The sequence below is a fragment of the Tamandua tetradactyla genome, chromosome 22, assembly GCF_023851605.1.
Source record: "Tamandua tetradactyla isolate mTamTet1 chromosome 22, mTamTet1.pri, whole genome shotgun sequence".
Classification (NCBI taxonomy): Eukaryota; Metazoa; Chordata; class Mammalia; order Pilosa; family Myrmecophagidae; genus Tamandua; species Tamandua tetradactyla.
The window spans coordinates 47,408,262-47,480,350 of NC_135348.1; the positions used below are offsets into that span (position 1 = coordinate 47,408,262).

Below are 72,089 nucleotides of genomic sequence, written 5' to 3' on the forward strand. Positions count from 1 at the left end.
ATTCCTTTAAGAGGGAACCCTTTTGGAAAAAGTTTCAGAGCCCACAGAACCAACAGAGCCAGAGACTTTTGGCGATGCATTAGGAAAACATCCCCAGGGAATCCTTATGAAATGAGAAGCCAGGAGAGAAAGCTGGCAGCCATAGCCATGTGCCTTCCCAGCTGCCAGAGGTGTTCCAGATGGCATCAGCCCTTCTTGAGTGAAGATGACCTCTTTTTGGTGCCTTCATTTGGACATTTTCATGGCCTTAGAATTGTAAACTTGCAATTTAATAAATTCTCTTTTTAAAAGCCATTCCATTTTGGGTATATTGCATTCCAGCAGCTTTAACAAATTAATATATTAAGGAAATTAAATTCATAATATAAAAATTCCTTTAAAAGAAATATCCAGATCTAGATGTCTTACTGGCAAATTCTACCAAACATCTGAGGAAGAACTAACACCAATTCTATACAATCTCTTCCAGAAAATAGAAGAGGAGAGAAACAGACCTAACTCATTCTATTAAACCAGTATTACTTGGGTACCAAAATCAGATAACATATATAAAAGAAAATCATAGACCAATATTCATAAAGGAGACATGGAACTTCTTAAAAATATGGTAGCAACCAGAACTCAGCAATATCTACAAATAATTCTAAACTCAGGTCATCAAAATTTAAAACTTGGCTCTGTGAAAGGTCCTGTTAAGAGGATAAATAAAAAGCTACAGACTCTGAGAAAATATTTTGACTATTTTCTAAGTGGATTGTTTGTTTTATTTGCTGTCAAGTTTTGAGAATTCTTTTTTTATATTCTAGATACCACTCCTTGTCACATAAATCATTTGCAAATACTTTCACCCAAGAGGATATTCAGATGGTAAATCAGTACATGAGAAGGGTTCAGCATCACTGCCAGTAGGGAAATGCAAATTAGGACCATAATGGGCTATCACTACACACTTAACTGAGCAGTTAAAATGCAAAAATGGTGACAATAGGGAAAGCTGGCAGGGATTTGTAGCAACTGGGTTCTCACTGCTGGTGGGGATGTAAAATGGTGCAGTCACTCTGGAAAACAGTCAGGAAATTTCTTTAAAAACTAAATGTACAATTACATAGATTCAGCAGTCCCACTTCTTGGCATTTTCCGGAGAGAGAAAAGCTCATGTCCACGATTCTTCATGGCAGTTTTACTTGTCACAGCCCGGCTGGCAGCAACCACAGTGTCCTGCCATAGGGACTGGCTGACCAGGCGTCCTGACTCCGTACTACCGCCCGCCCCTAGGCCAGCGAGGAACCAACCACTGAGCAGATCAGTGTGTCACGACAATTGGGAGACAATCAACGTCACGGTCACATTCTGTGGGGTTCCATTCATACAACCTTTTGACAAAAGTGGAGGCCTGGAGATGGGCCAGGGGCTGCCAGGAGTGGGTGGTGGGAAGAGGGGCTGGGCGGCTCCACCCGCAGCAGTGTGCAGGCTTTGGGTGATGGAATACTTCTGTACTTGGATTGGGTGCTCTTTACCCGAACGTTACACATTATTACACGTGATAATATGATGCAGATTGCCTGCAGACACACAAGGCAAAGCGCAAACACACGCACATGCACACACCGATGTCACGTTCCTAGTTTTCGGTTGTACCGCGGTTAAGCAGGATGTGACCCACGGGCGCAGGACACCTCTCTGTACTATCTTTGCAACTTCTGGTGTTCATAGCTATTTTTATAAATATAGAAAATTCTTTTAAAAATTCCTATTTTGCCTGGGGTGGCTGCTTATGGGGGGGACCTGCGATGTGGGAACCCAGTAGTCAGTTTTACGCGTAAGCCCCATCTAGGCCGAGCAGAGCGCTGGGCGGGGCGGGCGGGAGCTGGAGCCTCTGGCTGGCCCCGAGGGCGCGGAGCGGCTGTCCCGGGCGCAGCGGGCGGCGGGCGGAGCGAGCGTACACCCGGCCCCACCCTGGCCGCTCCCCCAGCGGGCGCTCGGGCGAAGCGCGGCTAAGGAGCGCGGGGGTGCGAGCGCGGCTCGGGTGCCTCCGAAGCCCGCCGCCCTGGGCCACCGGGAGAGGCTGGAGAACTTTCTAGCCGCGCACACTGGCCAATGGGATTAGCCTCCGAGGCTCGGCTTCCCGCCTCTCCGTGGTTTCCTGCCGGCTCCGGCTGCGCTCCCGGGTCTCCGCGGTGCTGCCGGCGTCCTCTGCGCGCCCGAGCCCGGGCCCATCTGGCACCCCCGGGAAGGAGGGAGCGCCGAGCCTGTCACCCCGGGCGGGTCCTGAGCCCGGGCACACGGTGACAACCCAGGGAAGGAGGGAGCGCTGGGCCGGTCCCCGAGCGGGTCCTGAGCTCAGGGCACACGGTGACACCCCAGGGAAGGAGGGAGCGTCGGGTCGGTCCCTCCGGGCCGGTCCTGAGCTCGGGGCACAGCTGGCACCCCCGGGAAGGAGGGAGCGCCGGGCGGGTCCCCCCGGGCGGGTCCTGAGCTCAGGGCACAGGTGACACCCCAGGGAAGGAGGGAGCGTCGGGCCGGTCCTCCCGGGCTGGTCCTGAGCTCGGGGCATAGGTGACAACCCGGGCAAAGAGGAAGCGCCGGGCGGGTCCTCTGGCGGGTACTAAGCCCGGGACACAGGTGATACCCCCAGGGAAGGAGGGAGCGCCGGGAGGGTCCCCGGGCGGGTCCTGAGCTCGGGGCACAGGTGACACCCCAGGGAAGGAGGGAGCGTCGGGCCGGCCCCCCTGGGCGGGTCCTGAGCCCCAGGGAAGGAGGGAGCGTCGGGTCCCCGGGCGGGTCCTGAGCTCGGGGCACAGGTGACAGACACCCCAGGGAAGGAGGGAGCGTCGGGCCGGTCCCCCCGGGCGAGTCCTGAACCTGGGCCCAGCTGGCACCCCAAGGCCCCGGGCGCGCACGCATGGAGACCCTGAACATCACCCGCGAGCAGCTGTCCCAGCTGCTGCGCAGCCACAACCTGACGCGCGAGCAGTTCATTGCGCGGTTCCGGCTGCGGCCGCTGGTGCACAGTCCGGAGCTGCCCCGCGGCGCCCAGCGGGCCCTGGTGCTGGCCGGGGCGCTCATCTTCGCGCTGGCGCTGGTGGGCAACGCGCTGGTGCTCGGCGTGGTGGCCCGCGGCAGGGCCATGCGCACCCCCACCCACGTCTTCATCTGCTCGCTGGCGCTCAGCGACCTCCTGGTCGCGCTCTTCTGCGTCCCGGTCACCATCCTGCAGAACGTCTCGGACGCCTGGCGGGGGGGTAAGCCCCGGGCCACCGGCCCGCGCTCCTAGCGCTGCGCCGCGCTCGCTGCAGAGAAAACCTCCTCGCGTCCTGAGCCCACAGCACTCCCTTCCCTAAGCCGCGTTCCTAAAGCTTCGCGGGCAGCTAAGGGCAGTCAGATGGGGAATCGCAGGGCTCCCCTCCTTTTTCAGTAATTACCGGGTTCTTCTTACTTATTTTTTTAATAAGTATAAAATAATTCAAATGGTAAAAAATCCAGAAGTTAAAACTCAGCCCCTGTTCCTGCAACCTTCAGGCTCACTCCCTAAGTTGAGTGTGTGACTTTCAGATAAACTCCTGTAGGTACTAGCATATATGGGCTTTAAAAGTTTTTTAAAAGTAAATATAATACATTTTCAGGGAAAAGTATCTCAGGCCAGCCTTTCTTTTTAAAAATTGGATGACTAGAATCCTGAAGGGAGGAGGAATACAGAAGCCACGTCTCCTCCTAACTGATAGAAAAGAGAGATGGGATTCTCCTTGCTTAGAAGGGAGTGGAGCTGGCAGAGGAGCGGCTGGAGTCCCAGAGCTTGGGCTATGCATGTGTTTATCTTCCAACATGGTCCAGTCGTGCCAGAGAGAAGGGACGAAGGGGGTCCTGTTCTCATCCTTTCCACTCCCGCCACTGCCCATGGGGCACCTTGGGCAGGAAGCACCTCCGGGGCCTTGATGTGTGTGTACTCCTGCCCACATCACACCCCTTGGAAAGGGGAGAGGATGTGTGCGGAGGGCTTGTCACATCGTCCTGCTCAGCCAGTCCCCCCCCCTTTGCTAAATCCTTTGAAACCCCTGGAGGACGTTGCTTCAGCCTCACTAATTTGAGATCTTCATTTTCTTCCCGCATTTATTCTTAGTGCATCCGGATGTAACATTTTTCTTTTCCATCTTATCTATAACCTGAACATTTCCCAAAAAGCACTAAATATTAGAGTACTTAGCATTGATTTGAAGATGACATATAGTGCAGGAAGTTGTAAATTGATTTATGAATGATGGACTTCCCTATATACTTTGATGAAATATTTGTCCTTGACATGATTAAAGCTGTACAGTGTAACTAATGCCATGAAATTACTGGGAAAACCTTGTATCATCATACTCAACTACTTTGTTTTTTTCTTTGTTTTGAAGGGGCACAGGAGTTTTCATTTCTAATAAAGTCAGATTTTTGAAACAGATTTGTACTGCGGCCTGCTTACAGCTCTGTCTGTGAAGGCGAACAGGATTAACCACAGTGGGCTCTCACACTGAGAATCAAAAGGCCTACGTTATATAAATAGCTTTGGCTTTAATACATGTAACCACATGTTTCTGCCTCCTTCTTTCAATGCAATATTAAGGATTATAGAGTTTGAAACTGGAGTGAGCTACAAGCCATACTGGGAAATGAGGCTGGGGAAGGTTTTGTGGAGTTTTCCAAGGTTGTCTCTAACATCTTCCTCCTGAGAGCTCGGGTGGCACTCCGAGGTTCTTCTCCGGGCTCAATTTGCCTTGTCCCTCGTCTGCGGTGCTGGCGGTGGCAGGCGGGAAGGGCGGGGACGTGTTAGCTTCTAAGTACTGGGATGGGTAATATGTGTTTAGAGGGCTAGGGCGAGGATAAAGTGTGTTAATAAAAGTGCTTTGAAAAAATAGGCCATTTCATAAAAATATAATGTATTAATGTTATTAAGGAGTGCTTATAACTGGAAGAGGTTTATGTTTATCCAGGGCCACATTTACAAATTAAATATTATTCTTATAAATTGAGCCAACACCCAAAATAAAGGTCAGGGGAGAGAAAAGAGCCCACAGAGGCATTGGAGATAGATAAGGAAAGAGAATTCAGCTGGTACTTTATAGGATAGGATAATAATTACAAACTCCTTTGATGCATTAATAAAAGAGAGCTCAAGAGAAGGCAATCTAAGAGATGTGAATCAATTCTCAACTGATCATTTTACAAAGTCACTGAGAACCTTCCATGGCAAAGCACTCTTCCTGGGGAATACAGAAATGACTGAAGCGAAAGTGGGATTGACAGCAGAGGTTCCCCTGAGCTGTGGGAGCAGAGAAGACTCAGGCAGGGCCTGCCAAGGAGCTGATGTGTGAGTTGGATGCTGAGGAATAAGTGAGGCTGTTCCCAGCAGAGGCGGCTGACATGTGCTCTAGGAACACTCTAGGCTAGAGGGAAGAGGGAAGGTGGTGTACATTCCAAGAGCTCTGAACAGGCGTTTCAGGAATGTACAGTTCATATGTGGTTAAAAGGGAGCAACTGGGAAGGAAAATCTACGTTAAGAGTTACATAAGAACCTAAGTACTGGTGCCCCTTATTCCTCCAGGGGTGAGGTGGGGAAGGCAGGCAAACCCATGAGGGGTCCAGGAGGCAGCAGTAGCAAGGGGAAGGCTGCGGCCTCCTCCGGGGGGGCAGAGCAGCTGCGTGCAGGGGATGCGGCCAGCATGCGGCACGCTCAAGCCTTGTCGCTGTTCCTCCCTCTCGGGTTTTCCCAGAGAAGCTGGGGATCCAGATTTTTATGATGTCGGCACCCAACTCAGATTTAAAAAGTAGAGTTCATGGACCTCCAGCTTGTGACCGCTCTGCAAACCTCTCAAACACTTGCGGCACTGGTAGGGCGGTCAGTGACCATCTCCTAGGTCTTTTGGTCCCTCGTTTATCTCGCTGGGAGCCAGCAGCACCCACGACCTCACGGGCCTCCCGGTGGTGTGTGCGCACGCCAGGGCGAGGAGCCCCTCTTCAGGTTCTCAGCCGTCTCCTGAGGGGCTTGGGGCGCAGTTGCCTCAGGCCTGCGGAGTCGGCCCCTCGGCTTACGGCTCTTCCCAGCTCACGCTTCGGGGACAGCGTGTTGGTGGCTTGAAACCGGTCAGCGTGAGGGAGGCGCGTTTACGTGTGGAAATCAGCAGCTAAAAATCCCGTGCTTTTTTTTTTAACCAGTTGTTTTCCAGCCTATCACTGAGCAGAGACATTGGGTGTCTCTGTACAGGAGTGCTGTCACGTATCGCAGGGGAGGCCAAGTGTCTTCGTGAACACTGAGCGTATTCACAGGAATCACGGCCAACTCAGCAGCTTTTTGAGTTCGGCCTTGTGGCAAGTTGATGAGCAATTCCTTTTATCCGCCTCGCTTTACCAGTCCGTGCTGAGCTTGATTTTGGTCCTCCAGTTGAATTTCTCCCAAGAACTTCTCCCAACCTAGGCCTGGCCGCAGTGAGGGGTCCCTGAAGACCCAGTGTCATTTGTTTATGCCTTTGTTGTCAATGAAATGAGGACAGGGCGTTGCCATGGCAATTGGGTGTTGGCCCTGGCAAGTCCTGTCTGAGTTCTACCCTCTGCCGGGTTGGCCGGACTCCAGCAGCGAGCTCGCCCATGGCTCCCCTGGGCTACAGCAGTTAAGTACCCTTATGTGCAGCCTATTCCTCTTCATTTTATCTCTTTTTGCTGAATGTCTCCTTGATTTCTAAGTGTCCCTGGGAATTCAGTGACTGAACATGTTCAATTCCTTCCAGCTAAATTTTTTCTTCTGCCAGGGCTTCAGAACACTTTCCTCTCTTCTCTCATTTCCATCCACTTCTTTCTTTCACAGCTTTCTCTGTCTGTGACCACATGTTCTACATTTTGGTAGTTTTCCCACTTGTTCTTGTTTCTTGAGTGAATGTTTGCCAAAGCCTGGTATGAAACTCGTCTTTTATCACTCATTTTTGCAAAAAGGCCACAGTCAGAGCTCATTACTCTGCATTTCTAATTTTCGTTTCTAATCATTCTCTTAAGCCACAGTCTCCCTTACCTCATCTGAAGGCTAGGCATTTATACCTTATCAGCATCCAGCAGTCTCACCATAACCTGCCCCCTGCCCAGGATCTAAACTATTTATTCGTGGTACTACAGCTCATTCTTGTGTGCAGCATGTATGGAAAATCTCCTGTGCACATTGGGGAATTGTAGGGTGTTGGGGACACCGTGTCTCATGGAGTAGCCAGGTTTTGGGTCAAGCAACAAGGGGAGAAAGGCATTCACAGAAGAGATGAGAATGCCAGGCACAGAGCAGAAGTTTTGGGGAGGGGCATCCTGAGTCAGGTTCGGGGACGTTCAGAGCCTGATGGGTTTGAGTCCAGGGCTGGGGGACGGCCTCTGAGAATGAGACTCAGGTGACTGAGTTCCACAAGAACTTAGGGCATGGAGACTCCTAGGAATTCTCATTCTCGTCTCTTCTTGGCTCTTACATTCATAATGGCAGGCACAGTGCCTGCCTGCCCTATGAACCAGCTCTATATGGCTGTTATATTTTTTAAAAAATTGCAGTAGGAGTCAGAATGCTTGTAAAATGCCAAAGCCCGTTGAGTGGAGCTCAGCATGGAGCGTGGAGGCAGCTCTTCCACGGTCAACAGCTAGCCACACCTTGAACCACAGCCCACACCAGTTTTGGAGTTTCTCAAGACGGATTTGGACAAGAGTCAAAAATGATGACAAGGTTGGAATATAAGAAATACAAAGAAAGACTGGAAGACTATCCTCTTTTGTCTGGACAGTGGTGGGTTAGCTGTGGGCTAACATGCCCGCAGCAAGGGTTTTCCGTCCCGTCCACCCAGCACTCAGCGGCGGGTGTGGGTGAAGGGTGCAGTGGGCAGGGCGCCTCGGCCTCCTCGGAGCAGCCCTCTGGTCTCTCTCTAGTGGATGAAGCTCTGCTTAAGTGCACCAGTGAAAAAAGCGTTGACAGGAAAGAAAGGAAGAAGGTAAGATAGCGAGGAAAACAGGAAGGGAGAGAGTGCTCACCGAACCCAGCATGGAGAATTTGGGTGATAAATTTTGAAAAGTGGTTGAGCTTTTCCTTGCTGAGAAGATCTCAGTTCTTTGGGTCAGTCCATAGCCGGGGGCTTATTACGGACCCTCTTCAGGTTTCTTTTGTTATTTGGTTTATGACATAAACCAGACAGTGGCTCCACAGCAACAGTCGTTTGCAAGTAAAATTGGGAATTTTACCACGGGGCCAGCCGCTGGGTGATTTTCCCTGAAAGTGTTATCTATGCTCTTGAAGAGAAGAAAGGCTACTAGCGATCAATAAAATCAGGGCATGTTTTTGAGAGATGGGAAGGGGCGGCAGTACCAGCTTCAGGCTTTTATGTGAAAAGGCTCTTTCTGCTTAGAATAAAGGCAGGCTGAGAGTGAAACGATGGCAGGTGAGGGTTTAGCAGAGAGAATGCTTGAAAATGTCAATGTGCACTTAGAAGTAAAAAAGAAAATCTTTTAAAATTTGCTTTTCTGGAAACTAACTAGCATGCTCTCTGACTACGGAAGGGGTTTTAGGGTTCTGGATTGCCAACAAAGAGCTACAGCTTAAGAAGAAAGGGGAGCCAGTCTGCCTCGTGGGACTCATGGAGCGGAGAGTGGTTAGAGTTGGGGTCAGGGCTGGCCCAGGCACCAGGGACTGCGGGTCCCCAGCGCGGCTCCAGGTCCGTCGGGCTCTCTGCCCAGCTGGGACTCCTCTGTGCTGTGCCTCATCCTCGAGGATCCTTTGCCAGTTAGTTGAGAAATGGTCCCAAGCGCTATATATAGGCTTCATTTGTCTTTAAAACTCCTGACATCAGAAGGCAAGAGCGGATATTCCCTGGCAGCTGCACAGGAGTTCGGGAGGGTTCCAGCCAGCCTGAGGGGGGAAGGGCCTGGGTCACGTCCACCCGGGTTTCATAGATCCGCTTAGGGTCCCCGTGGGGAGATGCAGAGGGACGGCATCACCACGGCGCGGCACCACATGGCACGGCACGGCGCCACCACGGCACGGTGCCACCACGGCACAGTGCCACCACGCCACCACGGCACAGTGCCACCACGGCACAGCGCCACCAGAGCACGGCACCACATGGCACAGCACCACCAGAGCATGGCGCCACATGGCACAGCGCCACCAGAGCACGGTGCCACCAGAGCACGGCGCCACATGGCACAGTGCCACCACGGCACAGCGCCACCACGGCACGGTGCCACCACGGCACGGCACCACCAGAGCACGGCGCCACATGGCACAGCACCACCACGGCGCGGCACCACATGGCACGGCACAGCGCCACCACGGCACGGTGCCACCACGGCACAGTGCCACCAGAGCACAGCACCACCACGGCACGGTGCCACCAGAGCACGGCACCACATGGCACAGCGCCACCAGAGCACGGCGCCACACGGCACGGTGCCACCACAGCACGGCACCACCACGGCACGGTGCCACCAGAGCACGGCGCCACCAGAGCACAGCGCCACCAGAGCATGGCACCACCACGGCACAGTGCCACCACGGCACAGCGCCACCAGAGCACGGCGCCACATGGCACAGTGCCACCATGGCACACCACGCCTCCACACAGGCCGCAGGGGCAGGCCTGGCACCGCCTGGGCCTGCTGTGTGGAATTCCGGGTCCCACCTCCCGGAGAAAGGAGCCCTGCAGCAGGGAGCGTCTGCATGGCAGGGTTGGTCCTTTCTTGTGGGCCCTGAGGCAAGCCTGCATCTCTCCCACAGCCCAGTGCCCTGCGAGCTCAGGGCTACTCACTCCTGCTTGTGCATAAAGAGAAAGAAAACAAAATGGAATTGCGGTGGTAGACTGAGCTGCTTGGGCTGTGCCACGTTGAGCTCCCTCATTTAAGCACCAGCCAATTAAGTCAAACGTCCTTCATTGCCATTCCGGAGGTCACTCTCATGCAGATCCCAGCCAGATATCACAAACTGCCGGAGGATGCCGAGTCCCCCAGATCATGCTGTCTCTCAAAACCCTGTGGACGTCTGGACACCAAAACGAACCTCAAGATAAAGAACTCAGTAAGCTGCCTAACCTGAAGCAGATTTGGAATAACCCAAATATCCACCAGCCACAAACAACTTGTCAAATCTTCCTTTTCGTTAACAACTCTTGCCTGGAAGTGGGAAGATGGGACTCTAGCAGGGTTTCATCCTGAATCTGGGCTCCCCAAACTGCAGTTCTAAGACCCAAAGATGTGCCCTTGTTACCTGGCAGCTCAGGCTGTGACTTCTCAGTGTGACGGGACAGTCAGTGCAGGACTTATGTGAGCCTGGAAGGGGCCGGGCCGCGGGGCAGGATGGTCGGCCAGAGCAGAGGGTCCCGCGGGCGGCTGGTCTGGTGGCATCTGTGGGACCAGGATGTGGGCAGCGGATCTGTGCTGCCCTTGCGTCAGCTCTGCCCCTCCTGAGGGACCTGTGAGGGCAGACGCGCCCGCCTCCCAGCCTCAGGGCCGACATGGAGGCCCACTGGCTTGGCTCCCGCAGCCTGACCACAGAGCTTCCCGAGGGAGGAACGCAGGGCACATGGCGCGCTTCGTAGACTGGGCTCAGCTCACAGGACCCGAACCCCCCAGCGCCAGCCCGCGGTCTCCCACCCCTCCGGTGGTCTCCCACCCCTCCGGCGGTCTCCCACCCCTCCGACGGTCTCCCACCTCTTTGGTGGTCTCCCACCCCTCCGGCGGTCTCCCACCCCTCCGGCGGTCTCCCACCCCTCCGACGGTCTCCCACTTCTTTGGTGGTCTCCCACCCCTCTGGCGGTCTCCCTCAGGCCTCCGCCCTGCACGAGGCTCTTTGGGACCAACCTGAGCTGGGTTTGATCACCTCCCCATGTCCACGTCTCCTGCCCGGCGATCGGGCTTGGGCATCTTGCCTGCTGCCCCGTCCTTCTTCACACTCCTGGGCCTGACTTCAGGTGCTGGAGATGTGCCTTGGTCTCTGCTAAGGAGCTGCTGCAAGGTCACCGCATAGGATGGGGGGCTCCAGCTTGGCAGTCCCTTTCAGCTGTGTCTCTAAGAAAGATTCAGCAGTAGGTGTCCTTTTGTTTCCTTTCCTGCCTTAAAACTAAGAGCTCTCGATGATTAATTCTGAAGTGCTCCAGTGGGCACTTATTGTTTTTACCTATTTATGTAAAAATAAATTTGTTTTGCCTGTTGCTGGGTTTCTAAGAAATGCATCAGCTGGATTCAAACCAGGAAATTGCCAACTCTCAAGGGTTAATGAAAATGTCCTTAAATCAGAACATATTCTCATTACTGAGAGGAATGGAATGTGCAGAAAGGGAGTTTGTGGCAGTGGAAACGAGCATGTATTTTGGAGTCGGACAGCTTTTGGTTCTGTGGTAGTTAGGTTCAGGTGTCAACTTGGCCGGTGAAGGTGCCTAGTTTTGTTGCTGTGGCCATGAGCCAATGGCGTGTGAACCTCATCTGTTGCTGATTCTATCTGCAGTTGGCTAGGAGGCGTGCCTGCTGCAATGAATGAGTTGGCTGGTGCTTAAACGAGAGACTCAACGTAGCACAGCCCAAGCAGCTCAGCATTCCTCACCTCAGCACTCGCAGCTCAGCCCAGGCCTTTGGAGATGCAGAAAGGAATCACCCCGGGGAAAGTTGTTGGAACCCAGGGGCCTGGAGAAAAGGCCAGCAGAGACCATCCTGTGCCTTCCCACGTAAGAAGGAACCTCAGATGAAAGTTAGTTGCCTTTTCTCTGAAGAACTAACGAAATAAATCCCCTTCTACTAAAAGCCAGTCCATCTCTGGTGTGTTGCATTCCAGCAGCTAGCCAACCAGGACAGGTTTCTCCCCTTACTGCCTGAGAACCTGTGTTATAAGTTCCATTCTCTTGCATTAACCGTGTCCCTTTCAGGACAGAAGGCCAAGCACAGAAGTTATAAAATAGCAGATGATGTTGTTCCCTGATGGTCAGTGAAGCTGCAGCCACTGCATGGCAGAGATGCAAGTTCTGTATCACATATTTTAAGAAAAATATTAATGCATATCTAGTTCTTATGATTCCAGTTGGATTTCAGTATTTGATGCACACAGTATTTAAACTTTCCCCTATTAAACATGTATGAAAAACATAAACATTAATTTTTAAAAACTTTTCCTTGTGAAATTGGGATACATTTTGTGTCTGCAAATCCTGTAGGTTGGCAAATATAGTGTTTGGCATGGGAAAATATTTACTTGCTTTTTGATATGGTTTTCTCACCTATAAAATTGGCAGAACTTATGCCCATTTTTCGTGGTTGTGAGGCTGTATAAAGGAACTGGCATTAGAGATACCCAATGAAAGGACACTATGACTCTTGTATGCAGCCTCAAAGTATTACTATTTGAAATGTTAGCAATGGGATAACATTTGTAGAATAGTTTTATAGCCGGGAAAATCTGTAGTTCAATATTAGTAAAGTTCCTAACATATGTGCTGTGCGCGTATAAAAACAACTGTGAATAATCATGTCCACTACGGCTTATGTATGTTCATAAAATATTGAACCGAGAGAGTAATTACGTTTGCCCTCTGAAACAGAAAAGAGTGCTGATTTCATTTATTTCCATAGCAGTAACACATCCCCTGTGTAGGAAACAGGGTGAAACAACTTGGGGGCTGATGTAGGTTTTGTGATTCTCTGCAAGGCTCCCGTGTCTTCCCGGGTCACCCCACTTTCGGTTGCCCCCCAGTGTAAGGGGCGGCCGCCCCCAGCTGCGCCCTGCCCAGGCGCAGACCCTCAAGGACCTTCAGCTTTTGCGTCCGGCTTCGTCCCACCCTGTCTGAGCTCGGTTATGACGAGTGCGACCCGGAGCTTGAGGACAGCCTGTGCGCTGATATTCATGGAGGTGCCAGGACCTGCCCGTGACCTCCAGGGTCAGGGCCCCTGTGGACGAGCGATGCTGGCGGGACGACCGCTGTCTCCTGGCCCCCGTTTTCCGCGTCAGGCAGTTCTGGGCGTCAGAGCCTCGCTCGGCCCTGCAGAGGAGCGGGGCGAGCAATAGGGAAGCAAATACCAAAGCCTAACTGAGAGCCTTCTGTGTGCCGCGTTGTCCTCAGCTCACCCACGACAACGCGCGGCGCAGGGAAGAGGCGCAGTGTGTCAGTCATCGCCTCTGCGTAACAAGCGCCCGTCACGCGGGGGATTGAAGAGACCGCTGTTCTATCCGCTTGGGATTCTGCAAGTCCGCAGTTTGGATCCAGCTCAGCGGGGCGGTTCTTTAGCTGGACCCACCAGGGTCACTCACGAGCCTTCGCCCAGGGCTGGATGGCGGTTGCCATTTCACGAGGCCGAAGCAAGGATGGACCCTCTGGGCCCTCTCCTCCCCCAGCTGGGCAACCAGACCCCTTGGCACAGCGGCCCCACACTCCTCGGAACCAGAGGAGAAGCCCCATCACTCGTGGTCTGAGGACAGGAACCTGTAAAAGTCTCACTCCTGTGCCAGGAGAAGCCACATGGCCAGCCAGGCTCACAGACGTGAGAAGTGGCAAAGCCGCATTGCAGAGGGGCTTGCATACAGTTAAGGGGCGGCGCTTTTGCCCTTAAAAACCAACAGTCTGTCACATTAGGTAAATTGCCTGAGATCGTATAGGTAGGAAATGAGCATGCCAGGACCTGAACCCGGGAGTCTGGCTTGAGAGATGGGACTTTGAAGCTTGGGGGAAAGGGGACAGGTCACTCCTTCTGCAATGAGTTATGCTTTAGCCTCTTCTTTTGCCCCATTTCTGCACAAAGTGCCTCCTGCAAATGACTTCTTCAAACGCTACCTGCAGCAGTTCTAGCCCTAGGCCTCAGATTCCAGTTTGGGATCTGGTGGGCACATTTCTGAAATGAAAAAGGCATCGTGGATGCAGAAATCTGCCTCAGAAATCTTCATGAAAATGGAACTCCTATCTAGCTAGTCCACACACTAAATGGCAGGCTCGGCTTTTACATATTTTTCCCTCTTGCATTATTCGTAAACAATAACAGATTTTTTTTAATGAGGAGGAATTTTATAAGATCAAAATACAATGTAAGTACCAACATGAAGCTGATCCCAGCAGTGATTTCTTCACTAGTTTCTGAGGAAGAAACCGTGTGATGGTTAAAGTTCACGTGTCACCTTGTCCAGGTGTTGGTGCCCAATTGTTGGGCCAAGCAAGCATTAGCCTGATGGTTGGCGATTTCATGGACATAAATCGTCAGCAAGTTGGCTGCAGATGGGCTCATCACATCTACAATCAATTGAGGAGACTGCCGTAGCAATGAGAGACCTCTCATCCAGTCAGTGAAGGCTTTACAACGAGGAGGGGCGATTTCAGCAGTCAGAAGTGAGTTTTTCCTTCTCTGCATCGGCCACCCGGCTTCCCCTGTGGAATTCCTAGGAAGCCTTCACTGGAGTCCTCAGCATGCAGCCTGCCTCGTGGAATTTGGACTTGCCCCTCTCCCAGTGGTGTGAGACAATTCTTATAACAATCTCTCAGTGGATCTCCTGTTGCTTCCGTGTCCCTAGAGAACCCTGACTGATAGGTGACATATTTTAAAAGAGCAGTTTACTTTAACAGCACAGTCATGGAGCCTTGAAAATTAGCACTAGCCTAGTACTTAAAACAAGCTAAGTCAGGATTTAATGCAACAAAAAAAGAAAAGAAGAAAAGAAAAAATCCGGGCAAGATGTGGAATCTGTTAAAACTTTATAATACCTATGAATAGAATCATTAAGTATAAGATATAGCTCTTCATGTTGATAGATCTCTCTCACAGACACATAGATCTGCAAGAACAAGTGGTTAATTCAGCAAGCACATACTCAAATCCTATTTTCAGTGTTGGGAACACTGGGTCTTATGACTTTAAGAACCGATTCATCTTTCGGTCTGTGTTGGGTTCCTCCAGTAGAATATAAGCTCCATGAGGTCAAAGAATTATGTCCATCTTGTTTATCCAGCAATTGGTTTGATGACCAGCACGTAAGATGTGCTCAATAGACATTTTTCAAGTTAATGATTCTCATCTTCTTTATCACTGTCCTGATCCTGGATTCCTTTTAGGAATTAGTTGCATTATTTTATGGTGGGCATAAGAGTGAGATTTTTGTTTTTTGTATATTTTCTATGCATATGCTTTTGGTTATGTGGAACAGAAATTAAGTTTACCTGGAATAATGGGGGTTAAGTCAAGGTTATTTTGTAGCAATAAAGGGGAGAGGGATTTCTTCTGAGTTTGAGGACAATAACAGTTGGTCTCATGGAAACTGAATGGGACCCGAGCAGCTGCTCTGTGGAGCTAACACGGGAAATTCACGAATCTCCAGGCTTTGCTGTGAATGTGACTTTGCGCCTCTCCAGTAGTGAATACTGCCCTGCTTCTTGAATCTGATTGCTCCATACTACTAAAATGTTTGATATTTTGGTTTATCCTGTCTTTTCACGCTGCCCCGCCGGCTGAGGTCTTGTGTGCTCTCTGAGGGCTGCACGGAGCCTACCCCACTGGGTCCTGGACGAGACGGTGTCAGAGGCAAAGAAACATGGCGCAGTGGCCAACACGGATGTCAAATAATTTTAATCTTCACTTACGTGTGTCAAAGAAACTTTAAAATATTTCAGTTTATAACTTACAAAAATGCCTAAAACCCCCCTCTCCCATTCCATCTTGGTCGTCTTTTGTCACTCAGTAACTTCCCACGAACCGCTTTCCCACCCCTTCGTCCCAACCTCTTACCCCTTTAATACTTCCCTTTTACCTCAGGGAAGGCTTTTCCTTTTTCCTTCTTCCTGCTTCTCCCTAGTCTGGTTTCTTTCTCTTGCCCCTCCCCATAAATCTCAGCCCTGTCATGAAAATATCACTTCTCATTTCTTGGTATCTGCTCCCACTTACCCACAATCCGATTAGTTAAATGGCCAGTGGAGGGAAATATCCAGCAGACACCTCCCTTACTTACGCGGTGAAGGGTGGGGGAGGGAAAGAAAAGCTTCCCTCTCTTCTGCCTGCTGGGGTGTTTCCTGCTTTCTTGGCAACCTGTTGTCCGGCTCTTCCTCGCGCTTTTCTGTGCATCTTTTGGTTTCATATGCCACTGTCTCTGCACTCCAGGTCCCCGCTCATAGTTCAGAGACGGGACGTGGTCGGCCTGGCTCTGGGCTGGGTGTCCGGTGTGGTCCATTCAGCGAAGTGAGAAGGGACATGCGACTTGGGCGGGCCTCTCCTTCAGGTAGGGGAGCGGAGGGAGGGGTGCAGGCTGGCTGATTGGCATGTGGACTGGTGGTGGTTTTGGCTCCTTCTTAAGGAAATACTTGGAGGCTGCAAAATGCACAGAGAGGTTAATCAACTGTCTTGGTTTTTTAAAGTTTATCTTTGAAATTCCAAGTTTTGAGAAAAACATATTTGTAATATATTTGCAAATTTATTTCAGTAGCAATGATGGGCATTTTATGTAGTAAGTATGCATCTTGGTTTGTTTTATAAATCTGGACTTGCCTTTTTCTTTGGCAGACTTCATTTTAAGTGGGCTTTCTTGTAGCAAGCATAACTGAAGTTAAAACAGGTCAGCACATGTCCTTCCTTCCTTTGTTCTCCTCTTGGAGGAGCATACATAGGAAAAAACATTTTTTATAGAAGAGAGAGGAAAGCGGGGGGTCAAGGGGGGGTCAGTGGTAGAATTCTCGCCTGCCACGTGGGAGACCTACATTGGATTCCTGGCCCATGCACTTCCCCCAAAACAAACAAACAAACAAAAATTCAACCAATGGTGCTGCAATAAGGAGATAGTCACATGGAAAAAGAACGAAATGTGACCCCACCATACAGCAGCCAAAAAAAAAAAAGAGAGTGAAAAATAAAACCACCCATATTTTCACATTTCTGTCGGAAAATCTTGACTTACATATGTTACTGACAACCAGAAAGCTGAAAATATGAGCATGCGCTTTTGCTATCTTTCATTAAAAAATTAAGGATATTTCTAGCAGGAAAATATTAAGTGACACTCTTCTTAGCCAACAGTTATCCTGAGCTCTTGTGCTCTGAATGCTTTTGTACGTTTCTTCAACATGTCTCAGCTCTATGAAGTGACATTGTGGGTTAAGTGCAGTTATTGTTTTTTAAAACGTTATTGATATGAGTAAATAAAAAGTGCCTGTTTCACTGGAAACTGGAAAATATCTTATTTAAGAGCAAACTCCTGCTCCTTGTCACTGAAGAAGGGAAGAGGATCTCAGTGTGGGAGGTGGAGGAGGGATGGGGAGCTCAGTGTGGGAAATGGAGAAGGGACGAGGAGCTCAGTGTGGGAGGTGGAGGAGGGACGGGGAGCTCAGTGTGGGAGGTGGAGGAGGGACGGGGAGCTCAGTGTGGGAGGTGGAGGAGGGACGGGAGCTCAGTGTGGGAGGGGGAGGAGGGACGGGGAGCTCAGTGTGGGAGGTGGAGGAGGGACAGGGAGCTCAGTGTGGTAATGGAGGAGGGAAGAGGAGCTCAGTGTGGGAGGTGGAGGAGGGAAGAGGAGCTCAGTGTGGGAGGTGGAGGAGGGACGGGGAGCTCAGTGTGGGAGGTGGAGGAGGGAAGAGGAGCTCAGTGTGGGAGGTGGAGGAGGGACGGGGAGCTCAGTGTGGGAGGAAGAGGAGCTCAGTGTGGGAGGTGGAGGAGGGACGGGAGCTCAGTGTGGGAGGTGGAGGAGGGACGGGGAGCTCAGTGTGGGAGGTGGAGGAGGGATGGGGAGCTCAGTGTGGGAGGTGGAGGAGGGACGGGGAGCTCAGTGTGGGAGGTGGAGGAGGGACGGGGAGCTCAGTGTGGGAGGTGGAGGAGGGACGGGGAGCTCAGTGTGGGAGGTGGAGGAGGGACGGGGAGCTCAGTGTGGGAGGTGGAGGAGGGATGGGGAGCTCAGTGTGGGAGGTGGAGGAGGGACGGGGAGCTCAGTGTGGGAGGTGGAGGAGGGACGGGGAGCTCAGTGTGGGAAATGGAGGAGGGAAGAGGAGCTCAGTGTGGGAGGTGGAGGAGGGACGGGGAGCTCAGTGTGGGAGGTGGAGGAGGGACGGGAGCTCAGTGTGGGAGGTGGAGGAGGAGGAATGAAGGACACGAGGCTCTCCCCTGGCGCCGCCCGCAGAGCACCGCGTTAGGTCACGTGGCCATAGTGCACATTTGTGGCCCAGGGACCTTGGTGACAAAACTCTGTGGGTCCAGGAAATAATGTTCCAAAAGGACAAAGCAGGACGGCTTCCCTGTGCGTGCAATGTCCTCTTCCTGCCACTTTAAAGTTTGGCCCAATGACCGGCAACTTCAGCGCTGCCTCAGTCTCCCCAGCCCCACTGAATGAGAACCTGTGTTTCAACAAGTGGGAAAGTGGGGAAGGAAGAGAGATGAGATGTAGAAAGAAGGGGCAATGGCAATAATCAGCTGACTTCCAAGTTTCGATATATAGACAGGCAGAGAAGAGAGTTATATTAATTTGATAAATAGTGAAAGTATTCAAAAGAAATGGCGTTATTCTTCCAAGCCATGGAAACTCCTAGAACACTTCCTGGTTTCTTAAGGCCTGTTCTCCAGAGGACGTGGGGCTCAAGGGCTGTCTGTCGTGTTAGCAGCCTCCGGAGCCAGACTGCTTGGCTCCATCTCTTACCAAATACGTAAAGGATGTTGGGAAGCCACTTGCCTCCTCTCCTACCGAGAGAATATCAGTACCTTCCTTTTGTGTCGTGTGAGGTTTTTACGACTGATGGAACTGACGCTACTAGAACAGTACCTGGCGCGTGACAAGTGCTCAGTAAATGTTATTATTAGAGTGGAAGTTTAACTTTGAGCAAAGCATTGAATTTGCGGCTCAGCAACGACCATGGCATTTCTAGCAGGTATAAAGCAGGGACAGGGATGAAAGAAGAGAGAGCAGAGATAAAACTCCAGAAGTTAAGGAGAGCAGCGGGAGGTGTAGTGGAGGATGAAAATGAGTCATCCAGTAGACAAACTTCCTTTCACAACTAGTCTACAAAGAATAACGAAAGTGATCCAACACACAGAGAAAGAACAGAGGAGAAGAAAACCAAACAGAAAAAGAACCTGTAAGTAAGAGAAATGCATCAGATGGAATTTTTTCAGTTACATCCTTTTCCTGAACATCTAGCGGTGTGCTGGGGCTAGCGTGTTCCAACTCACGGGAGTCGATCCACGGTCTCTTCCACACTCTGCAGAAATGACACCAGCCGTCTTAGGTTGCCAGGTGGCAAGACACATACCACACAGTGAGTTGGTTATTACACAACAGGAATACCACCTAAGGTTTGCCACTAGGAAGAAGTCCAAAATCAAAATATTGGCAAGACTTACTTTCTCCTGGAGTTTCATTCTCTAGTGCTGGCTGCTAGTGATGACGGAGTCCTTGGTGTCTCTGCCTTCCTCCCATCACCTAGCAATGCCCCTCTGCTCTCTGGCTTCTGTGACTTCTGGATTCTCTTTATCTGGTCATCTAGTACTCTGGGTTAAGACCCACTCTGGTTCAGTTTACCACACTTTAACTAAAGATAATGTCTTCAAGAGCTCCTGTTTACAATAGGTTCACACCTACAGGAATGCATGTTGAGATTAAGGACGTGTTTTATAGTTTACGGAGTTTGACCTACCACACCAGGGAAATTGGACAATGCCATATGTCAGGGCTTTTTTTTTTTTCTTTCTTAGAGATCTGGTTGTTAACATTTACCAGCAAACCACAGCAAATATCCCTTATAATGTAGATGATAGACATTTGATTAACAGCATTCCAGATATTACCAACCGCCATTGCTGACTTCTCTTTATTTTAATTCAGCATTTTACTTTTTTCAGAATCACACAGTTAGATTGTAAAAAGCTATACAGTCGTCTTCAAGAATCAGTTTCAGGTACTTTCCTCCAGCCACTTCAGTATACCATACACTAAAAAGGGAACATCTATATAATGCATAAGAATAACATCCAGGATTACCTCTCAACTCTGTCTGAAATCTCTCAGCCATTGAAACTTTATTTTGTCTCATTTGTCTTCCCACTGTTGGTCAAGAAGATTTTCTCAATCCCGTGATGCTGGGTCCCAGCTCATCCCAGAATTCTGTCCCACGTTGTCAGGAGGTTCAGATCTCTGGAGTCATAACATTTTACATTTTAAAAAGCTATTATGACTCCTTTATCCATGTCTGTTTTCAAGCACAATTGCTTGAAACACTGTTTTGTAATTATGTTTAGTTGTGGGATTGTGGGATCTTGTGTGGGTGCTTTGCACAGCCTGGATTCAAAAAGCCTAGAACAGTAAATGACCCATAAGTAAGTGAAAGAACAGAGGCATGAATGGATGAGACAATAGGACACAGAATTAAAAATCAATGTGGGGTGGGCCACAGTGGCTCAGCAGGCAGAGTTATCACCTGCCGTGCCAGAGACCTGAGTTCAATTCCCGGTCCCTGCTCATGCAAAAGAAAAAAAATCAATGTGTTAGACTCTGAGTACTTATCCAGTCTATAACTCCTTGCAGTTGGAAGCAATGGGAGAAAAGCAAACCTTGCAGTGAGGGCTCGCTCTCAAGATTGTTCTCTAGCCCACTGTTTCTCAAACTTTGCTACAGATTAGAATCACTTCAGAAATTTTAAAAACCTAAGTCATACCCCATACATCAGAATTCGACAGAGTAGAATCTAGGTATCAATATTTTTAAAGCTCCTTAGGTTATTCTATGAAGTAGCCACACTTGAGGAATAGTGCTTCCTTGACCCTGGAATGTGGAGTTCCCGTGCACACGTGCCCCGGTAATGGAGAAGGGGTCTGAATATGCACCTGAAACACACTGAAGGGGTCTGTCTGGAGCCTTGGCTGTGACCTGGAAAAAATGGTTATTTCTCCCTGCCCCTCCTGTAAGACCGTTTGTCTGTCTCTCTCACTCTGACATCCCGCCACCACTTTCTCTCACATCTTTACTTTCATGCTCTCTCTTTGGATCTCAAGTTCACAGTGCTGATTTAATCATTCTCTTTATCATTCTCGGCAGTGCTTCTCTCCTGTTTTATTATCTTTAAAATCTTTTTTAAAGTCTCTGGTCCCTGCTTCATGCCTCTCCCCCTGCAGAAGTAGCCATGATAATGTGCTTGATATGTCTCTTTAAATTTGTTTTTCTTGTTATTACACGCTGTGTAGTTAGGCATTGCTGGTTTGCTTGGTGCTAGACTTACAAGGTGTACCCATGCTGCTGTGTGTATCTAACGTTTTTATTGTATATTTATTTGTAGCAGACCCTTTATCTATCTAGTGTCCACCAAGGTATATGAAATGAGATAAGGATCTGGTTTATTTATCTCTATATAGTGAACTAATCTTCTCAACACTACCTGTTAAGCAACTCGTCATTTCTCCATGGATTTCCGGCTCCTCTTTAATTATATATCTGTTTCCAATATTTTTCCTAACTTTATATCTTGAAACATTGTCTGATTGCCTATTCCCACCAGGGTTCTGTGTGTATTGCACAGGCTTCGTAGAATATCTAAATACTGCACAGAGCAAGTCACCGCTCCATGAGCTGCCTTTTCAGAGCTGATTGAGCTATGTTTGGACGTTTATTTTTCCATGTACATTTAAAAATAAGTTTATAAAACTTCATTTAAAAAATCCCTGGAATTTTGATTGACCATGCATTAAATTTAGATATTCTTATGGAGATAAATGACATCTTTGCAATGTTTAGCCTCTGTGTTATGTAGAATAGTGATCCCTAAAGCTGTTGGTACCTTAATCCCCAGAACCTGTGAATTAGGTGAAAAGTGTCCGAAAGTCCTTGGGACACAATCGGCCATGTCACTATGCACATAATGGGGGTACCAGAAGGAGGGGAAAGAAAGGATCAGAAGGAATATTCAAAGAAATGATGGCCAAAAGCCTTCCAAATTTAATGAAAGTCATGAATATACACATTCAGGAAGCCTAAAGAAACCCTAACAGGATAAACACAACAAGAGCCACACCCAGGCACAGGGTGGTCATACTGTTGAATTTAAGGGCAAGGAGAGAGTTCTGAAAACAGTAAGAGAAAAGCAACATGTATGTACAAGGAGCTCCACTAAGGTTTAGAAACAATTTATCAATCAGAAGCCATAGAGGCAAGAAGGCAGTGGGATGAAATATTGAAAGTCCTCAAAGAAAACAATTCTTAACTAAGAATTCTATATCTGGTGAGATTGTTTTTTAAAAATCAGGGTGCGTTTAAGACATTCCCAGATAAACAAAAGGCGAAGGAGTTCCTCACTACTAGATGTGCCCTACAGACAGTGCTAAAGGGAAGGCCACTAAACAGTGATCAAAGAAATAAAGCCCTGCAGTAAAAGTAACCATGTAGGTAGTTATAAATGCCAGGACCAACAGAGGTTTCTTTGTTTAATTTTTATGTGTAACTCCACTTTTTACTTCCTTTAGGTTCTAGAATATAAATGCATAAAAGTAATGATATACCTATGATCTTGGACATACAATGTATAAAGATATAATTTGCAACAAGTGCAAGAAAAGGTAAGGGAATGAAGAGGTATAGGAAAAGTGGGCATGCATGCTGATGAAACTAATTGATATCAAATCAAACATGATTTCTATAGATTTTGGACATGAAATTTAAGCCTAAGAGTAACCACAAAGAACATATTTGAAAACTATACACAGAAGAAAATGAGAAGGTAGTCAAAATGGTATACCTCAAAAAAACAAACAAAATGAAATTAGACATTAATGGAATAATTGAAGGCCAAAAAGGTATAAGACTTACAAACACTAAATAACAAAACAGCGGAAGGAAATCCTGCCATGAATTAATTTAATTAAATAATTAAAGTAATTACTTTAAATGTGAATGACTTGAACTACAAAAGAAAGATTGACAGATGGATAAAAAGCATGACTAAACTATATTCTGTCTACGAAAGACTCACCTTAAATTCAAAGATACAAGTAATTTGAAATGGAAAGGATGGAAAAATTATCATGTGCAAATAGAAGCCAAAAGAGACCAGGGATACCTACACCGATGTCAGATAAAACAGGCTTTAAGTTAAAAATTGTTACTAGGCACAAAGAAGATCACTATATACTGATAAAGAGGTAAACTCAACAAGAATACATAAAAATTATTAATATAAGTGTACCTAAGAGCAGAGCCTCAAAATATATGAAGCAAATATTGACAGACTTGAAGGGAGAAATAGATGGTTCTACATTAACAGTAGGTTACCTCAATGCACCAGTTTAAGTAAGTGATACCACTTCTAGAGAGAAGATCAATAATAGAAGGCTTGAAGAATACTGTAACCAAGTGGACCTAACTGACAGCTATAGAAACTTCACCCAACAGAAGTGGAAAACACAGTCTTCTTTAGTGTGTATGGGTCATTCTCCAGGACAGACTATATGTTAGTTTACAAAACACGTCTCAATATATTTAAAAATATTGAACCTATACAATGTATCTTCACTAGTTACAATGGAATGAAGCTACAAATCAGTAACAGAAGGAGAACAGAAAAAATACAAATATGTGGAAATGAAATAACACATTCTTAAACAGCCAGTGGGTCAAAGAAGAAATCACAGGAGAAATTAGGACATAGCTTATGGTGAGTGGAAATGAAAACATAATCTGCCCAAATTTAGGGGAGGTAGCAAAGGCAGTGCTGAAAAGGGAAGTTTATTGCTCCAAATGCTTACATTAAGAAAGAAAAATCTCAAATTAGTGACTTAATCTTACAACTGTATGTTCTAGAAAATGAAGAGCAAATTAATCCTAAAGTGAGCAGAAGGAAGAAAAAAAGCAAAGATTAATGTAGATATAAATAAAGTAGAGAATATTTTATTTCAATGGAATTAATGAAACAAAAATTGGTTCTTTGAAGAGATCAATAATATTGGCAAATCTTTAGCAAGACTGACAAAGAAAAAAGAGAGAGGACACAAGTAACTAAAATAATGAATGATTTTGGGGGGGGGGCATTGCTACTGATCCCACAGAGATAAAAAGGGTTACGAGAGAATACTATGAACAAATATACACCAACAAATTATATAACCTAGATGAAATGGACAAATGTTCTAGAACCACACAGAGGACCTCCTCTGAGTCAGTACGAAAGAGAAGATCTGAACAGACCAACAACAAGCAACAAAATAGAAACAGTATGAAAAACCTTCCAATGAAGAAGTGCCCAGGATCAGAAGTCTTCACCAGTGAACTTAACCCGACTTTCCAAGAACAATCAACACCAAGTCCTACTAAAGCGCTTTCAGAAAAATTGAAGAGTAGAGCACATTTCTTAACTCATCCTATGAGGTCAACTTCACCTAAAACAAAAGCCAGATAAAAATACCACAAGAAATGAAAATTAAAGACCAGTTTGCTTTGTCAATATAAAGGCAAAATACTCAACAGAACACCTGCTCACTGAATCCAACAACATATTTAAGAATTTCTCAGCATGAGCAAGTTATACAGCATAAGAAAATCAATTACTGTAATGCAAAATGAAGGAATAAACCACAGAATCATCTCAATTGATGCACAAAGGGCATTTGACAAAATCCAGCATCCTTCTTGATCAAACTACTCAGAAAATAAGGAATAAAAGGAGACTTCCTCAACATGATAAAGGGAATATACTAAAAACCCACAGCTAATATCATATTTAATGGTGAAAAATTGAAAGCTTTCCCTCTAAGATCAAGAACAAGACAAGGATGCCCACTGACCCCCTGTTATTTATCATTGTACTAGAAGTTCTAGCCAGAGAATTTAGCCAAAAAAAAAGAAACATATTGGAAAGGAAGATTTAAAACTTTGCCTATTTGCAGATGACATGGCACTATGAATAGAAAATCCTGAAAAATCCAAAACAAAGCTATTAGAGTTAATAAATTCAGAAAAGTGATGGCTTGGAGGATTAATGAACAAAATTCAGTAGTTTCTATATACTAGTAATGAATAATCTGAGGAGGAAATTTAGAAAAAAAATCCATTTAAAATGGAAACTAAAAGAATTAAATACCTAGGAATAAATTTAACCAAAGATGTAAAGGACTTTTACATGGAAAATTCCAAAACATTGCTAAAAGAAATAAACAAAGACTCAAATAAATGAAAAAGCATTCAGTTTTATGGATTTTAAGATCAAATATTAAGATGCCACTATTACCCAAAGCAATTTATAGATTCAACACAATCACAGTCACAATCACAATTCCAGCAGCATTTGCAGTAATGGAAACACCAATCATCCAATTTATCTGGAAAGGCAGGGGCCCTGAGTAGACAAAACCATCTTGAGAAAAGTCGGAGGATACACACTTCCCGAGTTTAGGACTTACATTAGTAGACGCTCCAGTTCATAAACCAGTAGAATTCTAATAAAGGAGCAAAACCAGACCAACAGCGGATCTTGGACTGAACAACCGGGCACCATAACCTAGACAGTAGGATACCTAAAGTTAACCACCACAGTCCACCCTTATCCGCTTGGCACTCACACACATCTCCTTAAACTGTACTGAAGCATTGTATATAATCTCCAGATTAAGACAGTAACACTCATACTTTCAACCAACATGATACAACTGTCCTATGCATGACCGAAACACACTAATCTTTACTCAGAAGAGGATGCAAATCATTGGGTTATAGTCACTTTTACCCTAAAATTTAAACACTATAATACAACTAATGCTATATGGTAAGGGAATAAGAGAACAAAGAAAAAGAGATATATGCTTTATGTGTAGATACAAAAATGGTCATACATTCAAGGAAGAAATATTCATAACATGACAGTTCTTGGTTCTACAACTGGTCACACGATTGTAGCTTGCATTTATAAAACTACCTTCTTTCACTACCCAGTCAATATTCCCTTACATCTCAGCAAGCATCTCAGCTGTTTGTGGTTCTTTGCCTGGTGGGGTGACACAAACTTTCATTCAGGAAGGGGTCTGGGTCACTAGTAGTCCAGCATGGATTGTGTTATTGTAGTTTTCCATTGACTTTAACCATGTGGCATGGCTAGTAGCAACAGATGTCCTAAAGGAACTTCTGTATTCCAGGAAAACTCTTCCTTACCTCCATTGTGCAGTAACAGTACAATATCTCTTTGGAAATCAGAATCAGTCTCCTTAGCCAGTATAGTAACTTCCTTCTTTCCTGTTGATTCAGATGCCTGAGAAGCACAAAATAGCTGGATGGCAGGCTTAACTTCTAGTTCCATGGAATTTTGCGTCTCATGGCAGAAACACTCTTTCTTTTGACGCTAAGACCTCTTGGCAAACAGAGCATAATGTCACAGGGACAGGAAGCAAACATTTTTCTAAGTGTTTGCTAGGTGTAAGAGTGAGTGGTTTTACCCCAATGTCCACCCCTTGATTCCTATACCTATGAATCCTTCCGATGGAAGAAATAACAGTGTGGATTGAAACCTGATTTAGAGTGTACACAGCCTTCTGGACATACATTTCCCCCACACTCTAAGGTATTGCCACCCAGTGCCACTTCACTGGACTATCAATCCAACTCTTTCAGGATGACGGGGAACATGATAAGGCCAATTTCACGTGTATTGACCCATTGCCACACTTTATTTACTGTGAAGTGGGTTCTTTGGTCATAAGCAATGCTGTGTGGAATATTATAAGGCATGCCGTACGTCCACAGATGGTAATTTTGGCAGAAGTATTGTGTTCAAGGAAGGCAAATCCATATCCAGAGTAAATGTCTGTTTCAATAAGGACAAAATGCTGCTCCTTCCATGATGGAAGTTTTCTGATGCAATCAACCCACCAACATGTGGCAGGCTGACCGCCTCGGGCAATGGGACCACTTTGAGGACTCAGTGTTGGTCTCTGGGCTGGCACACTGGGCACTCAGCAGTGCCCTGGCTGAAGGCACAGGTCAGCCTTGGTGTGTAGGAGCTCATGTTGCTGAGATCATGCGTAACCTCCATTGCTGCCAACATGGCCACTTTACTCATGAGCCCATTGACAGGAGTGTCTAGGGAAAGAAGCTGACTGGAGGCCACAGAATGGGTCATCTTCTCTACTTGAGCATTGAAATCCTCCTCTGCCATGGCCACCTTCTGGTGTACCTTCACACGGGACACAAATATCTTCATGTGTTTTGCCTGTTCAGAAAGTTCTGTCCAATACTTTTCCCACAGACTTCTAGTCACCAATTTTCCAATCAGTTCTTCCCAAGTCCCTGAAAACCCAATCCAATCATTGGCCTCAGCACACAAATGCACCTTCAGCCATTTCTCCTTCCAAGGAAAATGAACAGCTAGATGTACTGCTTCAAGTTCTGCTTACTTTGAGTTTTGTCTTCATTTAGTATAGCCCACCTTTCGGCCCATGCTTCAGCCAACCAACTAGCCAGACTGTTAGAGCACTTCCCAGCCCCTTGATCTACAATATGGAATCCAGATCGTCTGCTTAGTGGCCTATATCAATAAATTTAGCCTGATTCAACTTTATGTTCTTTCACCATGATTCCATACCCTTTATATCTATTCCCACATATTTTTCTGATTTCTGTCTGTATAGTGTTGAAAAATCATGTAGTTCTTTTGGAATGTGGCACATTTTCTCTTGGATCACACCTTGTAACCCACCTTTCAGGGCCTGTTTGTATTTCAATCTAGTTACAGATCTGGAAGTAAAGAGAGGTGGCATGGGTGGGTCATGAGGAAATTAGCTATTTTTTGCAAGTCACCTACCTCAGAGGATTCCGCTACAAATCTCATCTGATGAAACAGGGTTAAGCTTCTCAGTGGGAAGTGTCATTCATGCAGTGTGTGAGCTGGGAATTTGAATCCCTGAGCTTATTTTTTTCTTTACTTCATCCAGTGTATTTAGGAAAAAACAGCCCAACATCACTATACTTTTTAACTTCAAAAAATCTGCCAAGGTTTTAAATACACTGTCACGCAGAGCCTTGCCCCTACAAGCATTTCCAGTGGTGGTAATGTGTGTGCCTCTGTTGGCATAAACACATGCCATAAACTATCAGTACCCTCTTGAACACCAGAAGTAGAGTCATAACTGGCTTTAAATCTAATCAGATTAGAGAACAATTCCAGAAATTTCAGAAGCAATTCATAATTCTAAAGAACCATTCTCAGTATCAAAATCTGTATTAGGGTTTTCCAGAACAACAGAACTGACAGTGTGTGCACTGTAAATATTAAGAGATTGGTTGTAGGAATTGACTCATACAGCCATGGGTGATTGGCAAGTCTGAATTCTGTGGGTTAAGCTGCAAGTTGTAAATTCTAATAAAAGTGACATTAAATTCCCCAAGAAAAATCACAAGTTGTAAACTCTGATGAAGGTGAATTTGAATTCCTCAGGAAAATCTACCTGGCTGAAGTAGAAGCATACTTTCTTCCTTCTGACTTCTATAATCCCCAGTCTTGCTTTAAGACCTCAACTTATTAGATGAGGAGAGTCCCTTCATAGCTGAGAACAGTCTTCTTTGTTGATTGTAGATGCAATCAACCAGCTATAGATACAAATTCATCTGTCAAATATCTCACAGTAACAATTAGGCCAGATCTTGCTCAACCACACAGTTGGAAACTATAACAAAGTTGTCACATAAAATTAAACATCATATATGTGCTGTTGGCCATTCTATGAACAAATGTCTATTTTATCTTTTGCCTATTTTTTAACTTGTTTTTCTTTTTGTTATTAGGGGGTAGAATGTCTTTATTTATTCTGGATATTAAAACCTTAACGATAAATATTTTCCAATGTTTTTCCTTATTCTCTTGGTTGTCTTTTCACCATCTTGATAATACCCTTACATGCACAGTATTTAATTTTAATGAAGTCCTGCTTATCTATTTTTTTCATTTGTTTATCATACTTTTGATACAAAGTCACAGAATCCACTGCCTAATACAGGGTCCTGAAAATATTATCCCAGGTTTTCTTCCAAGAGTCTTATAGTTTTAGCTCTTATATTTAAGTTTTTGATCAATTTTGAGTTAATTTTTGCTTATGGTATGAGGCAAGGGTCCACTTTCATATTTTTACATGTGGATATCCATTTTTTCCCACCACCGTTTGTTGAAGTGACTATTCTTTTTCCATTAAATAGACCTGGGTCCCTTATCAAAAATCATTTGGACATAGATGTGTGGATTTATTTCTGCACTCTCACTTCTATACCAATTGTCTGTATGTCCATCCTTATGCCAAATCCACAGTTTTGCTTTCCAGAAGCTTCGTAATAAGTTTTGAAGTTCGAAAATATGAATTTTCCAACTTTGTTCTTCTTTTCCAAGATGGTTTGGCTATTCAGTTTCCCTCGCCCTTCCATGCGAATTTGATGATTAACTTTTCCATTCTTGTAAAAAAGGCTGTTGGAATTTTGATTAGGATTGTGGGTGTTGAATCTGTACATTGCTTTTGGTAGTATTAAGATCTCAACAATATTCAGTCTGCCAATAGATAAGCACCTTTCAATTCATGAGTATAAAGTATCTTTTAAAGGCTCTTTATTTCAGTAACAATTTGTAGTTTTCTGTGTACAAGTCCTGGATTTATTCCTAGATAGTTATTCTTTTTGCTGGTATTGAATGTGGAATTGTCTTCTTGAATTGCTCATTGCAATTGTACAGAAACTCACTGATTTTTATGTGTCGATCTTATGCTCTGACACTTTCTGAAGGCAGGTGTGGCTCTAGTAACTTCCTTGTGTGTTAGCTTTAGTAACTTCCTTCTGGGGTTTCTATATATAAACATGTGATTATGTCATCTGTAAATAGGAATTGTTTTACCTCTTCCTTTCCCATTTGGATGCTCTTTATTGCCTTCTCTTGCCTAGCTGCCCTGGCCCTTCCAGTACTGTGTCGAATGGCAATGGCGGTAGCAGCTGTCCTTGCCGTGATCCTGACCTTAGAGGGAGGGCTTTCATTTCACCACTGAGCATGATGTCAGCTGCGGGTTTCCTACATGTCCTTTGTCATGTTGTTTCCGTGCAAAAGCAGTGGATTCTTGCCCAATGTGCTCAATGACCAACGTTTGAAACTCTGGGACTTCAAAAAGAGAAAGAGTTTATTGCTAGGGGCAAAGCAGGAGATCAGATGGCCTTTGGCCCAAAACTATGTTTAGGGGTTCAAGATGTTTATTGATTCTAACAAGGGAGGATGGAGTCACTGCTGCTTCAAATAGCAAGTCTATGCAGAAAGGAAGACAGTTGTCATTTCAGCAGCGGCACAATTCACGCATGTAAAGGAGTGAAACTGGGCTTGAACCAGTTAATGGCTGGCAAAGTTCCTCATTAGCATTAGGGCCTTTGCCCGACAAGGTAGTTTGAGAAAAAGACCAGATAAAGGGAGTAACAGCTCTTACACTCACAAAATCACAGATGCCGGCTTTTACAACCACGATCAGGTATCAGGGCAGATGAATTATATAGTTCAGAGGTCTCAGGTATTTTTCTCTCTTTACCTTAATATACCAGAAAGGAAAATAGGAATATTTATATAATGGTTTAGTAGTGATAATCATCCCTTAAACCCTAGTTTCTTGATTACAATGTTGAGTAGGTTCCTTTTTTCCCTATTTCTTTATTTTTTTAAAGAAGGTATACTTTATTTTGTCAAATGCCTTCTCTGTATCAATTTAGATGGTTATGTCCTTCAGAGGGTTTATTCTGTTAATGTAGACTATTACATTGATTGATTATCTTATGATTATCCATATTTCCCTTCCTGGGATAAATCCCACTTGATCATTGTGCATAATCCTTTTGATCAGTGGTTGAATTTAGTTTGCTAGTATTTTGTTGAGGAATTTGTGCCTCTTATGTTCATAAAGGATGTTGATCTGTAATTTTATTTTCTTGTGATATCCCTACCCACCTTTGGTATTAAGGTGATGCAGTGCCATAGAATGAACTAAGAATTCTTCCTCCCTCTTTAGTATATTTGAAAAGTTTGAGTACAATTGGTATTAATCATGATTTCAATGTAAAATTCACCAGAGAAGCCATCTAGTCTGGGCCTTTACTTTGTTTTGGGAGGTTTTTGATTAATGTTCAGTTTCTAATTGTTATTGGTCTCTTGAGAGCTTCTATTTCTTCTTGAGTCAATTTAAGGTAGTTTGTGTGTTTCTAGGATTTATCCATTTCATTTAGGTTGTCTATATTTATTGGCATATCATTGTTTATAATATCCTTTTATAACATTTCTATTTCTGTAAAGTCAGTAGTAATATCCCCCCTTTCAGTTCTTATTTTAGTTACTTGTGTCCTCTCCCTTTTTTATTTTGTCTGCTTAGTTAAAGCTTTGTTGATTTTATTGATTTTTTCAGAGAACTAATGCTTGGTTTCACTGAGTTTTTCTATTGCTTTTTTCTATTATCTATTTCATTTACTCTGTGCTAATCTTTATTTCTGCTTCCTTATGATTACTTTGGCCTTGTTTTACTCTTTTTTTTTAATAGTTCCTCTAGGTGTGAGGTTAGGTTACTGATTTGACATATTCCTTCTTTTTAAATATTAAACGTTTAGTTATAAATTTCCCTCTGACCATTGCTTTTAGTATGTACCATATGTTTTTGGTATGTTGTGTTCTCACTTTCATTCAACACAAATTATTTCCTATTTTTCACTTGTGATTTCTTCTTTGGTTGTTTAAGAGTATATTGTCTAATTTCCACAATTAACTTGGAGAATTTCCCAGTTTTCCTCTTATTATTAGTTTCTAATTTCATTTTTTGTTGGTCAGAGAAGATACCTTGTATTGTTTCATATTTTTAAATTTATAGAGTCTTGTTCTGTGATCTAATATATGGTCTATCCTAGAGAATGATCCATGTGCACATGAGAAAAAGATGTATTCTGCTATTGTTTGATGACATGTTTTCTGTTTTTCTGTTTCCATTTTGTATTGTCATGCCTCGCTCATATGGCTTATAGTATTGCTCAAGTCTTCCATTTCCTTCTAAATCTTCCATCTAGATGTTTTATCCAATATTGAAAGAGATATACTGAAGTCTACTAATGATGTAAACCATCTATTTCTCCTGACATTTGTAAGTTGCATTTTCCTTGGTTTGATGCTCAACCCATTTCTGCAACATAGTTGACTATTTTCTAGAGATTGAGAAGGAGGTTTCTGACAGTTCTTGCTTGTTCAAAGCTTTGGAGGCAACAAAGCTCTGAAGTATCTCACTCTACCATCTTGATTGAGGTGGAACCCCAGAGAACTTCCCACTTAGATTCATTTTTAAAATCTCTTTTAAACTAGAGAGAATACAAATAGTGGCCAAATTGTTTTAATTTTTTAAGCATCATGTTTAGAAATAATGAGGTCTTGTTTTTATTTGAATCATTGAGACCTGCTCTGTATATGGTGGGGAATAAGGTTGGACATGGTCCGATAGGAGAGTGAACACTATGTCTGATGAAAGCAAAGGTTCATCTTTGGAAAGATAAACTTGTATGAGTAAGTTAAGCTAGGAAATGAAAGGCAGTAAATATTAAACCAAAGCATTTGTTCTTAATCAAGTAGGCAAAAGAGAACTCTCATGGTTTCTCATGCAAGATACAGACATGGTAGAAATGAAAGCAGAATTGGAGGCAAACTGCAATAGTAGGCTTTGGGAGTATTTTATCTTAGTGAACAATACCCACAGAGGGGAATGCTGCCTATAGTATGCTATATTTTAGGAAATCTGCCTTCCACAGGAAAGGTAGCAGAAGAAAAGTTTATCAAATAGGTTTACTTGGTTACAAGGGACAGTTGGTACCAACTGGATTAAGCTGAGGGGAACGTATTGGAAGGGTGTGGGACTCAGAACCAGTGTGACGCTGTAGGAACAGGTGTGCAGCAGGCAGAGACGAGCACACCTAGAGGGCAGCAGCAATAACTAAGCAATGACCCATTAGACCCAAGGCCTTATGAGCAGTGGTCACACCAGCTCCAGCTCACCTTCCATCTTCATTTCATTCTCTCAACGCCGGAGGATCTAGGCCTCCTCTCACCTCATCTTCTAGAGGGGGCAGCTCTTCCTAACCTGCCTGCAGTAGGTCAGTCATACTCTAGAAAGAAATCGTGTTGCTCGAAGGAAATGCAGTAGATTCTGGATAATCAATACATGTGAAACATGCTCTCTAAGGAGGCACTAAGAAACACAACTGTGATATTAAAATCTTACAGTACCATAAAAAGGGATGGGCATTGCAAGATACTAGTACCCTACACAGGGAATTCTAAGACTACCCCAGTTTAAAAACTACTATTATGGAAAGAAACAGAACAAAGAACAAATACAGAATAGTTCAGACCTGTATGAGTCACATTGGGAAGTTTAAAGGACAGAATGAGCTGACTGAAGAGCCAACAGAGAGATTGCCAGAACAAGAAGCTGGAAAAAAAAAAAGGGAAGGGAATGTAAAATTGTGCAGCTGCTGTGCTAAACAGGACAGTGGTTCTTAAAGAAATTAAACAAGAACCACCACATGATCTGGCAATCCCACTTCTAGATATATACCAGAAAGACTGAAAGCACGGACTCAGATATCTGTAGAGTAACATTCTTCACAATAGCTAAAATATGAAAACAGTCCAAATGGCTATTAACAGATGAAGGGATAAACAAAAGGTTGTGGCATATATAATGTATCTAATGGACTATTAATCTTAATACATGTTACTGATACATGTGACAGTATGGATGAGCCTTGAAGCTGTCATGTTGAGTGAAATAAGCCAGTCACTAAAGGACAAATATTGTATGATCCTATTTATATGAAATGGATAGTATATGAAAAGTCACAGAGACAGAAAGTAAAGCACAGGTTACTGGGGTGGTGGTGGGGAGGAGGAAATGGAAAACTAATATATAATGGGTTCAGGGTTTCTGTTTGGAGTGAAGTAAAGTTTTGGGAATAGATGCTGGTGATGGTAATACAACACTATGGATGTGATTAATTCCACTGAGTTGTATGCATGGGAGTGGTTAAGATACAAAATTTTATGTTGTATTTGTTATTACAATTAACAAAGAGAGAGACTAAAGAGACAATGACGGTTAGTGTAATACATGATCCGGGGGTGGATCTAATAATAAAAGAGGGATGCCCGGGAGGACATTATTAGGACAACTGAAAAAACTGGAACATGGACTGTCTGCTTTATATCAATGCTAAATTTCTTGAACTTAATAGCTGCACCTAAGCATGTACTAGCTGTACATAAATACGTTTTGTTCTAGGGAAATAGAGGTGAGAGCGTTGTTAGAGGAGCATGATTTATGCAATCTGCTCCTTAAAGGTTTAGAAAGTGACAGATCGATCGAGAGAATCATATAATAAGAATAACAAAATGCTCATCTGAGTATCTGGGTGCGAGATGTGTGGGAGTTCTGCGTTTTGTTCTGTTTTATTTAAGCAACTTTCATGAACATTTATAATTATTTCACAAGAAAAAGTTAAAGGTGGTCACTGATAGAAGCCCAGTAAAGGATGGAAGAAAACCAAAACTCCTCAATGGTTATTTTACTTCAATCTTCTAGGTCTTGAAAAATGATTTCCAAATTAAAAAGGATAAAGCAAAGATGGTTAGAGTGAAAATAAACATTCAAGGTAAGTGAGTAGAAAGCAAAGAACATCTACCTATTGAAAGAACTAAAATATTCAGCCCAGATAAATTAAATGCCAGCCTATTGAAGAAAGGTGGAAATGTGATAAAGGAACAGTGTCTTAATTTCTTAGGAAGTTGGTTGGAGATATGTCAGACATAATGAGCTGGGAAAATGCTATCAGAATTTATAAAAAGGGTAAGATATTATGGATATAAAAAGGATCTATATATTATAGACCAAGATGCACAGCTTGCAAATAGGTTACTAATAAGATTATTTGTGAGTATATGGTGAAAAAAAAAAAAAAAAAGCTGCCAGCTAGCATGGGTGTGTAACGAGGGGGAAGTAGCGGAAAGAACAGGTGTCAGGAGGCTAGGCTCATGCTGTCATTTGTCAATAAGTGTGGGTAAATTGCTTGATTCCTTTTTGCTGTAGTGTCTTTATGTGGAAAATAAAGTTATTTTATTGAACTAGAAGTTTAATGTGCTAGTTAGCCACAAAGAATCTGTCAGTTCCAGGTGTACCAAATTTAACTCAATTCTTTTAATTAGGCTGTCTGAGAATAAAAGAACTCACATTTGTTAAATAACACATCCTGTATTGGGTGATTTTATCATCTAATGAAAGATATTGGTCCTGCGAGAGCTGGGTATTATTAATTCCTTTTACAAAGGATGAAACTGAGGCTCAGAGTGGCTAACGGAGCTGGTGAATATGTATCTCAGTGTTAAAGTGCCAGCTGACAGTATCCCATGCTATATGATGGGCAGGATGGGTGTGTGTGTGGTAGATGGCTCTAATGAGGTTTGTTCTTGTTTATTTGGTTATACCTACATGTTCAATTGTAGTGCCACATCCACCTCAAAGAAAATTTCTTCAGGTATCCTTTTGACTCTTCCCTGATCTCATCCTGCCCAGCACCTGAATCAACACTTAGTTTGAAAGAATAGAAGAAACTCTGATCAAGTTTGCAAATAAATGCAGGAGAAATATCCAGATGAATAATTTATCCACGTATTTATCTATTCAAGATCTATAATATCATGTATAATATCAAACATGATATTAAAAACAAGATTTGATGTAAGCTAATTCATTGACAGTATAATCAGAATCCAAACACGGTGAAAAAGAATGACACTGAAGGTAAATTTCTGCATTTGTATCTAAACCACCTTGTGGACAAGGGCGGACCTACTTTTACAAAGGGCTGAGATATGGGGAATGGAACAGGGAATGGGAGAGTGCTGGGCTGGTGCTTGGGTTGCCATGGGGAGCTTCCAAGGACTGGAAAGGGGGGCATCTAAGTATCTAAATACAGTACAATATACATTTTTTTCATTAGTCAGAGGATGGGAGGTAAGGAAATCTTGGGGTACAGAAATTTCTATTAAATGGGCCCAGGGTTTTCATTAATTTCAAGTTCAGCAGAAGCCAACCACTTGAGAAGTCTAGCACAAATGGCTGATGCAAACTTACATTAAAATCACAGAAGAGGGTGTTAGAAACTGGGGAAACAATGCTGAACCCAGTTTCTGGTTGGTCAGACCACGTTCCTAGAACAGTGGCTTCTCTTCTGGGCTATTTAGCTACCAGCGGGTGAACGTCCAAAGATAGTGTCCAGGGATTGAAGTGGTTGGAAACTATGTCAGAAGAGGACAGGCCAGGGAAACTCCGATATTGAGGCTAGAAAAGAAAAGACTCAGGAGTGGCATGAAAGCTTCTTTCAGATTTATGCAGCCCTACTGTTTGGAAGAGACAGTTGATTTGATCCTATACTCTCCAGAAGGCAAAACTGGAAGAAGTGTGTAAAATAATTGGAAAACACTTGTACCAATTAGAGCCTCTCCAAAACTGAGTGAGGCACCTTTAGAAGTTAAGAACTTCTAGGGGTGGGGCTGCCATAGGATCCTGCAAACCGGCTGCTCAGTGTATGCTGGGAGGAGCTGAATGTGGGGACACGAATGCATATTTGCACACTGGCACTTATGGGGGCAAAATTCAAGGGGATTCACAATGGATGGAGGTAGCCTAAGGGTGCAACAACCGAGGACTGGAAGGGAGAGCTATATGCACAAGGGACCACGGAACAGCTGCAAGAAGGAATGAAGTTGTGAGGCATGCAACCAGGTGAATGAACCATAGGACTGTATCTTGAAGAAATGTCAGGAACAAAAAGCTAAATATTGTCATGCCTCGCTCATATGGACTATTATATAAAAACTCAGTGACCTGAAGTTGAGAGCATGGGTTATCATGTTGGGGCCTGTTGTAAAAGGTCCTAGATTGTCAGCTCTTACAGCATCACATGTATTCAGGAGTTATAACTGTTATTTCTAAATTCTGAGATACTGAGCTGTTTATATATAACCTCGTCTTTCCAGAAACTTCAAATATTTATATGACACCTGAGACTCAGCTCTGAAGCTATGAAAGTAAGCAGGATCTCACACAGGACTGTTTAAAAAAAGTTGAAAGAGGGATCAGACTTCGACTAGAGATATGAAGCAAGCTGATCTGTATAGGACTGGGGTAGATCAGAATACACAGTAAAGGATGATTTCATCATATTTTAAAAGTTCAACTTCTTTATGAGACCAAAAGGAGAGATATTTATTTGGTGCAAAATTTATATTTTGGGTAGTGCATTTCCTAATTTAACTTGTATGGTCAGTTTAGTTGAATACCATAGGTACAGAGTGAGATCTTGTTGGTTTGTCCAGGTTAGTGTGATATCCCGATAAATCCCAGAGTAGTTAGGCAGAGAATAAAGAAGTATTTGCAAAGTCCCCTGGGAGTATTGGAGGGAAAGGAGGAAATGATCAACTTTCCCATTTGGAGAATTTCTGATATTCTCGCAAATAATGGGGACAATCAGATCAATAGGCTGAGTCCCTGATGTTGGGGTTCACCCCTATGAAACTTATTCCTGCAAAGGATGGGCTAAGCCTACTTAAATTATGCCTAAGAGTCACCCCCAGAGAACCTCTTTTGATGCTCAGATGTGGCCTCTCTCTAAGCCAAATTGGCAGGTGAACTCACTGCCCTCCCCCCTATGTGGGACAGGACTCCCAGGGGTGTAAACCTCCCTGGCAACATGGGACAGAAATCTTGAGATTCACCAGGACTCAGCATCATGGGATTGATAAAGCCTTTTTGACCCGAAAGGGAGAGAGAAATGAGACAAAATGAAGCGTCAGTGGCTGAAAGATTTCAAACAGAGTCAAGAGGTTATCCTGGAGGTTATTCTCAGGCATTACATAGATATCCCTTTTTAGCTTCTGGTGTATTTGAGTGGCTGGAGGGAAGTATCTGAAACTGTAGAGCTGTGTTCCAGTAGCCTTGATTCTTGAAAATGATTGTATAATGATATAGCTTTTATCACGTGACTGTGTGACTGTGAAAACCTTGTATCTGATGCTCCTTTTATCCAGGGTATGGACAGGTGAGTAAAAAAATATGGATTAAAAAAATAAATAATAAGGGGGATAAGGGGTAAGATAAATTGGGAAGACCGAAATACTAGTGGTCAATGAGAGGGAAGGGTAAGGGGTATAGGATGTATGAGTTTTTTCTTTTTTCCTTTTGTTTCTTCTTCTGGATTGATACAAATGTTCTAAAAATTCTCGGGGGGATGATACGCAACCATGTGATGATATTGTGAGCCATTGTACACCATTTTTGGAGTATTTGTGTGTGAAGATGTCAATATAGTATTTAAAAAATAAAAGAAGTTAAGGCCTCTCAGGCAGTTATTCTCTTAAAGTCAATGAAGATTGATGGAGGGCTTACTGTGCGCCATTCTCAGTGCCTGGGATACATATGTGAGTAAAACAGGCAAAAATGCCTGTTCTTGGGGCATTTATAGTCTAGAAGGCATGGGAAGATGTTCAATAACCAATAAAATAAATGAATTAGTAAATGATATAATATGCTAGAAAGTGAAAGGCTGTGAATAAAGAGGGCTTAAGGTGGAGTGTGCACAAGGAGCCGCCTGTGGGGTCCACATTTGCATTTGTGAGAGGAGGAGAAGAGAGGACTTTCGCTTTTGGTGAGAGCTTGGACTCTGAGCTCTGAAGTCTCTTCCAAATCTTGCTGTTCCTGAGCTTATGATTCTCTTAATTTGGTGGCAGTGAGGAGAATGGATTTACGGGCAGAGATGCCAGATCAGGGCTCACACATACAAATCATGAAGGGGCCAGACAGACAGTATAAAAATTTTAAAATATTGGCAAAGCATTCAAATAATTTTTAAAATATTATGTAAAACACAAAGTGTGTTTGCAGGTCAAGTCTTGCTCAGTGGCTGCAAGTTTGAGATCTTTGCTTTAGAAAAAGTAAAATCATTTAAGAGGCAAATGGTGTAATCCAAATATAAAATCTTGGACAGAGAGTTAAAGGGGAATAAAAGATAAAAGAAGAACTCTAGGAAATAAGAATTATTCTTTGATTATGATTTGACAGAGAACCCAAAGAGCAGAAAGAATTAAAAATTATTCTGTAGTTTAAAACCTAGGAGAACAGTTCAAAAACTGACTTTTGCTCTTCTCAAGCAAAGGTTACATTTATTTTTTCTGCCTATTATCAATCTTCAGATACTGATTTGTCTTCTCATTGTCTTATCTATTTACACATCTTTTAGGAACTTAGAATTCAGTTGGAGAGAGAAATATAAGACAGTTTGGGGGTACAAGATCAATATACACAAAATCACTAGTGTTCTGTAATGAACAATCTAAATTAGAATTCAAGAAAAATAATCCATTTACAATATCAACTAAAAGAATCAAATTCCTAGGAATAAATCTAACCAAGGATGTAAAGGAATTGTACATAGAAAACTACAAAACAAAGCTTAAAATAAATCAAAGAATGCCTAAATACTTTCATTTGTCGTATGTTAAATAAATGAAAGGACATCCCATATTCATAAATTAGAAGATTAAAAATTGTTGAGAGTCAGTTTTCTCCAAAACTATTTACAGATTTCATGCCATCCCAATCAAAATTCCAACAACCTTCTTTGCAGAAATGGAGAAGCCAATGATCACATATATATGGAAAGGTAAGGGACACCCAATTAAACAAAGCCATCTTGAAAAAGAATGACGAAATTGGAGGACTCACATTTCCTAATCTTAAAACTTAGCACAAAGCCACAGTAATCAAAACAGCATGGCACTAGCACATGGACAGACATACAGAGCGATGGAATCCATTGAGCGTTTGAAAATCAGTGTCCACATTGTGGTCAGCTGCCTTGTGAAAAGGGTGCTGCACCCATGCCGTCGGGCAGGAGCAGTCTCTTCAAGAAGTGACACTGCGAAAACTGTATGTCCAAAGGTAAAAGAACAAAGGTAGACCTATACCTCACACCACATATAAAAATCACTCAAAAATGGATCAAATGTCTAAATAAAAGAACTATAAACTCTTAGAAGAAAAATAGGGAAACATCTTCAGGACATTGTGTTAGGCAATAGATAAACAGGACTTCATCAAACTGAAAAACTGTTATGCATCAAAGAACTTTATCATAAAAGGAAAAAGACCACCTGTATTAGTTAGGGTTCTCTAGAGAAACAGAATCAACAGGGAACACTTGCAAATATAAAATTTATGAAAGTGTCTCACGTGACCGTAGGAACACAGAGTCCAAAATCCACAGGGAAGACTCTGAAGCCAATGACTCCAATGGATGGCCTGGATGAACTCCACGGGAGAGGCTCACCAGCCAAAGCAGGAATGGGGCCTGTCTCCTCTGAGTCCTCCTTAAAAGGCTTCCCATGATTGGATTTAGCATCACTAATTGCAGAAGACACTCCCCTTTGGCTGATTACAAATGGAATCAGCTGTGGATGTAGCTGGCGTGCTCATGACATAATCCTATGAAATGTCCTCATTGCAACAGACAGGCCAGCGCTTGCCCAATCAGATGAACAGGTACCACAACTTGGCCAAGTTGACACCTGTCCCTAACCATGACACCACCCATTCAATGGAAGAAAATATTTGGAAACCACATATCTGATAAGAGTTTGATATCTAGAATATATAAAGAAATTCTACAACTTAACTATAAAAAGACAAGTAACTCAATTTGACAATGGGCAAAAGACTTGAGTACACATTTCTCCAAAGAAGATACACAAATGGCCATAAAAGATGCTACATGTGATAACCATTAGGGAAATGCACATGAAAACCACAATGTGATACTGTCTCACATCCATTAGAATGGGTATAAAACAATGGAAAATAAGCATCAGGGTATGGAGAAATAGGAGCACTATTCATTGCTGGTGGCGGTGTAAAATGGTACAGCCACTGCGGAAGACAATTTGGCAGTTCCCCAGAAAGATAAGTATAGAATTACCGTGTGACCCAGCACCCCCACTTCCGTGCATGTACCCCAAAGAATTGAAAGGAGGGACTTGAACAGATAATTTCACACCAATGTTCATAGCAGCATTATTCACAAGTGCCAAAAGATGGAAGCTACCCAATGTTCATGAACTGATGGATGGATATACAAATCTAATGTGTGTGTGTGTGCGTGTGTGCGTGTATGAATATATATACAATAGAAGGCTATTCAGCTGCTGAAGGAATGACGTTCTGATACAGGACAACACGGGTGAACCTTGAGGACTTGATGTTGAGTGAAATAAGCCGGACACAAAAGATGCTGTGTGGCCTCACTGATATGAGCTAATTGGAATAAACAAATTCATAGTTAGAAACTGGAATATGGGTCACCAGGGGCTGGGTGGGGAGGGAATGGGGAGTTAATGCTTAAATTGCAGTTTCTGTTTGGTTTAATGGGGATGTTTTGGTAATGGATGGTGGTGATGGCAGCACAAATAGTTAATCTAACACGTGAATTATAGAGTCAAATGTGGTTAAAAGGAGACCTTTTAGGCCATATATATGTTACTAGAATGAAAGTTTAAAAAAGCAAAACTAAAAACGTAGGATGTATGACATGAACAGTGAAGCCAATTGCAAATGATGCACTATAGTTAACAGTATAGTTATAAAAAGTTATTTCATTTTTTTCATGAATCATAACTATTGTTCCTTACTTACACAAGTTGTTAATAATGGGGTGGTATATAGGAACACTATATTTTATGCCTGCTTTTTCTTTAACCTACAACTTCTCTAATTAAATGAAAAAAATCTAAAAATTATATATATAATATATATATATAATATATAATAAGGCCAATACAGCCTTTCTCAATTATTTGTGTCTATAATGTAATTTTAGTCAGAACATTTTTGAATAGAGGCTTAGAATTAAGTAACTGTGATAATTACAAAGAGACATACAAGACTTTTATCATTTGATGAATCCCTCGTCCTGTTTCCTTCCCGTAGGTACCTTCATTTGCAAGATGGTGCCGTTTGTTCAGGTTACTGCGGTGGTGACGGAAATTCTCACCATGACCTGCATCGCTGTGGAGAGGCACCAGGGGCTCGTGCATCCGTTTAGGATGAAGTGTCAGCACCCCAAGCGGAGAGCGTTCACAATGCTCGGTGAGTGCTCCGATGCGGGTTATGTCGAGGTCAGGCCGTTCCTTATAGAATAATGTGGATTTCCCCAAAGGGAGCTGTGTTTATGAGAACCACACTTATCAAGAAGAGAAGCTTCTCCTTTGACTTGTAGATATTGGAGTGTAATTTGAGGGTATCAGTCCTCTACTCATTTGTCTCCACTCCACCCCATCTGTCCTTTAGGCCAACTACAGGCCTGAGAACCTCTAATTTCAGATTTACTTCTTTGCCTTTAAGTCTTAAAACTTGTAAGCAACTTTCACCTACTCTAAAATAACCCCTGTAGGGTACCTGCCATCTGAGGTAAGAAGGCTCTAAGCTAAGCTGACCAGGGTGGGTGGATTTTGATGGGGCAAGAATGGCATTTTTTGGACAGAGGAGAACGCGGCGCCGCCCTGAGCTGTTCCTGGTTTAAGGAAGCTGTCACCGAAGGCGGTGGATCACAGGAGAACACTAGGTATTGAGTGCTGGAGATGACAAGCAAAAATGAACTCCACCTACTTCATGACTTTGCTTCGGGCGTGGCTGGACCCCCCAGCTTGCAGTAACTCTTCCCGACTCAGCAGATCATCTGGAGATGAGCAAGTACCTTGAGTTACATGGAAAGTTGAAGCAAGCACAGTGGGATGGCACTTTCTCTAGTCAATAATTTTCATTGAGCTACTGAAAACCTTAATAGTGGTTCAAATTTATTATAGCTAAATAATGAGATGTACAGAAAATAACTTAAGCAGTAATCAAAAAGAGCATTTTTTCCTGCTATTTCACTTGAGAGAAAAGAGTGACCATTTTCTGCACTAAGTATTTGGCCTAGATTGGATTGCAGAATTTACAAAAGAAAACCCTGAAGGCTTTTCAATGTCAAACTTATTTTAAATAGTTTGAAATAAATAAATAGATAGATAAACCAACAGGGGAAAATTGTTAATTTAAGTGAGTTCTTTTCAAATTTATGTCACATCCTCCCTATAAGAAATCAAAGATCTCTCGGCTTTTAATAATTGACATCCTCCTAACATCAAAACAGCTGAACTCAGTGCATAGGTATGGAGAGAGGTAAGGAAAGAACACATGGAGGGCAGGAGTTATTAAAAAGGAAAGAGACATGGAGGAAGGCTCAACATCAGAAAGCAAAGTTGATAAGCGACAGTCAAGGCAGTTTCTTCTCAAAATAAAAAAAAAGCAGTTGGCAACAGGAAGACTTTTAACTCAAGTAGCCTCATCTCCCCAGGGGTGCTTTTGTGCAGCATTCCTTCATGCCTTCCTCTCGCTCCTCTGTTGAACGTTTGCCACATGCCGCGCTTCCTTCAAGCTGAAACTGCCTGTTCCCGGGCCATGCCGACAGCTTTCTTGCCCAGAAGTGATCACAGGTTGTATCAGAAATGTCCATCTAGCCCAGTGTGGACCCGCTAACCCTGAGCAGGCAGGGGACCCAGGAGGGTTGGCAATGACTTAAAATAATTAGGCTCAATTCTCCAAAATCTGTACTAAATATCGAAATAACTATTGGGCATCAGCTAACTAGAAGTGACTAAAATAGATGTATCTGGTAATGTAGAGATTTCACGAGGGAAAAAGAGACGAGTGGCCCCTAGAACTGTTTTGGATATTGATGGCTTTCACAGCCGGCTTCAGTTCATGTGTTCGTTCACAACATCTCTCCACTGAAGAGAATCTCAGTTCCTTGAAACCCAAAGCACTGCTTTGTGCTCTTAATGGTTCCACACAAGATAAACAGAATAGGCAGTGTTTGATCAGGAGAATTTCCCCCCAAATTGAAGTCTAGTCTGGTAATATCCATAGGTTGAAATAGCCCATGGGAGTTGCCCTCTTCTCCTTGTTTAGGGCACATCATGAAATTCTTCACAACAAACACATAGAGTACAGGGAACTGGAAAGAGCACCCTAATTTCTGATGCTATAGATGTTTGTAAATAAGAAAAAAATGCCCGTGTTATGATGTTTAAGGTAAATATGTACTTTAATTTTAAGCATAAATGATAGGGTAATCTGTCATGTTCACAATCAGTCATTCAACAAGCATGCATCGTTCCCACCTGCTGAGAAGTGGGAATTCTCCTTAAACTCTCATTTGGAGAAATGAAAAGATGCATGGCATGGCTCTTGCTCTTACGGAGCTCATTGGAGGACCAAGAAGCAAGCTGGTAAGGCTGATGAAGGCATTGCTGCGGACGGCATGTGGGGTCCATGATCAGTTCTGTCTGGACATGGGGGTGGCCTTCAAAGATTTACAAGAGAAGGTGAGGTTGAGGTCAAGTCCTGGAAAAGGAATCTATTGAGCAGTGGGGAAAGAGTGGCCAATCCAGGGCAGAAGGAATGGGAATGACAGCTGTGAGGACTGCGGTAGCACAGCGAGTTCCTGGACTGGGAACTGAAACCAGCTCCGCAAAGAGCTCAGGTGTGAAGAGACGACTGCAGTGCAGGAGGAAAGAGATGCAGGTGAGACTGCAGAGAACCTCATGGACCCTGCTGAGGAATCTGGGTTTCATCTTGTGGGCAGTAGAACACTACTAGACTTTTAAATGTTCAGAACATGTCTTTGGGGAGACTATTCCAGCAGCAGTTTTGCGGATGGTGAAGGAAGGCAGGTGTGGACCTGTGAGACACGCTCCTGCTCAGGACAGAGGTGATGGGATGGATTGAATACTGGGGTCTTCATGGGTAGAGGGCTACGCACAGTGGCATTTTGCTTCAATGAGCCATATCTGATGATTGCCATGTTTTTGCAGGTGTGGTCTGGCTGGTGGCCATCATCGTGGGTTCCCCTATGTGGCACGTGCAACGGCTGGAGGTACATTCCAAGCTAGGATTGATGATGGTATTGTTGAGATTCCCAACCCCTTGTAATTACCATCATTTTCCCTATGTAAGATCATTACAATTTGTAATGACTTCACTGAGATCTCTCAAGTGAGATAAAATGATTTTTTAAAAGATTTTTTCTCTCTGTTGTATCTAGCTTTTTCTTCATCTTAAGCCTTAATGCTTAAAACAAAAACAAAACAAAACAAAAAAAAAAAGAAAAGGTACCAGGGTCATTTTCTGCCTTTTTCTGCCAGCTGAAGATGCCTTTCTTAGTGTCCTCCAGTGTCTTGTTACATTTTAAGAGTTCAACCATCACTCTAGGTTTTCCTTTTATTTTTAAGCCACATAAAAAATTTGTAAGCAAATGTCAACTTATTACTCGGGTCTCATTAACAAATTCTCCCTTACTTCTCTCCCATCCACAAGTTGGGATTTGAATTGGAAACCTTGTCAAAGATCATCTCCTCCAACCCCTCCTCTGCCTCACCTCAGTGGGACGGTCCCAGCCTTGTGCGGCAATGGCCAGTCAGAGAGAGCGCTGAGCCGTCTTTAGTAGTTCTGTCTGTCCATTGCAGCATACTTTATCTTAGCATGTGCTGCACAGACAGTTATCTTAAAAATTTCTTAGTCACAATTCTCCTAAGATATTTTTAAAAGCTAGGTAGTACTCTGTAGGCTTTTAAAATTCCCTAGGCAGATGTGAAACTTTACTGATCATGTTGTCCATCAGCAAGGATATCAGATAACCTAGAACACAAACGGAGATTTAAAACGTAACTTTGTGTTTTCATGTAGCTGGTCTATTGATTGAGCTCTACTCCAAGGACTTTGTTCTCTCCCTTGCTACCCTGATGGCTTGCAATCTGAGGACTTCCCAGTCCTGTTTGAAATCCTTGGACAAAACTCCAAACAAGGCCATCTAAACGTTTCCGGTCACTCAGATAATAAAATTCCTCTTGTCTCTTTCAGTCACAAGAGCAGTGTTAATGCTGTTATTCAATGTCCAGTCCAGAGTTGCAATCATATAAGTCCATGCTTTTGGTGAATCTAAAACTTACCCCTTCCCTAAGCGTGAGCTTCTTTAGGCTAGAAGCCTATAATGTGCAGAGGGGTCGTGGTCGGCTTCATTTCCGTTGCCTTGCCTCGCATTTCTCTTTTTCCATGCCCCCGTTCTGTTGGCTGTCTCTGGCTCTTTGGGAGCTGGTGAGGAGAGTGGAGGAGAGGAAGGGCAGATAAGCTCTGGGCATAGTGACCTCAGGGTAAGGCCGTTTTTCCATGATTGAGTCTGTACTTCGAGGGTTTCTCAAAGAGAATACCACCCACACCCTCCATCTGACATGGTGCTGCTGCTGCTTCTCATAAGACCTTCCAGCTCACGTCCAGCCAGTGATAGCCCCTCCTGCCGCTGAGGCCCCCTTGTCTCCAGCATGGACCCACAGGATGGAGCACCTTTCACCACGGTCCAGATCAGCCCATCGGTGCCGTCCAGTTCCGGCCCATAGAAAACAAACTGAATTTTCTATTTTTAATAAAACTATTTTTTATGCTTTAAATATATAACTCATTCACTCTGTAGTAAATGCCACATAATCTAACTGGCAAAGCTACTCCTCAGTGTCAAGCAGATGAACCTGATATTTTTTGGTCAGGAAAAAAACATCTGATTTCATTTTTCAAATCACATAAGTGCATGAATATGATCCCCTATGGTCACCTCCTCAGTCCTGAATTCCGCTCAAGACGGAGAAAGCACGCGCGTAAGCATGCCTGGGGCTTGAATTTCTCACCTGGTTGCACTAAAGCACCAAGTTTCTCGCCCTGCTTTCCTCTCTCTCAGGAGTGATATATTTGACAATTTTCAGGGCATGGAAGCAATGCAGTGGTTAGATTAAAAGGATCCCTTTTGTCCCCTCACTGTATGAAAAATGTGAATTCAGAACATTCCAATGTTTACACATCACCTTTATTTGAATCCCAGATTTTGCCTTGAATAGAAACACGATTCGATAAGAAAAATCACAAAGTCCTACCATGGGCTTGACAAAAGGAAGCTTCACTGATACCAGTAATTCAAACTGTTTTATTTTATGTGTTCCATAGTAAAACTTGGACAAAGGATCCGACTTTTGTAAATTGGGAGAAGGGTGACTGTGAAGGAGAAAGTGGGATGTTGGCCCCGCCTTACCCCTCAGCCCAGCTCCTCTCTCAGGAAGGAGGGTTTTAGAGAAGTGTTCATACGGAAATGGAGGGTCTGCAGTTGTTCCCATAAAACCATCTTGGAAAGGCTTTCTTGTCCCTTTTGAAGACTGCCAGTGTCGCGTCCTTCTTTAGAGTTCTCGGTGCCTGACCCCAGAGTTGTGGGTCCTTGTAGCCTCTCCCGACATGGACTCAGAATGAATTGCTTCAGCACCCTGCTCCCAGGAAGTTTGGATCTTGAAATTAATTTTCAGTAAGTGTTATTTTTAGTTGTACTTGTAAATAACACTGAGATTAGAACTTAAGTTTTCTTACCTTTAACAATAGGCCAAAAAGCTTTTCTTCCTCCACTCACTAGCCATTGAAGATTGGTGATAAAGTGTGCTGGGACTGTTAGCAGAGACATGTCAAAGACCTAAATATTTTCCATCTGGGAAGCTCCAGAGTGACTAAAATGTCTGCAGTTTTAATAAGTTCTACTTTTATTCCTATTACCAGAGAAGTGACAGTTGAATATGCTTTTAAAAATTGAGTTTGCCTTAATTATAAGCCCTTATTAGCACTTGTTCTTATTTTTATTGTTAATAATAATTTTGATCTCATAAGAAGATGAATCTTTCAGAAATGGTATGAATAAATCAGCATCATCTTTCTGTAAAACATGTGACTCAAAGGCAAATATTTCTAGGATGGTATTAGTTTGAATCTCATATTTTCCTTATCTCATAATCTAAAAGCTAACATTGCCTTCTAAATACCTTTCTAAACAGTGTGATCATCAAAACGTGAAATTGCAGTAATAAATTATGGGCTTTCAGTACTTGTTGATTGGAAGAAGTCTGATGTTCTGTCAAATTTGTCTTTTCAGTGATTGAAGAAGCAAAATAACTGGATTATTAGATAATAGTGATTAAACTAGCTGACATACGCACAGATTTTTTTTCACATGTACTTCGGGAATTGTGATGTCCTTTCATCCAGTTACAAACGTGTGACTGTGGTGGGCCTAAGAGTTGAGAGAAGAAAAATGAGAATAAACAAGCTATTGTTTATAAGTGGACCTCAATTCCACTTAAAATAGAAAACAGGACACACACTCTCAGGAAATTCACTAGTTAGATGGGAAACCAGTGTTCACAAGGAAAGAACCACTAACGTGGTTTCCCGTTTGAAGCATGTGCACCGGCAAATCTGTAGGGGCGTGGGGACCCTGCCGCCGGGGATGCCTGTCCGCGCGCTGTCCCGCTTCTCACCGGCCTCTGGCCGCCTCTCCTTCTCCCGAAGGTCCAGTACGACGTCCTGTACGAGAAGGAGCACGTCTGCTGCCTGGAGACGTGGCCCAGCCGCGCGCACCGCCGGACCTACAGCACCTTCCTGCTGGCCGCGCTCTTCCTGCTGCCGCTGCTCGCGATGCTGGCCCTGTACGGCCGGGCCGGCCGCCGGCTCTGCGCACGCCGGAGGGTGGGCGACAGCGCCGCGCTGCCCGCGGCCCCCGGAGGAGGGACGGCCAAGGCCGCCAGGTCCGCTCCCCGAAACCCTCACCTCTGCGTAGAACTTTCGAACCGGGTCAGCGGGTCCGACCCTCGCCGTGCTTTCTGTCCGGAGCAGGCGCTGACCTTAACAGCTGAGGATTTTCCTGGGCTTGCAGATCAAAGGGGCGTTACGGTGACTGACGGGTTTGGGAATTCGGAAAGTTATCTTAGTTTCGTCCGTATGTAGCCGTGAGGTGGAAGGACGAGCTGGGAGCGGGGGTCAGAACCTAGGGCCCTGCCGGGCTCCCTCTGGGCACTCAGCGGCCACAGGGGTGGGTCATGCCGTCGTCCTCCCGCCCGGTGCTGAAGCAGGTAGGAGGACACTGTGGAAATCCTTTAGAAGTGGGAGAAGGCTATTAATTTTAAATGATCAGTAATAGCATTTTATTTTTACTCAAGGCTTTTGCTTACTGGTCACTGATAGCAATTTCAGAAGATAATATTCCACGATGCTGCTTGTAGCCCGTATGACTTATTTTATCATCTATACTGAGTGACTATTAAAAACAAAACAGAAACAAACAAAACCCTATGTGGAGAAGTCTGGTGATTTGGTGGCGTTTTAAAATCGCTTCTCCAAGTGGGCAGCGACCTCTAGTGCTGCTGGTGAAAGGTGGCGGTTTGGGGACTCTGAGCTGCTCAGCACGGGGGCTCCTTGCAGATGCTCATCTCCCACTTCCTTGGCAGAAAGAGCCACCATGCTGAAATAAGAGCTGCTGAGTAGGACTTCTTATGAATGTAAAGTACTATGCAAATGGGTAGGTCTCTTGCAAATGCTGACCTCCCTTCAGAAGTAATGGAGGAAACTAGTTTGAATCCCTGGTTAGTCATATGATTTAGTTATATAAAAAAGGAATCCATTTTAATTCTATCCTGGATGGTTCTTATATTTCATAAATGCTGATATTTGGTTGTTAAAGACCTGAATGCTCTTCAGAATAAAGTGAATAGGAGTTTAGGCACTGGAATTAGACTGCCTGGTTTCAAACCCAAACGGCATCCCTTCCTGCACATATAACTTTGGCAGTTGCTTCCATTTCTCAGTGCCTAAGTGTCTGCCTCTGTCCAATAGTGCCGGAAGGATTTTAATGGTATAATCTCTGCCAAGTACCTAGCAGAGGGCCAAACCCGTAATGACTGCGTTGCCTGTTACTATTTTATCCAGTACAGTGCTTTTCCGTTACCTCATCTTAAGAAGCGTATTTCCTTTTCTTTTTGTTAGTAAACTAATACCTTCTAGCCCTAGAAGTGTGCCCGTAATATGAGATAGATAGGGATGAGGTCATAGCAATAGGGAAAGGTGATGACCAGCCTGGAATCAACCTGCCATGAACCTCTTTAAGACCTGAAAAATTACGGTTGCCATAATTTGCCTTTATTTAATCGCTCTGCTTCAGTGTTACACGTTTGCCAGGAGAGGTTAACCAGTGCGGTGTCTCCTTCTGGGCCTAGAAAGAAGAAGAGAGCTGTCGTTATGATGGTGATGGTGGTGGCCCTGTTCGCAGTGTGCTGGGCACCCTTCCATGTCGTCCACATGATGGCCGAGTACAGTGAGTGCCTTTCCCTCCTGCTTGAGGACGCTCTAGTTCATTTCTGCCGCCAGGGGCGACGTGTCACCGAATAAGTTGCTATTCACTTGGGGCCACCCAAAGCAAGCATGCAATATGTTTCTTCCATTTTCAAGACCATCAGAGTATTACATGGGGGGTGAGCCTGTATGGTAGTGACCAAAACTTTAACCATTATAGAAGCCATTAGAGAAAAGCTTTTGATTTCCACTTTCATTTGCTCCTTCTGCTCTTGCGATGCCCATTTACAGGTTGGGGGAATTGCCAGCCACACGAGTGCTCCCCTTGCCCCGTATGAGTGCTCCCTTTGCCAGCCGCATGAGTGCTCCCTTTGTCACCCGCACGAGTGCTCCCTTTGTCACCCGCACAAGTGCTCCCTTTACCACGCGCATGAGTGCTCCCTTTACCACCCGCACGAGTGCTCCCTTTGCAAGCCACACGAATGCTCCCTTTGCCACCCGCATGAGTGTTCCCTTTGCCAGCCACATGAGTGCTCCCTTTGCCACCCGCCTGAGTGCTCCCTTTGCCAGCCACACGAGTGCTCCCTTTGCCACCTGCCTGAGTGTTCCCTTTGTCACCCACACAAGTGCTCCCTTTACCACCTGCACGAGTGCTCCCTTTGCCAGCCACACGAGTGCTCCCTTTACCACCCGCACAAGTGCTCCCTTTGCCAGCCACACGAGTGCTCCCTTTGCCACCCACATGAGTGCTCTCTTTGCCAGCCCCATTAGTGCTCCCTTATTTAGAAACCTGACTAGAAGCACATGAATTTAATAACTCCTAGGAGTTCAGCAGACCCGTTTATTCTCTCTGACAGCCTGAGACTTAACATCACTCTCTGTATGATTCCATTTCTGTAACATAGGTAAACATTTGGAAATATTACCCAAACCTTGGAATCAAGTTGAGACGCAATGAGACCTTTAATGTGTAGGGCACCAGCCTATGTCCTCGTCAGCCCAGATTCCCTGAGTGTGAAACTCGTCACAAAGGTTATTTTTACTCAGATAACAGATTTCTCTCCCCAGTGTGGCCTTGAGAATTAGTCACACCTTTAACCTCTTGTAAAAGTGTATGTCTTTGGTAAAGGAAGGTGATAAATAGAAGTTTTATTTTATGCTTATTAAAACAAATACGCATTCTAAATGATTACTTTATTTCAGGTAATTTTGAAAAGGAATATGATGACGTCACCATCAAGATGGTTTTTGCTATTGTGCAAGTAATTGGATTTTTCAATTCCATCTGTAACCCCATTGTTTATGCATTCATGAATGAAAACTTTAAGAAAAAAATTTTGTCTGCAGTTTGCTATTGCATAGTAAAAAAATCTTCATCTCCAGCCCAAAAGCATGGCAATTCAAGAATTATGATGAAAAAGAAAGTAAGATTTTCTTGGAGAGAGGACCCAGTAGAGGAGATGAAAGGAGAAGCATTCAGTGATGGTAACATCGAAGTCAAATTGTGTGAGCAACCAGAGGAGAAAAAAGCTCTCAAATGACATCTTGCCCTGTTTAATTGTGAACTGTGTGAGAATTCTGCCTTAGGCAATGGACATTAAATGTATTGATGCTTTCATACTTAATGCCCTTCATATTTTAATTTAAAGAAAAAGTTATTTTGCGCAAAGGTCAAAGACTGCTGTAAATTCTTAAAATGATGACAAGAAGGAAACAAATCATTAAAAAAAATCGTGCTTTAGAAGTATGCATCATACATGGAAAATTTTTTGAAACATCAGTAAACTATCCTCCCAGATTGTAAGAGTGGATTTTTAAAACTCTCACAAAGAAATAAATGTTCTTGGCTGGCAATCCCCTCCCATGCAGTCAGTGTAATGTGGCATTCTAGGTGTTACTAAACTGGATAAGAAACTAACTATAAAAAGTTCTTGAATAAGTTAGTTTAACACCACAATGAAATTTTCAGTGCATGGTTGAAGTTAGAGAGTATGCTTTTTTGCAAATAAGGTCTTTTCATAATCATAAGTTTGAAGAAGTTGGAGAGGCAGCAAAGTGACAGAATCATGAGACTTAAAGTCAGATGCCTGGGCTTGTGCTCCTCTGGTTCTCCGAGTCATCACTGCTGCGAAGACTAAGAAGTCACCTCACTGCTCTGAGCCTCCTTTTCTCGTGTGCAGTGGGGATGATACCTCCTACACGTCATAGACTTGCTAAGAGAATAAAATGAGACACGAGCAGAAAAGCACCATATACGATAAAACACCTTCAAGGTCTGAAACGCTGTCCAAGCTCTTCCTGTTTTAGACTTCCCTTTCGGTTCCCTCGTCCTTTCCGACGCTTCCCCCCAACCCTGCCCGACTTTCCCCTCGTGCCTCGTGCACCAGTTTCTGGGTCCTCACTTACAGTGACTGGAATGTATTTCCACTAATCTGTAGCAAGTATTTATAGTTTTGAACCCTTTGTCTTCACTAGTGGTATGGCTTTTTCTTATGTAAGAAGGCTTTCGGTACAGCTGGCAGATGGGAGAGTGCCAGCTCTAAGCTGGTGAAGTTACACGGTGCCCAAGGCTGCACCCCAGGAGGGGTGGGTCAGGCAGAGCAGTATGGTTCCCACCTGCTTTCCTTACCTAAGTCTCCCTTAAACCCAGCCCCTCTGGCCTCAGTCTCCTCTTGCTTTCAAATGTCACGGACCCGAGGCCACCATTAAAGTGCCCTCGTGATTCCCCTTCAATATCTGAGATCTCCGAAGTCAAATCAAAGCCCCATGGCCAAAACGTCTCTTCTGCCTCCAGTTTTTCAGTACTAATTCTTCCAGCCATATATGAAAAGAATGAGAAGCTCAAGAACCATTAGCATATTTCACTTGTGGGGCTTTAAGTGAAACCAGAGAACTCAGGCTGTTGAGATCTTTCAAGGTACAGACATTTGATTTTATATGTTTATCAGTATAAGCATGGATAAAGAAAAGGTGAAGCAGCAAGTGATATTAGGGAAAAGATGTCAATATGATGCAGGAAAGTTAAAGTGAGAAGAGGAAATCTCATTATTTGGTTTGTGTTGAAGTGGACTAATTATGGGTTATTTGTGTGAACTGTTTACCTGTTATGTCTAATCTGATGGTTGGGTTCATGGGCCAGTGTGGCCAGGTGATGGTGCCCAGATGTCTGGTCAAGCAAGCACTGGCCTAAGCATTGCTATAAGGACATTTCTTGGACTTAAGTCATCAGCACGTTGACTGTATCTATGGCTGGTTGCATCTACTGTTGGTTAAGGAGAGTGTCTTCCACAGCGAGTGATGTTCAATCAGTTGAAGGCTTTAAAGAAGTCAGGAGACAGAATCTCTCTCTCTTCACTTCCTCCAGCCAGCTGCTCCTGGGGAATTTACTGCAGACCTTCATTGGACCTGCCAGCTCATGGTCTGCCTTCTGTAATTTGGGCTCAACCATCCCCACAGCTGGGTGAGACACTTTTATAAAATCTCATATTTACAGATATTTCTGGTTGGCTTTGTTTCCCTAGAGGACCCTGACTACTACACCTGGCTACCCCTGTAGCAAACATTGACTAACATTAGATCATTAAATCATTAAAATTGCATCAGATTCATGTCTTTGTTCTCTTACTCATCAAATATTGATATGACTCTAAATTTGGTGTATGTGTGCTTCAAATATGACTAAATGAAAATAAATTAGTACTCATACTAACCATTTAATTTTAAACATTAGAGTTTTAAAAATCCTAAACATTGTCAAACTTGATCTAAAATAATATTTAGATATTAGCTAATGACTTAAATACTTAATGTAAAGTCTCTAAACTTCTTGTTAAAGTTTGCTTTTCCTCACAATGCAATGAATAATGTTTTAGAAACAAAAGCAGGGATGGTACCTGCTTTCTTCTTTCCATCACTGAGAAACTTTTACTAGCTGTAGCAGCCCCCGCTGAGTCCAAGCACCGGACGATAGTCTAAGGCAGCTTTTGAGCCCATAGAGCACTCACCGTGGATTGCGAAAAGCAGACTATCCTTATGGCCTTACTTTCTCTTCTCCGTGACTTCCTAGTCCCCTGAGTGCCTAAACTCCTCTGACCTCCACCTGGACTTCTGCTCCACCCACCCCCCACTCCACATTTTTCTCTGACCTTGGCTTTGCATCATTTTATTCTATCTAATTTTTCCTCATGTGGCACTTGGAGTCATCATTGGGAAGACTGCTGTGGACCCTGGAGGTGGGGTTAGAGAGGGATACGGAAAACTCGTCTCCTAGTTTCCTGTACCCTTCACCCCCAACCTTTTTAGTCGATGCTAATTCTTTGTTTGTAACCTGCTTGTCCAAAGCCGTCATTCATCACACTTTCGATGCACCTGCTCTGCAGCACTGGGATAAAGCAAGACGAAGTGGAGTTGCACGACGACAATACAGTGTTGGGCATTTATGATTATATACATGACTACCTTACTGAGGACTTTATTTCTTCATGCTGCTTTGATCCACCATCCACCATCCTTTCCGTTCAGTCTGAATGCCCTCCAACATTGCTTGCAGGGCAGGTCTATTGATGAAAAAAACCCGAACAATTGTTTATTTGAGGATATCTTAATCTCTCCCTTATTTTTGAAAGCAAAGTCTTGCTGGACATAAAATTCTTAATTGACAATTGCCTCCTTTCACTCTTTAAATATTTCATACCACTGCACTCTTACCTCCTTGGTCTCTGATAGGAAATCAGCACTTACTCTTGTTGGGATTCTCTCTTATGTAACTCATTGCTTCTCTCTTGAAACTTGTCAGAACTCTCTTCTTGTCTTTTGCATTGGATAATTTGATTACTATGAGTTTGAGGGTGGTTCTTTTTAAATATATCTTGTTTGGAGTTTCTTGAGCTTCTTGAATGTACATATTCATGTCTTGCAATAAATTTAGGAATTTCTCTGCCATTATGTCTTTAAATTTTCCTTCTTCCCCTTTCTCTCTTCCTTCTCCTTCTAGAACTCCCGTAATGTGTGTTTGGTGTGCTTGTGGCATCCCAGAGGTCTCTCGAGCTCTGTTTGTTCTTTTTAATTCTCTTATTCTTCCATTCCTCAGCCTGAATCATTTCAATTATCTTGCTTTTGAGTTCAGATTCTTTCTTCTGCCACCTCCAATCTGCTGTTGAAACCACTAGGGAAATTTTGATTTGAGTTATTGTGTTCTTCAACTCCAATATTTTTCTGAGAGAGTCTCATATTTTCGTTCATTATTTTCCTCACGTATTTTAGTTCTCTCAATGTGTTTTTCTTTATCGCTTTGAGCATACTGGAGATCACTTTTTAAAACTCTGCTGCATATATTCAAAAACTGCCTCCTCTCATTTGCCTTGACCTGCCCTGACATGTCCAAACATCTCTGGATCTTGCAAGCCCTGCTAATCTGACCCTCTGCCTAGCAACTCCTGAGCATATACCACCCCACCCTTTCACCTCCTTTTCATTGGACCATGTGCACACCCCCTTAACCAATCCACATACTCCATACTAGCTGTCCGTCAAAGCTTCCCCGCCTATGTTACCGCCCCCTCACCAACCCTATATATACCTTGTGCTTCCCCCTCTCTGGAGCCTAGCCTGTAAGCCTGTAAGCCTTGCCAGCCAGCTGGGCTCCACGAGCTACCCCTGCAATAAACGGCTGCAAGTATTTCTTTGCTCTCGGTTTATTGTGCTCTCGCACCCTCCAGACCTTCGAGCCCCGTGGTCTCGGCTGACGCTGCTCTCCAGCCGACCCACACCCGAGGACGAGACCCCAGTGCCGTCGGGCAAGGCAAGCCCCACGCCGCAAAAGTCTTTGTCCAAAATCTTATTTTCTTCATTGACAGGGACTGAATGTTTATCTTGTTCCTTTGGATGGGCCATCATTTCCTGTTCCTTTGTCTTGTCTTTTGAAACAAAGAGCACATTTTAATATTTTAATGTTTTAACTCCAGGACTTAGTCTCTGAGTTATCTGTTCCTTAAGTTTAAATTTAACTAGTGATATGACAAAGGTTTTCTTGTATGCCAGGAGCTAATCCAAACAAACAAACCAAGGCAAAAATTGGTTCTCACTGTCTTTGCCTATTGTCTCTACTTGGGCTGATGGTCTTCTTCGGAGCTTAGCCCTCCTATCATCAGTCCAAGGCAGGTGGGGGTGCCGGATATACTCTGTCTTGTCTGAGACTTAGGGAGCTGCTTCTCCTGGGCCCGTGCTCACTAGAGGCCTTGGGACCCACAGGAGTTTGAGTGAATACTCTCTCTACTCCCTTTGGAATACATAGTCCTTTGCCCCAGGCCATTTCATCTTGCTTCTTACATTGTCCCAGCTTTCGGCAAGAAGCTTATCTGCCCCTCAAGACAAATCTTGGGAGGGCAAACCCAAGACACATCCTCTGTCTCAGTCTCTCAGCCTTCCACCAATGAATTGGCACTGGTATACACACACTCCAGTTTGCACACTGGGCCACTCTGCTCCTTCCGGAGCGGGCCAGGCATCCATGCTGGGAGCATAGGCTGGTGCCATCCTAGGCCACAGAAGCTTCTTCCATGGCTTTTGGGGTTGTCTTCTCTTAATTCAGGACTTGCTTGGTTAATGCAACCCTTCAAATGTTTTCTGAAATTTTGAGGAAGATTACTGTGTTTAAGAGTCTTCTGCTGCCTTTGCCCCAGGGAGCTTGGAACAATGGTCACCATCAGAGCCAGATCCCAGTGACTTGAAGTAGCTGATGAAAGGCAGAGATCTGGCATCAGTCCACACATCTCTGGAGTTTGGACAACTAGTTCTTTGTGTCTCAACCTGGCACCAACCTGGTACCAGTTAGCTGAACCAGGAGAACAGACCTCCAGTCACCACTGCTGCTGGCAATGAGACTGAGGGAAGGTAGACATTGTAAGGAGAGTGAAACTCACCAGTGTTCATTGCAAATGGCCAACCTCTTCCTTCTGTTCTTCCCTGGATGCTGTGCAGTGTTTCCCTAGACTTGAGAGTTCCAAACTGCTTGATTCAGATAGTTCTTGACAGCTCAATAGTTACTTTGGTGGAGGAACTGATTCCCAGAGCTTTCTATTCCACCATCAATCCTCCCAAGATTAGTTTTTGATGATAAACTTTAAAAGTACGGTGGGTTACTTTTGCTTGGGTAGCCTGGACTCTAAATGCCTAACCTGAGGCAACTGGACAAATAAGTGATCCCTTGAAATCAGTTGATATCAACTTTCCCATTGATATCAGAGATAAAAAGGAACATTTCATAATGATAAAATGGTCAATCATAAAGGAAGAAATGAGAATTCTAAATGTCTATGTGACAACAGCCCTGATATCTCTTGCTTAATTCACACCTCAGGTCTCATGTTCACTTGGGTCATAAGTTATAGAGGGGGGTGTGCTGTCATCTGTTATGGTTTCCTATCTGTCTATTTCCCCTTTTACTTCTGCCGGCTTTGCCTAGTGGGTCAGGGCTGTTGTCACATAGGCATTTAGAATTCTCATTTCTTCCTTCATGATTGACCATTTTATCATTATGAAATGTTCCTTTTTATCTCTGATATCAATGGGAAAGTTTTCAAAGATAAAAAATACATTATGAAAAGACCTTCTCTAACACCTTGGTGACACACGCAGACCTGCAGCTGTGTGAGTAACTTCCCTTCTTCACCTCTTCACCACCAGCTTTCCATTTACGCTGCCTGGAGTAGGGATAAACTCTAGTTCTTTTTTCTCTTCCCAAACTAAGTATCTACTTCTGTCTTACCTACTGGGTCTAGTGAAGATAGGAAGCAACATTAAAACTTGACTTTGTTTTTCTCTTATTTTGAGTGTCTTGTCTTCTGAGTAAAGGTGCACTCATGTAGACTGCTATTTTAACTTTGAAAATAGAAATCAATCTTTAACCAAACTAATATTCATACTGTTGGGGTCTTGACCACCTAACTATGGTAAAAGAAAGGAGTTCTTTGGTAGTGTGAAGACACAGTGATTTTTTTTTTTTTGGCATAATGAACCACCAACATTGTACTAAGAGGTCTGAGCAGTGAAGCACATCTTTTTAATTGCTTTCAAAGATGTTTTATCCTAATGCAATAAAAGAAAACATAGGCGAAGGGAACCTCATTAAAATGAAAAACTTTTGTTCATTAAAGAACCCATCATGAAAGTAAAAAGTTTACCTACTCGATGAGAGAAAATATTTGGAACCACCTACTCAATAAGGTGGTAAGATGCAGGGTATATAAAGAAATCTTGCAATTCAACAATTAAGAAGAAAACCCACTTTAAAATGGGCAGAAGATTTGAATAGATATTTCTCCAGAGAAGATAAATAAATGGCCAAAATGCACATGAAAAGGCGCTCAATATTATTAGGCAATAGAGAAATGTAAATGGATACTACAACAAGATACAATTTCACATCCACTGGAATAGCTATTTTTAAAAAATCAGAAAATAACAAGTTTTGGAGATAATGTGGAGAAATTGAAACACTCATTCATTGTTGGTGAACATGTAAAATGGGGCAGCCACTCTGGAGATGGCTTGGAAGTTCTTCAGAAAGTTAAGTATAGAATTTCCATGTGACCCAGCAAGCCCACTTTTAGGTATATTCCCAAAATATTTGAAAGCAGGGACTTGAATAGATATTTTCACACCAGGGTTCATGGTGGCATTATTCATAATTGCCAAAAGATGGAAGCAACCCAAGTGCCCATTAACCAATGAATGGATAAATAATATGTGGTAAATACATACTATGGAATTTATTCTGTGGATGGTTTTTAGGGTTCTTGTGTTCTAGAGAAAGTAGGACACAAGGTAAAAGGTGACTACCTGTACTTTGAACCTTGCACTAACAGATGCACAATGCTTGGTAGCGTTCTTTCCACTTCAAAGGCCTCAAACCTGCTCTAGGGATGACCAGATATTGGTGAAATGGTTGGTTATGAGTTTTGACTGGGTCCCAGAGAAAGAAAGTTCTCTGTAGTAGGTCCGGGTTATGACCCAAGCAGCCATATTGCTTGGAAAATATGGCCTGGAAGGTCTGACAGTCTAGTTGCAGCATGGAAAATATGGTCCCTTAATCATTTGGCCCATGCGATTTCATAGTAATTGTGGTGTCCACATTGGACAGAGTTGCCATGTAGAGCCTCTGGCAAATCCAGGTAGAGAGTCACAGTGCATGCCCTTAGGTTTCTGGAGCAAGTTTTCTGCATCAGAGAGTTACTCACTCTTAAGAATGTAGTTCCTGACATGCCACTGGGGCCTGGTAGAGACTAAGTGTCTACCGTCCAGTGACCGCTGGCCAAAACTGCCCTTCAAGCATTCAGTATCGCCACACCCAACAGGGCATAAGGTTGGGCAGACCCAGAAGTAATTCATAATAAAATGGAAGTGGTCCCTCCAGGATCACATTAGAGCAGATGCAAACAGAGCGGGTAAGCTGCACAAACACGTGGAACATATGTCTGTATCACTCACAACCATCACAAGAATACCTCTTGCATAACTCACACCTCTGGTCTCATGTTCGCTTGGATCATAAGTTGTGGAGAGGGGTGTGCAGTCATCTGCTATGGTTTCCTATTCGTCTATTTCCCCTTTCATTTCTGCTGGCTTTGCCTAGTGGGTCAGGGCTGTTGTCACATAGCCATTTAGAATTCTCATTTCTTCCTTTATGAATGACCATTTTATCATTATGAAATGTTCCTTTTTGTCTCTTTTATCAACGGGAAAGTTTTCAAAGATAAAAAATGCATTATCAAAAGACCTTCTCTAATATATTTAATAAGATGTAAATTATATGTACTATTGTTCATCAGTATATATCACAACTCAGAACTAGAAGCAAGTGGAGTACCCACCAGTAGAAGGATGTCCAGGTGAACTGTTACATCCATATGATCTATAGTTTCAGAGAATGTTTATTATCGCAGACGGCAGACCACATAAAGCCAATAAAATATGGAAGTTCTTTCTGATGCTTACCATACTCTCCACTCCCGTCTAGTCTGTAAAAATGAAATCGCTTCCTTTACCACTTCGTAAAAAGTAAATTTTACGTTCTCCACTCACCAAAGTGACATCATGAATGATTTTCTGTTTTATTGCTGTTTCAGTTTCCCAGGCTGCTCAAGCAAATACCATGAACTTGTCTCACATAATCGATGGTAATGTTTCTGTTCACAGTTTTGAGGCTGGGAAAATGTCCAAATCAAGGCACGATCAAGGCGTCCCCAGCTTTCTTCCCCAAAGACTGTAGTGACCTGGGGTCCTTGCTCCTTTCTCACAGGGCAAGATACATGGCAGCATCTCTGGGTCTCTCCTTCCCCTCAGGTCCCGTCTCCGCTCCCTGCTTCCTGTGGCTCTCTCTCTCTCTCTCTCTCTCTCTCTCTCTCTCTCTCTCTCTCTCTCTCTCTCTCTCTCTCTCTCTCTCTCTCTCTCTCTCTCTCTCTCTCTCCCCAAGTTTCATTCCGCTTACAAAGGGCTCCAATAATGGGATTAAGCCCCGTGAAAGCCCCGTAGCTGATGCAGCCTCATCAAGGGTCCTGCTCGCAATGACTCCGCCCTCAGGAATGGACTAAATATAAGAACGTGTGTTTTTCTGGGGCATACACAGCTTCAAACCACCACAATTGCATTAAAGCTTAACCTGAACCCATTAATTCTGTTATCTATAAGAATATCAGGTTCCTTAAACAAAATGTTGAGAAGTTATTGATATTAGTAATGAATGAAAAAACAATTCAGTTACTTCTCAAATGCAGTATTTGTAGGTTTTATGGAAAGCAGGAGCCCTTGAAATGTTAAAACAATAACAGACCCATCTATTGAAAAGTGTGGACTGGCAGGGTGTTGCTGTCAATCATTTATTCAACAAATATTGTTGGAATTCCTAGTATTTGCATGACCCAGACATCCTCTCTTATTCAAGAACAAGAAAGCTCTTTCTACTCTGAATCAAATGAGGCAGAAAAGGGTAAGACAGCAAATGAGACAATAAGGAAGAGAAAGTCATAAAAATTAGATGAATGTATAAGCTTTAGAAAATGCACAGCTTTGCAGGCTTGCATCTCAGTTTCCTTTTTCCTCTGCACACCACAGTTGTGTTTGCCATATCTGACATTACGATTTATCCATAAAAGAAAGAAACTCAGAAATAAGATAAAGTGACATAAAGTGATGCTATTTGAATCATTGGACCCATGAGAGGATAAGAATAAGTGAGCTGTTGTCCTGACTGATAATTTCTGATGACTATACCAGATTCCTTGGCTGCTGCTGGGTTTAGAAAACTAAACTGTGTTCCCTAAGGAAAATCCTAGATATAAACAAAGTATTTTTAAAATTAATTTTTAATGAACTGTAATTTCTAAAGAGGTATTTAGAGGAACAAGAACATCTGAGAAACCCCCAATTAAATCGCCATAGGGAGTAAGTATTTGAATTGTAGCAGTTATTTTCTCTAAACTCCACCGGCCTGAGTGGGTTTAAACTTAATTAAGGAATGATTTCTGGTTTGAGCTGTAGACTGTGCAAACTTATTTATTCCCCTTCCCTGGTGAGCATGATAATGAAAGAATATCAAAACGACAAACCCACAACAATGATGAAAAAGAGAGGATGGTGATGAAAATTTTCAATAAATTTCTTGAACGCAAAGGGTGGATGCTCGTTAATGAAGCCAAACAGGAAGGAAGGCGCGATTCTCTCCCTCAGAGCTGCAGGGGCTTGGGCACGGCTGTCCACCGGAGGGTGGGCGGGGCGCGGGGCCTAGGGAGCAGCGGGTTGTTCCTTCGTCTCCCATCTTCCCCGGGAACAGAACTGCCATCAAGAAGGTTTTTACCTGTGGGTGCTTAATGCCGCCTCCCCGGTTCTTCTTCACGCAAAGTGGAGGAAGGGTCTGGGGAGAGGCGGGGAGGGTGTCCTGGCAGGGCCGCAGGGTTCTGAGACGCTGGGCTCCCAGGGGTGCGGGGAGACCCCAAAGCCAGCCCCAGCGCCGGAGCTCTCGGTTCCCCCACTTCTCTGCGCTCCCAGCCGGGCGCTGGGCGTTTCAGGAAACGCTGTGAAACGAAAGAACTAAGATAAAGAAATAGAAAACTAGCTCTGGAATGATCAAACGATTCAAGATAAAAGGGAACCTAGATATAAACTTTATTATTCTCATAGAGATATAAGAAGATAATGCTTTTTAAAAAATATAAACAAAGGATGCTACAAAAAAGGTACAATAAAGCTCTTGGAAATTAAATATACACTGCTGAAATTTAAAATAGTTTGTTTACACATTCTTATTTCACATACATTCAACAGTTGCTTCCCACAGAGCTTCCTTTAGCCTCTTCCCTACATTGCGTCCGCATGGCCGAGCTCCAGGCGGTTTATCACCTGCCCGGACGCGGGGGACACGTCCAAGCCGAGTCCTTTGAGGCGACGTCAAAGGGAAAGTGGACAGGGCAGAGCGGACAGAACGAAAGGCTTCGTGGGCTGCCCAGCTACTAACTGCAGCGGGCAGCGTCGCACCCTGTGTCCGGCAGGGAGGGAGGAAGGGCAGGAGGAGAGGGAGGAGGGAAAGGAGAAGGAAGCGGGAGGGAACCGTGGGGACAGCGCGACCGAGCAGGAGCAGGGAGCGCGGGTGGGGGCTGCGGCCGCTGGCGGGCGCTGTGCACCTGAACACGATGGCCCGTGGGCTGCCTGGGGCCCCCCGCGGCCGGTCCGCCAACCCCGTCCCCACGGGGTTCTGCGCGCAGGCGCGGAGCAGAGCGAAGACGGTGCCGCGGTCCGAGAGGCTCACAGGAGGCTCCGAGACACCAGGCTCCTGCACACATGTCTTAGGCCCTCGCATTTAAATTTTTTTTTTTTTTAACTTTGTTTTCTTCCATCATAAATCTGTAGTGTGTTGCCTTTTTTATACCAGCGTGGCTGTTCAGCATCGTGATGTCAGCCTGAGCACCTTTCTCCCTGTCACCTTTTAAAATTCATTCTTCCTCTTAGATCTTACACCATTTTACTACTATGTGTTTAGGGGTGTGTTTTTTTCCCTTTGGCACTCTGTGATTACTTTCAGGCTGAAGATTTTAATTTAATTTTTTGAAAGTTCTTAATCGTTATTTCTTTAAGTATAACCCTCCCTCTACTTTTCCTTCCGTGATTTCTGTTGTACTCTGTATGATATTCCATTTCCCTAAGGAGGTTTATGTCCTTTAAAACTTCCTTAATGCCTATTGGGATAATTTCTTAATCTGATATTACTGTTCAGTAATGTTTTTCTTTGTCTCCATTCAGCCTTTTGAACCCCATTTATAATGTTTTTATTTCAAAATTTCATGCCAAGTTTATCCTTTTTTTTTATTATAGCCATTAGTTTCCTCTTCATATCACCAAAATCTTCGTTAATTTTTCTTGGGGGATATTAATTATGCTTATGTCTTAGTTTCTCAGCAGCTATGACAAATACCACAAAATTGGTTGGCATAAAAACAAGAACTAATTGGCTCACAGTTTCAGAGACCCGAGGCTTCCTTCCTTCCAGGGCCAGTAGTGTCTGGCTGACCAGCAATCTGGGGTTTGGATTTTCTGTCCCATGGTGACGCTCTCTCCTTTCTTTTCCAAGTTCTGCTGCCCTCCAGTTTCTGCGCTCTACACACCTTTCTCTTTATAAGGCCTACAGCAAAAGGTTTAAGGCCCCACCTCATTCATATTGGGTACAACTTAGCTAAAAATAGCATCTTCAAAACAGCCTGTTTGTAATGGGTTCACACACACAGGAATGGATTTCTTGGGTATGCAATTCAGCCTACGATACCTTATGTTAAGTTCCAAATCTTTCATCGCATTTATTCTCTGTGACTACTACAGATGGTTTACTCTATCACTTTCCTTTGATAGCTGCTGAGTTCTTCAGATGTGCCCTTAATTTACCCTCTGTGTTCATAGTCCCCTTGGGGTGTTAGAGTTCTTGGCTAGTCTATGCAGGAGTCCTGAAGGGGACCCCATCCCATGCCCCCATTTGATCCTCTCTGTGAGCAGAGACAAGGAGGTTGTCTCTCACTGGGGCAGAGTTCCCCAGGCGAGGCCATAGTTTAGATGAGACCATCCTGGCTTGCTCCTAACCCCATTAGGGAACCCTGGCTGTTTCATTATCCTGTTGGCTGAATTCCCTTTTCCAGTGAGGACGAAGCTGTCTGCATTTTTACCTGCACATTGATCCATCCATCATATTTACTGAATGACTTCTATCTGCCAAATTTGCATCTGCAGGATAATTTTCTTTGGTTATCATAGGTCTGGTCCATGGAATAGGATATGTCTTTGCACAAAACTAGTTGGTCATCTTGAAGACAAGTGTTTACAACTTTACTAATAAGCATATTCTAAACTCTTAGGAATGTAATAAACCTAGAGTTTTTTTAAGTGTAAAAAGCTAAAATATTTATGCCCAAGTAATAATAATTTGCAATTTATAACACAGGTTTACTAAGTGCATACTCTGTCTAAGATGCTGCATTGAGAATTAGCTCATGATTTCCACCCTTGATGTTTATTGTTAGAAAGGCAAGAAAATATATATATATATATATATGATAAATAACACTAGGCAACACAGGATACACATCAAATAAGTAGTACAAATGTTACCACGAAAATTTAAAGGTGGTCCAGGAATAATCTAGGAGAGAGTAAGAAAAAACTGTAGCTGAGGTTTGAAGATTTGAGATCAGTTGTAGGGTTGGAATGGAATGGTAAAGAAAACTTGCTCTGGAGAAAATTGGGTAAATAAAGATTCTGTGAAGGTGGTGAGGAAGAATGTGAAAGAGTTAAAATAATACGGTTTTGAAACAAAGTCTTCTATGATTAGTTGGGAATGGTGTTTAGAGAGTTAGATTGTATCAAAATGGTCTGAAAGAGTCAACTATGGGAATGTGTCAATTAAAGATAATTGAATGGGTTCCTGAGCAGGCACGTGGGCTGGGCCAAAGTAAAATTTTACAAGTTAGTGGTCAACCAGAGAGGCATTGCTTTATCAGATTTTCTGAAAATACCAAAGTATAAATACAGTTGTCTGGAAAATTCAGATCAGAGGAGAAGATGAGCACAAAAATAACACTAGATTAAGGTGTTTTCTGAAAATGTGATGACTGTTCTAATTTGAATAAAGGAGAGATTGATGAGAAAATGTAAGCAGATAGATGGTGGACAGTTGCAGAACTGATTTGCACAGGAATGAGTAGAGATAAAGGGTTGTCCCTAAGCTGTCAGGCACAGATAATAGGGCTGGATACGATTGGATGTTAGGAATAGAAGATGTGGCATAGAAAACATTGGAAGCAGACCTTTATTAATAGATAATATTTAGGGTTACTTGGTTCCATGGTTCCTGTTGGAAATTCCATGTGGCTGAGCCTCTGGACACTCACCTTTCCCTTGTCACTACTTGGGGAAATAAGGAGCTTGCATTGGGCCTTTGGCTCTGGGCTAGTAACAAGGTCCTCTGAAAATGGAATCTTATTTTGGCTTTCTGAGTGTCGTAGGAGAAATCTTACCTTCTGAGATTGTCTAAGAACTGACTGAACTTTTATGTTTAGATACTTTTCTAATCTTCAGCTAGGTCTTTCATAAATACATGCCATGGGTCACCTGAGACAGAGGGTAAGAAAATATGGTTGCATCAATTCCAGGACATTACTATTTACTGGGGGATAAAAACACCTATTTTTCTGTGTCCTAAGTCATCTTCTTATGCGAAGGATGAAACATTATTATGTGCATTTCTCCCTGAAGAGATTAGCCTAAATTGATCTTTCCCCAAATTTATGCAGTGCTTTTTGTCTGTACCATATTTATTTGGCAATTAGTCCTACCCTGCCTTCTGTTGTTTTCTTAGACCTTGTTAGTTTTTATGTCATTATGTAATGTGCATTTGACAGATTCTGTGAAAGCAAGGGGCTGGGGGCTGCTCACCTGGTTTGTGCCCTCCAGACACTGGATCTGATTGACCATAAACGTTAACCGCATGTGCAGGAGCCACTGCGGGTGGCCCTGGGCATTGCGGGTAGAGCCACGGCTTCTGCCCCGCCCCTCTGACCTAACCTCATGGCTGGTCCACCGAGGCAGCCTCGTCTTATTCTATGGTCCTTATTAATCGGTGTTAGGGTTTGTTTTATTTTATTTGTTTTAAATATTGGGTTTATGCTTCAATATTCCTATGCTACCCTTCCTGCCTTTCTCTCTTATCTGAGTACACTGTCACTGAAAGCTTTTATGTGGCATCAGTGCTTTCTGCCCCCGTGGCAGCAGCAGTCAAAAGGCTTTGCAGCCTTGCAATAGGGTATCTGTTCTCCTTCCAGACTGGAAACAGTCGTCATTTTCATGGCAGAAATGTCCTTTGGAGACTCGCCCCTTCCCCAGCAGAGACTGTGATGTTTGAGGGAATCAGCCCTATGCCCAGCTCCAGGTTTCTTACTAGATTAAGTAAGAGTGATTGGTTTAGGGTATGCGGACGGTCCCATTCCAGTCAGTGGGAGGCATGCCAGGACTTTGGTTTCCAACTTTAGAAGAGAAAGTCTCTAACTTTCTTGTTGGGCTAGGGATGGTCAGATGGACCCATTTAGTGAATGAAGCCAAACAGCGACTAAAGAATAAAGCTTTCCCTGAAGAACTGAGAAACCAGACTCTGGGTCAAGCTTCATTCAGGCAGATCCAGCTCCCAGAATATTCAACCATGTGTGCCAATAAATTCAATTTTGCTTAAACCATTCACACTTTTTTGTTTGTTTATTTGTGTTCAGTTACTTGAGACCAAAAGAATGCTAACTAATTTTAATTATTGAATGAATATGTTACTTCTTGCTTAGAGTTCGAAATGAAGATGGGTCCTAGATCTACTAATGCCCTGACGTTTTCTGCACATTTATTCATTCATTTGTTCAGCATTTTGTTGAGGGCCTATTCTGCATGAGAAATTTTGCTAGATTCTGTGGACAAAGTGACCATCAAAAAGAGATATTGTCACTACACAGTGGATCTTAATGTTAGAGGTTGGACCTGAATTAAAGTCACACATAAAAACAACATAACCACTACGATTGAGAAGAGTCTGAGGCTCGAAAGTCATATAGTTGGGGTATTGGCCTCATGAAGTAGCCAAGGTCATTTCTCTGGAGAAGCAATGACTGAAGAGAAGATTTCATTGATAGAAAGGCGTGGGGCAGTATTTGAGCAGAGGAAAGGCTGTGCAAGGGCCCTGCGGCGCTGAGGAGATGGGTCTGTGAGGTGCTACCACAGGACACCGTGCAGGAAGGCCCTCCAGCGAAGGGGTTTAGCAGTCAATGACAGAATCGATCATCCATAGGGAGTAGAAGGGCCATGAATAGCCAGACATATTACCTAAAAGCATTGTATGTTTTTAGATAGACACGAATTGATGGAATATTGGATTTCTGTGCAATCTATTATCTATGGACCCTGAAAATTAGAAATTTGTGTTCTGCTCTGTCTTCTAACAATTGTCATTGTTTTCCTCTTATTTTGTTTTGAGATTTTTCTGAAATAATTTCCCATATATCTTATGCATATGAATGCTTGCTCAATCCATAAATTAAGACTGATATTTTCTACTTTGGACCTCTTGGCTAAATTCTCACCTGCCCACATCTTATTATGTGGCTACTCTTTCTTATATTCTCTCTGAATTAGTAGAAATTTAAAAACTTTGGTGTTATTTCCTGCTACTTCTCTTTCTATCTGAGGTGGTGATCGTCTCCAAGTTTCTGTGACCTTATTTCTTCATCTGAAAAATGATGGTGGTAAATCCAACCACACTGTGCTGATGGGAGTGTTTTCACAAAATTGATTAAAAGCATCCAACAGCACGATGCCCATAAACGCACTTAGGCAGCTTCTCCATGCATAACACTTCCCTCACCTTGCCCCTTCTACCTCTGGATTTATTTGAGAAGTCACTTATTTCAAGAGATTATTTTTAGAAATTGAAATATATATATTTATTGATTGATTGAATTTGAGAAGCTGTGGGTTTACAGAAAGTCATGCCTAATACACACACACAAAAAAATTCACTGTATTATTAACACCTTGCATTGATGTGATATATTTGTTGTAATTGATGAAAGAACATTTTTATAATTGTATTATTAACTATAGTCCAAGATTTACATTAGGGTTCACTGTTTGTGTTGTACAGTCCTATGTTGATATTTTAAAAACTTTATTCTAGTAACATATACACAGCCTAAAATTTCCTTTTAGCCACATTCAAGTATAAACTTCAGTGTCGTTAGTCAGGCTCATGGCCACCATCATCACCCACTACCAGAACTTAGCCCTCAGCCCAGATAGAAACTCTGTAATGTTTAAGAACTAGCTCCCAGTTCTCTAGTTCCACAGTGGCCCCTAATAACCTATATTCTAGTGTTGATCCGTGACTCATGGATTATAATCACCTCACGTCAGTGAGATCGCGCAGCCATTGTCCTTTCGTGTTTGGTTGACTTCACTCACCATGGTGCCCTCAAGGCTCATCCTGGTTTTGCATGTGTCAGAACTTCATTCCTTTTCAAGGCTGGACAATATTCCATTGGATGTACATACAGCAGTTTTTTTATCCATTCCTTAAAGCTAGAATGGGGAAACGTTGGAAGTCAGGATGAGTAGAGGTTGGAGGGAAACAGCACTGCAGACAACTAAAATTGGTGGCCAGGCTGTTCTGGTCTCCACTGTGCCTCTCTGTTCACTCTGTAGAAGATTCTTAGAGCATCACGGCTTCTCCCTCCCTGCTGTCCTCAAGGGACTCCTGCCGAACTCAATCAAATCGCACGTGTGCATCGTGTGAGCGGAAAGAGGGCTTTCTCCAGGGTCTCCCAGACTGTAAGTGGAGAGGCGTCAGAGGCAGGACAGAGCGGGACAAGGGGACACGTGCTGGATGAGCGCTTCTTCACCAAACTCTTCAGGTTGGGGTGACAACCCCTCAGTGGGGCTTTGCTTGTCACAGGCGTCAGGACCCTGTGCTGATGAGCTCTGCTAACTTCCTCCTGGGTACACTTCTGGTCCGGGCAGATCCAGAGCACTGGAACAGGAAGGGGGGTGAAGAGTAATCTAGGAAGCCGGAGTCAATAGGTCTGTGTTGAAACTCTGCCTAGGGCAACCTCTGTTTCCCTTATGACGTCTCACGCTGTTTATTGTTACTGACGTGCTGCAGTGTTTCACATGCTTGTATCTTAGAGGAAATACGCTTCCCATAACAGCAGTCATGACCACACAGTTTCCAGACTCAGCAAGAGAAAAACCCATTCACTCCCCTCCCACCGTCCTTTCCGTCCCCTCCCCCTCCCTACACTGATTGCATAATCGTCAGGTTTTCATGCTGTGTCCAGGCAGAGACCTGAGACCTTGCTGTCCAGGCGCTGTGGTCCCCCAAAGGGCGTTTCCATCAGGATTCGCGGTGAAAACGGGTCCTCGGGTGATGACGCCCACTGGCCGCAGCGCCGCCAAGCTCTGGTCCAGTGCAGGAGCCTTCCCTAAAAGGACTTAGAGACGAGGGTCAGGAGGGACGAGTGTGAAGTTTATGGAAGAAAGAGAGAGGGGTACACGGTGAAGAAAGAGGACGTGTTCCCAGTAGAAATCCGCACTGCGTGGAGTGGGCTAGCTACCTGACATAGCGTTGGTGGTGGCGGGTTTCCATGGTAACCCCTGTCTGCACTGACCAGGTGTGTGCAGGCCCCGCGTGGTCAGAGAGGACACCTATGACCCGGCCCCTCACGTGTCCAAAGCTTGTCTTTGGGCAGATGGTTAAAAATCTCTACAACCCCAGGCTTTCAAGAGTTTGCTTCAAGCCTACGATGTGACAATTTTCTACAGTTTGGGGAGGTTTCGATGGTCTTGGGAAGTTTGGGGGCCTTAGGGGAAATTTTGTCCCTGAAGTTGAAGTTCACAGGTTGCATTAATTTTTTTGGCACTAGATAAGAAACAAGGGGCTCTGCAGTTGTCCATTAACTCGTTTAACAGCTGCAAGGAAACCAGAGACCTGACGTTGTCCCATTCCACCCTGCTTCAATCAGACCCAGAATGGGATTCAGAAGACGCTGCTGAGGCAGCGCAAATACTTTCCCCTCTTTCTTAGGTTCACCCCCCCCCCCCCCCACACACACACATTTCCCTGGATCTTGATTTCTTGGGTCTTAAACTTGCAAGAGTAAAGTCCTTAAGAAGCCTGCTCGCCAGGCAGGGGTTCGATGGGGACGGAAGGCAAGAAATATAATGCAATTGATACTTGCGAGTTAATCTATAAAGAGTCTTCTTATTTCTTGGTTTCATTTTCTTTATCCTATCTCCTTAAACCCACTTTTTCTTTCTTCTTTTTTTTTTTTTGATACAATCTTACTAAAATGTTCTAGCTTTGTCTCAGGTCTGCTAATCAAGTTTAAAAAATAAAGTGTGTGTTTCCTTGAGACAGACAATTAAAGGAGAATTTAGTGCCATCCTGAGGCTGTTGGGGAAAAAATTAGCAAGACATGTCCTTTAGATGGGTGAAACGCAGGCCGTGGGTCGAAGCTGTGAGGTTCAAGGCTTCCCACTTTCCCTTCCTTTGCCACCCTGGGGGTTCTTGGTCTAACCTCCACTAAGAGGCCTCACCTTCCTGACACCTTCTGGGAAGTTCCCAGCCAGGTAGCACGGCCCCCCGGTGGTCAGTAAAAAGCCCTGGACCTGCCCTAACTAGTCCCGCCTGGAAGGTTTCACGTCGGAGACACGGGACAGATGTTGTGTGACCTCAGTGATGCGAAGTGATCGGAACAAGCAGATTCACCAGGTCAGAAACCAGAATAACAAGTGGGGGTGTGGGGGGAGTTAATGCTCAGCTTGTAGAGTTTCTCTGTGGGTGACGGAAAAGGTTTGGTAATGGATGGTGAGGATGGTGGCAAAACCATGTGAATATAATTAACAGCACTGAATTGTATATTTGAATGTGGTTAAAAAGGGGAAATTTAGTTTTTTTTTTAATTAAAAAAAATCCCATAGGGCTATATAGCATGACAGTCAACCCTGATATAAATCATGGACTATGGTTAATAGTATAGCTTTGATAATTCTCCTCCATCTGTTCAACAAATTAATCACACTAATGCAGACTGGTTTTAATAATAATAGGAGAGGGGTATATGAGAACTTGGTATTTTCTGGATGTGTTTTCTGTAAACTGACAAACAAATTTCTTAATTTAAGAAGCAAAAAAAGAGTCAAGGTCCTGGTCAGACTGCTTGGGTTTGAATCCTGTTTATTCCGTGACTTAAAGAAAGTCACCTAATTTCTCCGTCCGTGTTTTTCCATCTGTAAAGTGGGACAATGACAGTTCTTTCTTCATAGGTGGTTGTGAGAATTAAAAGGCATGTTAGTTGCTTAGTAGTAGTTATTATTATTATACTGATATACACCTGAACATTTTGGGAACTCACTAAGCATTATCTGCATGAAGTATAAGAAGTGTGTTCATGGAAAACACTCTCTCCATGAAAAAAAAAAGAATTTTTGCAGCTAAGGATTTCCATTACATAGACATTTAGAATACAAAAACAGCAATATTTTCTTTAGCTTCCCAGCTCTACAAAAGGGTCCACTAAGACAGTCAAAGCATATAACTGTTGGTTTTATTCTAAATTCTTTGAAGGTAGGCCATAATTCTCCTTCAAATATATTTTTTACAGTTATTCACATTTTGTAATGTAAATCTGTTTTGTTATTTCGTCAGCCTGTGTCCTCCAGGGTTCAGTTACAGACAACAGAACACGTGGGCTTTAATCTGG

General features: G+C 43.6%; 1 protein-coding gene across 2 annotated transcripts; it reads left to right on the forward strand.

The window, feature by feature from the left end:
* Positions 1-2,902: 2,902 nt before the first annotated feature.
* QRFPR (pyroglutamylated RFamide peptide receptor) lies at positions 2,903-53,894 on the forward strand. 2 transcript variants are annotated; one of them, XM_077140166.1, is made up of 6 exons: positions 2,903-3,242; positions 42,010-42,168; positions 44,937-44,998; positions 48,493-48,728; positions 50,193-50,290; positions 51,472-53,894. In XM_077140166.1, exons 1-6 carry the CDS (start codon positions 2,903-2,905, stop codon positions 51,807-51,809), a joined length of 1,233 nt encoding a protein of 410 aa, XP_076996281.1. In that variant the 3' UTR covers positions 51,810-53,894. The 2 variants fall into 2 exon arrangements, 1 of the variants encoding a protein (XP_076996281.1); XR_013167583.1 differs by lacking the exons at positions 2,903-3,242; positions 48,493-48,728; positions 50,193-50,290; positions 51,472-53,894 and adding an exon at positions 34,382-34,627 and having other exon boundaries at positions 44,937-45,112.
* Positions 53,895-72,089: the final 18,195 nt, after the last annotated feature.

Excerpts from the sequence above, each read along its gene's own strand:
- QRFPR (XM_077140166.1), top strand. The coding sequence starts at position 2,903 with ATGGAGACCCTGAACATCACCCGCGAGCAGCTGTCCCAGCTGCTGCGC. Across the intron at positions 3,243-42,009 it reads CTCGGACGCCTGGCGGGGGG|GTACCTTCATTTGCAAGATG; the intron begins GTAAGCCCCGGG and ends TCCTTCCCGTAG. Across the intron at positions 50,291-51,471 it reads CCACATGATGGCCGAGTACA|GTAATTTTGAAAAGGAATAT; the intron begins GTGAGTGCCTTT and ends ACTTTATTTCAG.